Raw genomic sequence first — 64,441 nt, 5'->3', positions numbered from 1 at the left:
GGCTTCGAGGCCTTCCCGACTGGTCCAATGACTAGCTCCTGCCATTGCCTTGCAATGTCTGTGGTGTCCTTGAGTTCGTTGCGATCGTGAATCGCACGCGCCAGCGTTCGCCGCACGGTAGGATCACATCTGGCCAAATCGCGAGCGATCGTGGTGAATATTTTCTCGTGCCGAAAGTCTGCTCCTCGTGTGCGATCGAAGCAGAAGAAGGCTCCCAGACCCCCCTGCTCACTAGACCAGTTGGCTATTGTATGTGCGATAGCTGATTTGCCTTTCCCTGCAGTGCCGGACAACCAGAAGATGGACGGCACGTCCTTCTCCGTGCTACAGATCCAGGACTTGATCTCGGACAGAATGTCCTCCCGAGTGCCTGGGAGACAACGCTTGGAAGTATTGAAACCAGCACCATCAGCACACATCATGCTGCTGAGGTCCAGATCCTCCCCTAGGCAACACGTCGCCAAACGTCAGCGAAGATTCGGAGTGAATGAAGTCGACTCTTACCGGCACGGTGAATGGTGACCACAGCGTCACGAATTGCTTGATCTCTGAACTGCTGCATGAGACTATCGAGAGCCTCGCTGAAGCTCTGAATCTTGGCATCTGTTTCGCTGACGATGTTTTTGCCAAGTCTTAGCCCTGCACGAAGAGACAATATTGAGTGACAGGCCATGCAGTAGTGCAATCGACTCACAGGCGCTCTTTGTCTCAGAGTAATGGGTGATGAAATCGGCACACTCCAGCGTCTGTCGCGCTATCTTTCCGTATATCGCTATCATCGATTCAATTTTGGCCAATGCTTCGTCTTGCGTCATGAAAGCATAGATCTCCGACATCTTCTGGAGCAGACTAGACACAGCAGCATCGCGGTCTGCCTGAGCGATGATCATCTGTCACTAGATATCAATAACCTGCGAATGTGAGAATATGGAAGCAAGAGCACCTTCGACGCGAAGGTGAATATGCTCAATGCCACCTTTGCATAGGGATGGACCTAAGCAACAAGGTCAGTCAGTTACAAAAATCGAGATAGACGCTCGTACATCTGCAAGCCCATCAGCGACGGAGTTGAACAGCTTCAGTGGTCCAAGAATCACGGAGAACGTGTCAATGGTATTTGGAATGGATTGTTAAAGAGCGAGAACTAAGGTAGCGTGAGTCTCAGTCAATGGTAGAAAGACTCTATTCGTGTAAACTAACCTAAGGTAGCGTGAGTCTGTAGGACCGCTAGTAAGTATCATGTATAGTATAATATGAATGGTATGCGCACCTCAGTCAATGGTAGAAAGACTGAGGTGCGAGTATAGCGTCTAGCCATCCTTAAATAGAAAAGAGAAAATGGTCAGTAACTAGGGTGGATGACGTCCAGTGACACTGGCAGCTAAGGTACATAGAACTGGAACAGTTAGATATATTTATCTGGAACCGGCTCGGTGCTCTGACGGATCACCTCTCAACACTCCCACTCGTCAGAGCGCCTGGCAGGTCTTGACGACGTAGTCCCATGTTTTCCCGATGCTGGATCCCAGCTGGGCGAGGTAATGCCTTCGTTAGACTATCAGCAATCATCTCCGAGGTGGATTTGTACTGGAGTTCGATCTTGTTCGTGTCGACGAGGTTGCGGATGAGATGGTAGTGGACGCGAATATGTTTGGCTCTTTCGTGGAATCTTGGATTCTTCGAGAGCGCAATACTGGACTGGTTGTCTCCATATAGGAGTGCGGGATCGTAGAGTTCGGGGTCAAGGCGGAAGTCGTGTAGAAGCTGGATTAGATATAATGCTTCGCGTGAAGCGTTCGATAGACCTATATATTCGGCCTCCGTGGTCGAGGTAGCGACCACAGATTGCTTCTGAGACTTCCAACTAATGGGCCCTCCGAACAGTTGATAGACATAAGCGCTGGTGGACTTGCTATCGTCTCGATCTGCAGCATAGTCCGAATCCGAGTGTCCAACGAGTCCCTCGTTCGACGAGCCGAAGATGAGTACTAAATCCGTAGTTCCACGAATGTACCGGAGAAGATGTTTGAGTTGACGATGATGGTCGATACTGGGGTTCTCCATGTATCGGGAGAGGCATGAAACTGGGTAAGCGATGTCGGGGCGAGTGGTTCGCATAGCATAGTTGAGTTCACCGATAGTTCGGCGATATGGGATCGACGCAATGGCGTCCGCTTCTTCACTCGTTGGGGGACGTGTAGCCTTCTGCAAGGTTACTCCAGGTGTCATAGGTGTACTGACAGGATTGCACAGTGTCATGCCGGCGTTCTCGAGAATCTTCTCAAGGTAAGCCTTCTGGCTAATGGTGAGGAGCCTCTTCTCACGGTCGCGCATAATGTGCATGCCAAGGAAGTGGCGAGCGGGACCGAGATCCGATAAGTCGAAGCGTTGTTTTAGCTGTGTCTTGAACTTGTCCAGGTAATCGCGAGAGTTCGACGCTGCGAGCATGTCGTCGACATAGACGACTAGCCATATGACTTTGTCTCCCTCGTGGAGGACATACAGACTGTGATCAGCTTCGCTCCTTACGAATCTGAACCCCTCTTTCCGCAGGTACTCATCCAGTGTCTGGTTCCACTCATACCCCGCCTGCTTCAACCCATAAATCGCTTTCTCCAGCTTCCACACCCAGTCCGGATGTTCAGGGTCTTCGAAACCAGCCGGTTGCTTGAGGTAGATGTCCTCCTTGAGGTCAGCGTTGAGGAAGGCGGTACGTACGTCCATCTGGTCCAGTTCAAGGTCGAATTTCGCCGCGAGGGCGAGGAGAATACGAACTGTGTCGTACTTGGCGACGGCCGCGAACGTTTCTGTATAGTCGATCCCCTCAACTTGCGTGTATCCCTGCGCGACGAAGCGTGCCTTGTGACGGGTGATGTTGCCTTCTTCATCAGTCTTTACCGTGAACACCCATCTCGAACCAATCGCTTTGCGTCCTTCTGGGAGTGGCATGAGTTTGTGTGTTTTGAGGTCCTGCATTGACTGTAGCTCGGATTTGCAGGCATCTGACCATTGAGGCCACTCTGGTAATGACCGAGCTTTGTTGATGGTTTCGGGTATGACTATGTTTGAGCGTTTGGGAGGTTCGGTAGGTCTGGGAGGTTCGGTAGCTGTGTGCATTGCGGATTCGGTACTGTCGTTGTCGTGCTGACTGGCTGAGGACTCTGGTACATATGTCCAGCGTTCGGCAACAGGAACTCGTCGTGTTGGTATGGCCGTTGCGCTGGTGCCAGAGGGTGCGATATGGCCTGCTTGTACCGGTTGGCGTGAACGAGTGCTGCGACGAGGCGGAATATCCAATGGAGGTGCAGGGGGAGGAGGTACTGGAGGTTGCTGTGGGATAGGCGGTGTTACCTGTTCAGTTGGGTCAGGTGTTACTGGCAGATCGTTCTGGTCAGGTGGGTCGTCATGCTCTCCCACTGACACCTGTGGTACGCAGTCAGCAGGGGTCGATAGAGGTGGCTCACCAGCCTGCGCTCCCACTGATTGAGAGACACCTCCCACCGATGAAGTGACAGCAGGGAGATCCGTCGAGTCACGAAGGAGAGGAGCGAGGGGTGAGGAAGCAGGATCCCCATAGAACACGTGTTCGTCGAAGTGGACATGACGGGAACGCACGACGCGTTTGGTAGAGGGATCCCAGAGAGTGTAGCCTGCATTCCGTACATGGCCAAGTAGGAAGCAGCGACGAGAGACGAAGTCGTACTTGCGGCGGGTGTCCTCTGGTATGTGCGCATAGGCAAGGCAACCGAATGGGCGAAGGTAGCCGACGTCCGGCTTGCGACCATAGAACACCTCAAATGGTGTGCGACCAGCGAGAGATGAGGAAGGGAGCATGTTCTTGATGTGGGCTGAGTTCAGAATTGCCCAGCCCCAGAACGAACGCGGGAAGCCACTCAGGTGGTGTGAACTGAGTGCACGAGTGACAATGGTTTGGTGCCCGCGTTCCGCGACACCATTTTGCTGGGGAGTCCAGGGCATGGTGGTTTCGTGCTCAATACCATGTTCCCCAAGATAGGTCAGAAATTCCCTCGACATGTACTCGCCTCCGTTGTCACTGCGAAGCCGCCTGACACGCCCCCCAGATTGCGTCTCTATCCAGGGCATAAAGTGCCGGAAACGATCAAAGACTTCGGATTTGGCACGCATTAGATAGACCACTGAGTACCTCGTGTAGTCATCAGTGAATACCACAAAATAGTGGTCACCGGTAGAGGAAGTGATGTTGACTGGTCCCCAGACGTCGGAGTGAACGAGGTCAGCTGTCGCTTTAGCGCGGCGTGCAACGGCAGGAAAGGGAAGTCGTTTATGTTTTCCCATAACACAGGACACACAGTGTATCGTGTCGGCGCCGTCGACGTGATGATGCAGCGTGGTCTTGTCGATGTTCATTCCACTGACATGTCCCATGGCCTTCATAATGGTCGAAAAACCAGCATGCCCAAGACGACGATGCCACGTATTGAGAGATGGAGGCGTAGCCTTTGTGAGCATCGCGCGTGCAGGGGTGGAATAAGCCATGTGGTATGTCGCATCTAGCAGATATAATCCGCCTTTCTGGTGCACGTGGGCAATGTACAGCCCATTGCCATCGTTAGAGCGCAGTGTTCCCCCTTTGGAGGTTGTCGTGAAGGATATACGAGCAGAGGCGAGGGTGGAGACCGAAATGAGTGTGCAACGTAGATCGGGGACATGTAGGAACTCGAGCTCGTGTTCCGTCAACGAATCACCAAACCGGAGAACAAGCTTCACTTTACCCCATCCTGGAGCTAACACCACATGCTCATCAGCTAATGTCACACGGATAGGTTCATGCAGTTTCACATAGTGAGAAAAGCGTGATATTTCGGGCTCCATATGAGCCGTTGAGGCAGAGTCTACATGGAAGGATCCAGCCGGTAAAGTAAGGGCTGATGAGATATTGGCTGAGTGATCCTTTAGCGTAAGGACGAATGGAAGTGGTGTGATAGACTCGTCAGTTGGGTCTGGCAGGGAGGACACCGTGTCAGCGGTGGTAGCGGCAGGGGAGGAAGGACTAGGTGCTGACTTTGGAGTCTTGTCGTCCTTGGAGAGCCGTGCACGGCACTGTACCCAGACATGACCGGCCTTTTGACAGTGGCCGCATTTAGGTCGCCATCCTACTATCCAGCCATCCCCTTTCGTCTCATCAAATCCTTTCGGTGGGACACGATCGCTGGTCTTGGGGTTGGAGGAGTTTCCTCCTCGGTGTCCAGAGAGCATGGCCATGTGGTCACTGCCACTGGTCCCAGCAGCGGTGCAATTCCTGAGTCTTCAGGCGATTCACAACATCGCTGAAGTCTAGCGAAGTGTCACTGTTGACGAGGGTTTGACGAAGGGGGTCGTAATAGTCAGGTAGGGTGCGCAATAGAACATGCACGAAGATTGCGTCCGGGATCTTGTACTCGTCCTTTGCCGCAGTTGTAACGACACTGGTGGTGGAGGGTGCGACTGTGGTGACAGAGAGAGCTGCAAGGTCTGATTTCAGCACGGTAAGGGTTTGCATGGTTTGGGCGATGGAGGCACTGTCATGCGCCTTGGGAATGGTGAATAGGCGGTCCAGGTATTGATTGAATCGAATAGCTTTTTGGGGAAGGTACTTCTTCTCTAGAGCAATCCACGCCACGTGCGGATCATCTATATCGCGGAGGTGGACGAAGTCCTGCGCATCAATTGCCGTGGACAGAGCGCTGAGAGCGAGGAGTCGGCGTTGCTTGTAGACTCGTACTCGCTCGTTGTGTTTCTCTGCGCGAATAATGTTTTGATCCACGTCCGTGAGTGTGGCTGGAGGTGATGGTTCCGTCTCGTCGCCGTTGATATATGGCCATAGTCCAATGCCGCCGGACCACATCTTAAAGCCAGTGACCCATTGAGAGTAGTTGGATCCGTCGAGGGTGAGCTTCTCATGCGGATATCGTTCAGTTTTGGGAAGGGAGTCAGGAGACGACATGGTAGTGTCAGAGCCGAGTGGTTATCGGCGAGAGAATGAGAGATTTCGAGGAGAAGATGTCGCTACCCTTTAGTCAGGGCTCATAACCTGTTAAAGAGCGAGAACTAAGGTAGCGTGAGTCTCAGTCAATGGTAGAAAGACTCTATTCGTGTAAACTAACCTAAGGTAGCGTGAGTCTGTAGGACCGCTAGTAAGTATCATGTATAGTATAATATGAATGGTATGCGCACCTCAGTCAATGGTAGAAAGACTGAGGTGCGAGTATAGCGTCTAGCCATCCTTAAATAGAAAAGAGAAAATGGTCAGTAACTAGGGTGGATGACGTCCAGTGACACTGGCAGCTAAGGTACATAGAACTGGAACAGTTAGATATATTTATCTGGAACCGGCTCGGTGCTCTGACGGATCACCTCTCAACAGAGCAGACTCCAGAGCAAGATGCTGGGCGCCGAAATTCACAACATCTATCTTCTTCTGCGGAACAATTGCGAGTTTTGAACCTTGCATGCACCACAGAAGCAGGAATGACTGTCTTCCTTCAGTTTATTCGACTTCGTCAGCTTGAAATATTTATGCGGATCGGTCGATTTGGCATTTTTCGATCAAGCCGGAACCTTGTCGCTGTCCAATGCCGACACCAAGGTCCAAAACGTCATTCGGGTCCGTATATATACGTCAAGCTTTTCAGTGAAGCGATCTGCTCATCTCTTCCCGTTCCCCATCCCCGCCTTCGACCACATCTCAACATCTGATATAGCTATCCTCAACACAAAGCAAATAAAATGGGCTGCTTCTCCAAAGTGTCCCAAATTTTCTACGATGTTGGGATCATATCTTGGGATGTCCTCCTCACGCTCCTCAACCTCGTGAGGAGTCAGCGCCGCATCGGTCATGTCACCCCCGAGGGTCATCCAGGCTATGGAGGGCACTGGCCTGAGTTTAGATTTCCCCAGGAGACTGACTCTCGCTGCGCGTGCCCCGCACTCAATGCGATGGCCAACCACGGTGAGTTCTACAAATCTCGGTGTTTGATGGTGGCGGTATAGCGTGACGACATTAAAACGTACTAGGCATCATCTCGCGTACCGGCCGTGGGATCTCATTTATCGAACTTAATCACCATCTCCGGGCAACCTACAACTTCAGCCCTACCTTCTGCTCATTTGTGCCGCACTTTGCTGCTCGCATGCTTAAGCGAAGCTACAGCAAGGATACCTTTAATTTGGAAGAAATTGACCTGCACAATGGCATTGAACACGACGCATCTCTCTTACGTGAGTGATTCAGTAATCTTGTCCAGTTTCTGTATGCCGAGTAATTTGTTTTCAGGCCTTGACACTGCTTTTGAACCCGACCAATCGAAGAAGCACGTACCTTTCATCAAGGAGCTGCTTGCGGCAGCTACTGGCAAGGACAAGAACGGCGACGACGTAATTACCCCCAAGGATTTCTCCAAGATGCTTGGCAAGCGTCGGGCAGTGGCGCGTGCAGTAAACAAGGAGTTCTCGCTGAGCCTTTTCCACAAGATCTTTGGTAGCACGAAGTATGTAATTGCATCATCCGTTTCCAAGCGCACCCTGAACGTTCTGTCAGTGCTTCGACCCTAGTGACGGCCTTTGGGGGTCGCGTGGATGACCTGCATAGCTTTCTTCTTGATGAACGGATCCCAGAGGGTTGGGAGTCGCGCGTCCGCCAACCTTACGGAATGACCATGATGAACCTCAACAGGACTATACTGAGAATTGAATTTGGTGTGCACGAGAAGGACTGGGCGGAAGCAGCACGGGAGGCTGCAGAAGGCCACAGTGCTTAACAATACACCCTGAAGCGGCACTCGTGACGCGTCTGGAGTCATTTATCCATCACACGCACCCAGATGTCTGCTCTCACTTGGTGATCACGGCACCTACTTACTGCTGACGACGAGTACAATTCGCTCATTGTCTCTTGAATGTACATTAATCCTCTTCGTTGTTTCACTCCTCTTTAATAACAGAAATTATGCACTATTTCGACACCGATCGAAGACCGGTACGGCTGCCCTTCAACCCCCAGAAAGATCACTGTACGTCCAGGCCTCCACGTACTACTGTATAACTTCGCGGCGTTTCAGGTGTGACCATGTCGCCCATCTATGTCGCGAACGTCAGGAGGATTACCTTACTCTTGGCGTCCTCACTACTTTAAATACGATGCAGGAAACCCAACATGGACCTAGCGTCTTTGAAGAAGTTCGAGGACATGAATAAAATACACGGACACATGTATATAGCTGACTTTGTACTGGGGCTTATTCAGACAAGCAAGGGTGATAAGCACTGGCCATTAGTGCGAAGATACTGAGGCGCCGGCCCATAGATGCAATCTATATTATCCAATAAACCATCAAGACTATCAATATCAACATAGTCCTAGGGCGGCAAAGGAGCGCCACCAGTGGCTGTAAGAGGAAGGGGATTGAAGCTGTCGAAGGCACTAGTACTTATTGGCATTGTCGAAGAATGAGAATGACTTATTTGGCCATCTACGCCAAATCTACGCTAGTAATAGCTCAGGCGCAATAATATTTACCTTGATGGCTCAACTGGAAGCGAAAGATAACCCGCAAGAAAAATATGAAACCGTAAGAAAAACTAGGAGGGCCCCAGTAAGGCCCCAGTAGCAGAAACTACAGAATGATGATGACATATGCCTATTTGGCCATCAAGAACACTACGAGGAAAGAAAGTAGAAAGAAGGGGAACGCCAAGTACAACAGACTGCGCACATGGGGAAGCGCTTCTCGTGTAAATTATTGCAATTTACAAATATAATGAAACTCACCTAAAAAGAAAAAAGTTTCAAACGAGTGTGGCTGAGTAGTACTCTAAGTAGTACCCGACGCGCGTTACACAACAACATTCAACTGAGTATATGCGCGACTATGAGTCAACTCGGGTCCGACGATGATACTCGCGACGACGCTAGAGTCCATGGCAATGGTTTCAATGAAAATGGTATGTTTTTATCGCAGTACTGAACAGTGAACACCAGGGACCTTATGTTGTCATTATAGAACCTTTGGAGAGCGCATATAACAATGGCAAGGGTATCGCAGTCTCCGTGACATTTACCCCACTTCTACCACCTCCAGCAACTGGAGAAAAACGCCGCAAGAATGCTAAATCACCACCCATAAACCGTGCCTTCTTCATCCACGAAGATTCAACCCTCCGCGACCTTCTCGATACAACATTCGAACACTATGACGTCTCCGAGAAAATGATGTACGGTATTGGGAATCGATCAGGTCTTCTCTCGGCTACCAACTTCACGATCACGTACACAATCCTTCGCACGAACTATAAGAATATTGTTCTCGCAAACCTCAGTGATTTCGACACAATCATGGAGGAAGTCAAAGAACACCGGTCACCAGCCTTCAAATTGACTATCATCGAGACCAAGGTATGTATTTTGGGTGTTTGTATGTGATTTGCAGTAAGCTAAATACATGGTAGTATGATGATGGCGAAGAAGCTGAAGAAGATGAAGAAGCTGAAGCCGAACCTGCGGGTAAGAGGGTGAGATATATGTGTTTCGATTGTCTTCTTGTCACTCATGTTGCAAAGGCTGCAACAGGTCCAACTGACGAGGAGATAGAGCAAAACGAGGCAATTGCAAATCTGACTCGTCAGTATACCTGCGAAGACCGAGCATGTGGTTTCCGTATCTGCTGGCCAGCTCCACCAGACGCCAAACACGTCAACCTGACACCATTACATCTCAACACGTGGGCTGCTGCGATGGTCTGCGTGATGTTCTGAAGTATGTAATCTGCATGTGTCACTAACAGGGTTATTACACAATAGGTTGGTCCGAACAAGCAGCCAGGTGTCGACTTAGACAATCCGCCAAACACGAAGATTTTCGATGTTACATACGCAGACCCGACTGATATTGCTACTCTCTCACGTCGACGTCTCAATACAGTTACCCAAACCCAATCCTCCGCACCAAGTATTGTCATCAACAATGACTTCAAGGATATTGTGGGCCTCCTGCATGGCAAACGTGGACCCGATCACGCTGCCAACATCCCACAGCCTGCTGCTCTTCGTCCGAAGTTGAGTTTGATTGATTTTTGTGAACGCTTCAACCTATCGCTATGGCTACGTGAGAAGTTGGACAACATTGACGTGACAGGCCCACACTGTCTTCGGTTCCTTCAGAATGCTGACTTGCTTGGTGCTGGACTGTCTCTTGGTGAGCTTGCAGATATTCGCGATGCTGAGGAACGGTGGATGCTTGATGCTTAGTTTGTATGGCTCCGAGCTTTCAAAGTGTATTTTTCGGCTGCAGTATTCACAGACACCCATTCATAATATTATGCTACTGTATTGTAACAATGCTATGGTCAAGCAAGATAACCCGAGTGACGAAAGAAGCCCCAAGTCATCTCGGGTGTTATGACAGAACATGCAGTGTACAGCTCATAGTAAGGAGCCTTAGGCCCATAGAACCCTAACCCTTGGCGACGGAGATGTGACTTGATTGCGGAGAATGCTTGCTCAATAGGATTGAGATCCGGGGAATATGGTGGTAAGTATTCAATGCGGCACCCTGACAAAATAGTGAGACAACTCCGTATCACAAGCTTTATTATACTGACCATAAGCATGAACAAGCTCTTCGATTTCCTCCGCATGGTGAATACGAGCATTGTCCATAACCAACACACTCCGTGGCCCTGGAAATGGAGTCGTGATAGGAAGCTAATAATAACAGGTTACTGATACATCACAACGACACTGACAGTTTGAAAACGAACCACATCATTTTGCAAAAAATCGATGAAAGTCTTGCGATTGAATGATCCTTCAACAACTTTTGCAGCAATGATGCCCTCATTGAGAGCCAATCCTGCTACCATTGAAAACCGACGTTTCCGAACAAATGGTTGATGCTGCTCAGCACGTGCACCTTGCGGAGCACGTCCCCAGCGACGCGAGTATGTACGGTCATCTTTTGAAACTTCATCCAAACAGAGTAATGAAGCTGGCGAGTATTGCGAGACACGACGAACGAAGTCTGCGCGACATAGAGAGTCACGTTCAGCTGCAATCTTCTCAATGTGCTTGAGATTGATGCCAGCACGCTCAAAAGATCGGTGAATGGTGGATAGTGATGTCTGTAGAAACCGGCCATCCTGAAGTCTCAGCTGGTATTCATCGAGGAATAGGGTGGGGTTATGGCGAGCAAGCCGAATGAGGAACTGGATATCATGCTGGGTGAAAGTACGAGGCCTGCCCCTGCCAATTGCCTGAATTTTGGCTACACTGCCAGTGGCTCGTTTACGACGTTGTGTGCGGTAGATGGTTGACTTTGAGATCTGTGTGATGGAGAGGATTTCTTTGGTTGCATATCCTTTGTTCGCCATTCGCAATGCAGCATCTTTGAGGTCGTCGCTGATCCGTCTATTGCCCATCGTGGAGAAGAGTAATGTGTGACTCACGAGATGCTGGCTGAGGCTGTACGCTGCTGTATGCCACACGCAACAGGTGACCAATTCCGAAAATATATATTTTTACACATTCGAAGAGTGTCATTGTTTATGAAAATCGCAATAAATGAAGGAAGTGGGTACTGCCCTCGAAACACGGCGCTTAAAATACATGTACGTACCCACCCCAGATAGCACCCCACATCACTTCAGGAATCGTTTCTTCGTCCTTCGACAAGACGCTTAACGTCAACTTGACGCAAAAATGTGCAATGTCAGTGACTTGATATTTATCGCACACCCCTTGGTGAGGAGACCCGCCATTTGTGGATCATCATACAAGTTCATAATCATAATCTTCAAGTCTTCTTCTGCGGAACAGATTACGAGAATTATAGACGCTCACCATAAATACCTCGGAGACGCTTCTACTGAACTTTGATATAGAAGAAATGACCGTTTCCCTTCAATTTAACCGGCCTAGACTGTTACTATCTTATCATGGGACTCTCTGGAGGAAATTATGAGCTTGTAGCTCGGCAAATACGTGTGGATTCGTGGTACAGAATAATTTGATCAAGGTGACACCCCCTCGTTGTTGGTCTAATGATACTAATGGTTGTTCGGATTTCCTATATATAAGTAAGCTTCTTAGCAAGAAGCCTATCTGTTCACCTCTTCCCATCCCCAATTTCACCTTCCACTACGTCTGAACGCCAGATATACCAACCCTTGACGCAACGAGTAAAATGGGCTTGTTTTCCGGCGTGTCGCAGCTTTTCTTTAATATTGGGATCATGTCTTGGGATGTCCTCCTCACGCTCCTCAACCTCGTGAGGAAGAAGCGCCGCATCGGGCATGTGACCCCTAAAGGTCACCCTGGCTATGGAGGGCATTGGCCTGAGTTTAGGCCTCCCCAGGAGACTGACTCCCGCTGCTCATGCCCCGCACTCAATGCAATGGCCAACCATGGTGAGCGATTCTGAAAATCGATATTCGGTGCTTGATGGTGGCGGCTTGGCGTGACGATATTAAAACATAGGCATCATCTCGCGCACCGGCCGTGGGATCTCATTTGTCGAGCTTAACCACCATCTCCGGGCAACCTACAACTTCAGCCCTACCTTCTGCTCATTTGTGCCGCACTTTGCTGCTCGCATGCTTAAGAAAAGCTACAGCAACGATACATTCGATTTGGAAGAAATTGACCTGCACAATGGCATTGAACATGACGCATCTCTCATACGTGAGTGATTTAGTAATCTTGTCCAGTTTCTGTATGCCAACTAATTTTGTTTTCAGGCCTTGACGCTGCTTTTGAACCCGACCAATCGAAGAAGCACTTACCTTTCATCGAGGAAGTGCTTACGGCAGCTACCGGCAAGGACAAGAACGGCAATGATGTCATTACCCCCAAAGATCTCTGCAAGATGCTCAGCAAGCGTCGGGCAGTGGCGCGTGTAGTAAACAAGGAATTCTCCCTTAGCCTTTTCCACAAGATCTTTGGTAGCACAAAGTATGTAATTTCACTATCCGTTTTCAAGCACACCCTGAACGTTCTGTCAGTGCCTCGACCCTAGTGACGATCTTTGGAGGTCGTGTGGATGACCTGCGCAGTTTTCTTCTTGACGAACGGATCCCAGAGGGTTGGGAGTCGCGCGTCCGCCAACCTTACGGGATGACCCTGATGAACTTCAACAAGACTATACTAGGTGTTGAATTTGGTGTATGCGAGAACGATTGGATGGAAATAGCCCGGGAGGGTACAGAACGCCATGCCAGTGGCACTACTCCTGATTAAGATTACACCTCAGCCACTGGGATACTCGTGGCGTGGGGAATTCATATGAAGTCATCATCCTTCATTTTTGCTCTCACTTCATGCCTACCACACCTATGTACTAGTACTACTGACGATGATTACAATTTGTTCAAGTTCATTGACTTTGAATCTCTGGCCATTGCATACATGCTTTTGATGGTTTCACTCCTCTTTGATAACGGGCATTATACATTACATTGAAACTGATCGAAGATCAGCAGCACTGCACCCCCCCTTCTCATTTTGAGGCGTCGCTGCATCAAGCATGGTCGGGCCTGCCATACTTGTGACACACATGTTATCCCAAAACGGGAAAGCGTCCAAGACACCGAATAGCATACACGTCCTCAGCTACGAGTCACAACCCTGTTACTTAAGTGTTGAATCACTGGTGGACCACGCTTCCTACACTCCTCATGATTAGTTTCGGTAACGGTATCGTCAAATGAACCATGTAGTACCAGGTACTGCCGTTAATATCGACGCCACCGTTGTCTCTCAAGCACTCTGTCGACTCTACTCAAATTCTACTCCCAGCAACTTTGAAGATTCAAGAAGTTCGAGGACACAAATAACATTATAATTATTCGTATATCGACCTTGTACTTGATGTTATTCAGCCTAATTTCCACTACCAGCCACGAGCACGAAGGATACTGCATCTACTTATTTGACTAGAACACCTGAGGCGCCAGCCCATAATACGATTCAGATCAGGCAACGAACCATCAAGATCAACATGCTCATAGGGTGGCAGAGGAGGGCCAACAGTGGCTGCAGGTCCCAGGAGCAAGGAGATCAATTGAAGAAATCGAAGGCACTAGTATTGGTGTCGTCGAACGAATTCAAGCGACCATGCAAAAACAAATGCGGATCGCAGCCGCGCTACTCGGAGGGTCAGCTGCATCAACTTGAATATCACATTAATATCCGAAGAACCTTCCATCCTTGGAAGAGATGCGCGACGTACGCGTCAAGTTACGTCAAAATGTGAGTACTTGCTTAATGTCAGTGTCTCGATATTTATCGCACCATGCACCTCTTGGTAAGGAGGCCTGGCGTTTTCGTATCGTCTAGACCTGCGCAGGTACTTCGGGGTTCCTCAAAGAATTCTTCATACGTGTGTCGTATTGTTTAAGCCGTCCTCGCGGTTGGACAAGCAGGGAATCAATCTTCTTCGGCGGAACAGATATTACAAATTCTAGACGTTCACCTTGGATACCTCGGAGCAGCTTCTATTGAAGTCGGGCATAGAAGAAACAACTGTCTTCCCTCAATTTGTCCACGATCTGGCTAACCGTGCCTATGTACATAGACTGTTGTCGCTATTAATCCTTCATCCGCCAAGGTTTTCTTCCCGTCCCAAACCTCACCTTTGACCACATCTGAGCACCAGATATACTTATCCTTGATACAACAGAAGTAAAATGGGCTTATTTTCCGACGTGTCCCACCTTTTCTTTGATATTGGGATCATGTCTTGGGATGTCCTCCTCACACTCCTCAACCTCGTGAGGAGGAAGCGTCGCATCTGCCATGTCACCCCTGAGGGCCATCCAGGTTATGGAGGGCGCTGGCCTGAGTTTAGGCCTCCCCAGGAGACTGACTCCCGCTGCTCATGCCCCGCACTCAACGCAATGGCCAACCACGGTGAGTGATCCTGCAAATCGACATTTGGTGCTTGATGGTAGCGGTGTGGCGTGACGACATTGAAACGTAGGCATCATCTCGCGCACCGGCCGTGGGATCTCATTTGTCGAGCTTAACCACCATATCCGGGCAACCTACAACTTCAGTCCTACCTTCTGCTCATTTGCGCCGCACTTTGCTGCTCGCATGCTTAAGAAAAGCTACAGCAACGATACCTTCGATTTGGAAGAAATTGACCTGCACAATGGTATCGAACACGACGCATCTCTCTTACGTGAGTGATTCAGATCTTGTCCAGTTCTTGTATGCCAAATAATTTATTTTCAGGCCTTGACACCGCTTTTGAACCTAACCAATCGAAGAAACACATGCCTTTCATCGAAGAGCTACTTGCGGCAGCTACTGGCAAGGACAAGGACGGTAATGATGTCCTCACCACCAATGATTTCTCCAGGATGCTTGGCAAGCGTTGCGCAGTGGCACGTGCCGTAAACAAGGAGTTCTCCCTTAGCCTTTTCCACAAGATCTTTGGTAGCGCAAAGTATGTAATTTCATCATCCGTTTTCACACATTCTGAATGTTCTGTCAGTGCCTCGACCCTAGTGACGGTTTTTGGAGGTCGTGTGGATGACTTGCGCAGTTTTCTTCTTGACGAACGGATCCCAGAGGGTTGGGAGTCGCGTGTCCGCCAACCTTACGGAATGACGCTGATGAACTTCAACAAGACTACACTGGGAGTTGAATTTGGTGTGTGCGAGAAGGATTGGGCGGAAGCAGCACAGGAGGCTGCAGAAGGCCAGGGTTCCTAAAAAAAATGCACCCCGAAGCGGCTACCCACTTTACGACCACAACATCTAGTACGTACTATGCATGGTACTACTGACGGCGATTACAATTTGTTCGTTGCCTTTTGAAATTCTTGATTTGTACATTGAATACATGCTCTTGGTCGTTTCACTCTTCTTATAATAGAAATCATGCATTACATTGAAACTGATCACTCTCAGATATCACTGCACGGCCAGGCCTGCCGCATACACCTAAGTCCAAATTGGGAAGGCGTTCAAGAATGAAATTTGAAACACTGACACATGTAAGTACTAGTAGTACAGATCCACTGTATTGTGATACAGCATGCCGTGTATCTGTAGGGTGCACTGTGCGCTGCAGTGGTACTGTATGGATTTTGCCGTAGTTCGATCCAAGTCTTGAACGGGCCTACTACCAAAGTCCAGTATACTACTTCCTGGCTACTTATTCTTGTTATATAAGTAGTCCGATGGTTGGTCCGACACGACAGAAGGACCTTACTAACTGAGCGCCATGAAGTACACTCTGGCTCATTGCGAACGGAAATGACATTATCGACTGTCACTAAGTAGTACTGAGAGACAAGACGAATGTACCAGGTGAGCCTTGCGTCATTCAGGGGTATAGTAAGGCATGCACTTGCTACACGTTATTGTCCCTTTCATTATCCTGTAGACTTTTGAGACAGTGAAACACTGTATGAATACCTTCTCGAACAGCATCCACGTCTTCAGCCACGACCCTGCTAATGACCGGCGAACTCTTGTCAGGGTGCCACCGCAAGATCGAACTGCGTATCCGACTCTTCCTCGTGACCGTGTTTGCCCGGACAGAAAGGGACTCGAACAGAAACTCTGAAATCGCAGGTGGCGTGAAAGTATCGGTATTTTGGCAGGACGGCGCTGTCCGAAGCGGCCATGGGATATCTGCGAATGAAAGAGCCTTATCTGACGCTCCCAGCGCCTTCCATCGCTCTTCGTAGTCCCTCCATCTAGCTATTTTTTGTTTTTCTTCTTCTTGCAGCTTGAGCTCTGCGCGTATGCGTTCCGTACGGGCTTTATCGCGACGCCCGTGTGCATCGCGCAGAACTCCGCCGCCTCGAACCCACTCTATTTCGCTCTTCTCTATGAGCTCCTGCTCCTTGTGAAGTCGATTGGTAAGCTCTTCATTGTCGCGCGGCTCCTTGCTCGGCGTCTCGTCCCGTTTTCCAGGTGCACTGTCGTCAACGAATTCCTCTCTGATATCGGGAGAGGGGGGAATGAGTGTGGGGAATGGTCTTGATGTGCTCGAAGGAGGAAACGCGAAGTACCCTTTGGTGCTCATGTAGGCACTCCAAAATGAAGATGAATAACAAGCCTGACAAGCTCGAACGTGTCTAACAGATGATTACGTTATCCTAGAAACGGCCCTTTAGCCAATCAAACTCGATGATCTTCTATTTTCTTACTATGCAAGTAAGTGGTATGAATGATGACTACAGTGCTATTACACAGAAACCCACTACACCTCAGTAGAATGCGCTTTCTTCTCCTTCTGCGCCTCCCGAGCCAGTCTTCCTTTACCCCGTGCATGTTTCACGTCCTTCCAATCATCTCTGGCGGTATAGAGCACTAACATAGCCTCATCGTATGCCTCTTCAAACTTCGTGATCTCTTGGGCAAAAACAGCCGGTGCTTCGCTCTGATCAGCGTGACCTGAGAGAATTATTCTCACCCCAGTGAGCAGGGCGTCAAGAACTGCCACGTTATGTGCGACGAGGAGTGTGTGCGCAGACATCTCGTGGGTGTGTAACAGGTGGTGGAGGTAGGCTCGGGTGAAAGGAGGTAAGGATTGTCCCCGGCCCACACCGCCGTCTGAATGCGCTTGGTGTGACTGGACGTCAGCTTTGCTATGGTGGATAGGAGAAGTAGGAGCAACTGGAGAGCATGCAATGCAGGGGCAGACAGGAGATGTAGACGAAGGTGTAGCATTGTGACCAGCGAGGAAGGCGTCTGTCAAACCGGTGAAATCGTGAGTGTATTTTGTATCGTACAGGTTGTGACCAATGTCGCGTTTGCAATGACCGGAACTGCCACCGTGTCCGCTGGGGACCGGAAAAATAAAATCGAGAGCCACCCCAATATCAGCTGCTTTGATGACCCATCCTGCATCAAACACGTCGACTCCAATATCTCTGATCAAACGTAGCATTTCATGCGGGGATCGAACACCAGTGACAAGGCGTGGCTTTGCGATAGGTAGTGGTGCTAATGATGCACGAAGTAGCTCATCCAAGGCCGGGGTCAGGGAGAGGAAGGAAAGAGGTTCGATCGTGCTGGACGAGAGTGATGTGGGTGTACCAGCTGTGTCGGGTGTTGTCATTTCCGCCAGTGATTCCGAGTTCTGTAGAATCAAAGGGGTTTCCGGAATTTCAATCCCTCTGCACCTATCGTTGTGGGCCAAAAGGGGAGCTGGTTTCGTATGAAGAGCGGCTAAGTCAAAGGCATATCCAGCTACTCCTTCATCTAGACATCGCAATGGTTTAACGGAGTCCGCTTCCAACCCGTAAAGAGTCTCCGTGAGGCTGTGCGAAAAGGACTTCCTTGCGGAGGTCGAGGCACCGCCAGCCATGTGTACAAAGACATTCAAAGGATGGGTAGGAGTTGACACCGAAGGTGAGTCATCTATCGTGTTTCCAACAGGACGCAATAGATCTGCAAGCCAAGCCCCACTACGCTCGATGCTTTTAGTTATGCGTTTTTGTGAGTGCGGGGCTGCAGTAAACGGCGTGTCACTGAGAGCAAATGCAATATCAGGCTGCATTGTCAGAACGAACGATCGCCAGTCTGCGAGGGTGACCTACAACAAAGATGAAAAAGTTTTGATAGTGGAAACTCTACCTTTGTAAAAGGATATTCACCTTCCTTACGCCACGCATGCATAACGCTGAGACATGCGCATTTCCATTTGGAGGCATCTCTCGGGCATCTAAAGGATCACGAAGCGAAAGTGAAACTATATGTTTCGAGCTGTCGAATCCCAAAAAATTATGCAGTGGCTGTGGTCCCGCTTGATAAGTAGGCACTGGAGGTGTGTGCTCGAGGCTTGAAGTTGCGGTTCCGATATGTTATTCACCGTGGAGAGATTGCAGGGTGAAATGAGAACTCACAAGGACTCAAAAGGTACGTTGATCCAGCTAATTCCATTCGCTGAACGAACATGGTCTCTCGAGAAATGTGGAACTGCACCACGGGATGTCCCCACGAGGAAATTAGGTGTTGGGATGTCGATGATATGGTTGGATGGACTATCGGACGGTCGTGTCAAGCACAACCTACCGACGCGTGGTCCAAACTGTGTCCCCTCATCCAGAGTAAATGTGAGTTTTGGAAAGCATACGCCGACGCCTTGGGCTCCTGGTGTTTGAACCATGATAAAAGCGAACTGAGGTCAAGATAGATGAAGAGGAAAACAATGGATATCTTGTATCGGAGCAGCCTGAGCCTTGACTCGGAGACGCTCACCGTTCAAAGTTCAAACGTTTCATTAATTTGAATTTTGTATTGTAGCTTGATCCGAGAGAAGAGATAAACGTTAACCAGTGCTTATCGAAAATCGGAGTCCAATCGGAGCTTTTAAATAACGCTTTCCCACCCCGCGATGCCTGATTTAGAAACTCTTGTGGAAGGACCGGACGTTCTCGATGAGAACACAACATTCAGATGTCATTTGAGCTACTATTTGTATGTACATCATAAGTAGCTGACTGTAAAAGATCTACAGAGGCCATGCTGATAAATATGTATAAGAACCATGCAACTTCCGAGTCCACAAAAGAGAAATTTGATGTCGAGTATGCAAGCCCGAATGCAATGCCAAAGAATCGCTGGATGCTTTAGAATGAGACCACTATTGAGACCAGCTGCGTGATTGAAAATGGGAAAATGATAACGAATGCAGTGCTTGATGATAGTATGCTCGATGAAAATGCTCGATGCCTAATATAAAATCAGGATGCCAGATGCTAAGGCAAGCGTAAAAAGCTTGCTGACAGCTGCGAGGACATGTGTCAATCAAAGATAGCCGGAAAGTGAAACGGCGCACATGTCAAATGAAGAAGCGTTTCACTGCTGGGCATTGTCACGAAGGAGACACAGTTTGGGTTGCCAGCTCCCCTGTGACACGCGGTGCAGTGAGACAAGGACGACGTGCTCAACGCGAATGCCATTGGGACCAATGCGCCATGACGAATTCGGGGGGTCACATGGGGTATTCGCATGCTTCTGTTTAGGGATGAATAAGCTTTAAATGTGGTGCTTTTAGTTAACTAACCCTAAAGAAAGAAGCAACGGCGCCCGCAACTTTCATCGCCAGCCTTTCGCGTGTGTTGAATGACCTTTCTTTCTTCCAGTCCTTTGAAGCTATTTGCTTTGTGAATGATGGGTATCCAGGCCACTAACAGGTAACATCAATAAACGTAAGTAACACTTATCAAATCACACTTCAACAAGACAGATCCTTTACCTCAATGCGAATGGATACTGTATCCCCGGACATGTCTGCAATACGTTCATCCCGTGCCTGGAGGTGGAATGATTGCCGATCCAACAACTGTTGCAACGGGATGCCAGCTCCCTCTGCGACGTTGAAAGCGACCGTCGTTCCACTTCCCGGGCTGAAGTAAAATGCGTGCGTTGTCCCCACATTGTACAGTTGCTGGGGGACAGTGGGACCTCGTCCAGGAACTCTTGATTTGATCGATGATGTATCAGTCCCTCCCGACGGCACCGAGTGGACATTTGATGCGCCGGCGTGGCGCGGTACGACCCTCCGTCCATGCTGCACGATTCTGTCAATTATATCCCGCAAAAATTCAAAACAATGCGCACCAATGAATCATCCGCTGATGAATCGAATGGCCTCTTTTGCAGTGGAGATATTGGGGATTGCCGGGGGCCCGTTCCTGTCATAAAATCCGGGCCGGGAAAGCCTGGGCTCTGAGACGCCCTGTTTAGGGGCGTTGTTGGGGAGGGGCTGTACATAGTCACACCGCTTGTATCCAGTGTGCTCAGCGTCGAGGGACCACTAATACGCGACGTTGCCCTCGGGCTGTGCCGTGGAGTGCTTCGTAAACCTGATGGCATCCAGTTTGTGGGCTCTGTAGATGGGGCGGGCAGCGTTGCGGTCGATTGAAAGTGGGGCTCTGTGAGGGGCGGTTCTACAGGACTGTTCCTGTGGTATGAGTAGATATGCTCCTGTGCTGCAGGACCCGGCATAACGGTATCGAATACAGTCTGACCCAGATAGGACCCGAGGTCACCCATCCCATAGAACGGCAGCTGATTCAAGTAATGCTGTGAAAACTAGAAATCATGCTCAGCGATGGCACTGATCGCTTCCAGCTGCTAACTCACTGGTAGGTTCGGTAGTACGCCACCTGCGGGGGGGTTGTACATCTGGGGCACATTCGGCTGGGGAGCATACATGTGGGGCGCGTTCAGCTGGGAGGAATACATGTAGTTGTCCTCGAAATCCATGGTGGATGAAGTCTGAGTGATGAGAGTTAGATGTTGGAACTAATCGACACCCAGGAGTAGACTCACTTGAACTTCGTTGAGATTTAATAGGTGGCCGACTGGGTCCTCCATGTCATAACTCTCCGGTTCTTGTTGTCGTGATAACTGCTGTATTTGTGACGACCATTGGTCGTGTGAGTATGTGTCAGTTGGGAATGACATGAAGTCATGAAGATCGTCATGCACGCCACTGTGATGGGTAGAGGTGCCCTCCTGATCACCATGATGGGGAGGGTAACTGTACATTGGCGTGGCGCTCTGAGTGAAATCTTAGAAATAGAGCCTATGTTCGCTCACAATGAGTTAGGCGAGGTCATGGAGGTGGAAGAAATAAAGTCTGAAGAAAAGATGGGAAAGCCGAGTTGTCCGTGATTTAAAGGATGCCATCGGCCACCGCCACAGAGAGGGCATTGACGGAACCACGAGACGTTACGAAATAGATGAACTTCGAGGAATCGCTAAACTGCTCAATAGAATAGATTGCAGTGTAACCCACACATCCTAAAACAGCACATGTAGATTCGGAGGGTGAAGCGGCGGAAGCAGAGTCTGATACGGAATGGTACCCAAAAGGTACATGGCGTCCGGGGGCTGTGGCCTTTCAGTGCAAGCCAAAATATGGGTTCTCTCTGGAAAAATGCGATGAAAAGGTTGAACTACGGGGTAGACCCCAGGATCGGCAAGCCGGATGGAATATTTGACGGGAAATTCGTTGGCAGGCTGATGCCACTCGGTCCAACAATAGCAAGAAGTGATAATATCCGATGGTCAAAGCAAAGGAGCGTATCGCTTCACTGTCACTGCCTTCAGGCTGAGCGGGAAACGTATTCACATGAGCAACGGTCTCGGACGTGTCAATCCGTGGAGGGTGACTGAGCAGGACAATGCTAGTGTAACAGACGTATGTAGAGGAGATCCTCAGTCGAGAGGTAAGCCACAGTGGCCTAGAGAGCTGGGGCAGGATCGACAGAAGTACAAAGACTTCCTATTAGAGATTCAGAATACACATAGGACAAGTAACAAGATGATAACGCACATGTAAACAGGAGACCCTGAGAACCATAGGATGTCATTATGCTTGAAAATGGTTTTCAGACGGTCAAAGCACAAGGTTCAGTCTTCAGTGCATCCTCGGACCGCGGGTGCTGTGTTTACAGTGGATTCTAGTTCTTGCATTGAAAAGGATTTACAAGCGGGCTCTGGCACTTCATAATGTCAAATATTGACCCTAGTCGAGGACAATGAAAAACGTGATATATGGTAGTCGTCAAGAATAATGTCCTCGATGATAGTTCGGGGTCTCTGTGTGTAGGTCCCAACAAATATTATGTAAGTCCGAAATTCAACACAGCGTGAAGCCGTACAACTCCGCAGTCAAACGACATGGCACGCTGCCACACGCCGCCACACGGCGGTATCTATTATTCTCCCAACCTTTGATAGCATCCTCTCCATTGTCATTGAACGACCCTTTTGTCCGAGGAGCAATTTTAGTAGGTTTACCATTAATTCTTCCACAAGTGACTTCGCCTGCGTAACTGTGCTTTTTTCTCCGCTAAACTTCGAATCATATTTCTCATCCTGTGGACCTTGGTTTCAGATTAGCCGGAGGTCAATGAACGAACGCTCATCTGCACCTCCGCAGTACCACCTAACTCGGTTTAATCCGACCGTTGCTGCATCCTTGTAATTTGTAACATGACGAGGAGCCTGTCATAAGTAGATCGTGTCTAGGTACATGTGAATTTTCATGTTTGCAGCCCTCGAACAAAACCAGCGCCCCCTCCTTTTTCAAAATTCACAGCAAGAAATTTTCTTCGACTCTGATTCGAACTCAGGTCAGGACTGCGGAATGTTTAAGCTGCGGAATGGGACTGTCATTTTCCGTGGCGCCTGACTCCAATGTCATGAGGTTCACAGCCCGGCTTCTCTGGACGATGATTGACCATACTGTCAGGATGTACAACCTGTCAGAGACAAAGCCCAGGCCCGCAGAAGATATCGTTTACGGCACGATTTGCGGCGGCGTTGTGTTACCAGTAGCGCCACCGAACACACTTTGCAAATGCGATAGGGTTGTCACGGTGTGCCTGTTAGTGAGCACCTCTCGTTTGCGATGCACATACCGCTTTTTCTGTCTGTCTCGAAGAGACAGAGAGCCGGCGATCTATGTTGCAGGTAACACACCAAACTACTGGAAAGCATGCAACGCAAGCGGTGTGGTAGTAAAGAGGGGTAAATAATGATTTGCCCCCGAATTTGCAATTAGCGAACAGCCAGAACTTTGTGTTTTCAGATCATGCGAGTAATGCAACAAATAGACATTTTAACATCCTTTCGAAAAAATCGTCTGATCATTTCTTCATCATATCTGACGGTAAAAACATAGTGTGAACTAAGTAACCGGTATGGAAAACATGAACATGAATATCAGTGTCGGCGTTTGCAAATCTATCATGGGGTCATGGGGGCATCATTCGATCTAGTATCCTCTTAATCCGACAGAGGGCGACTCTTCAATTCCCTCAAGTGAGGAATGACATCTTTCAGCGCCGCCTCCTCCCAGTGACCTTCATGTCCCTGCATCTTGACGATGACACCGGGGCTATCACTCTCCTCTTTCACTATGTAAGGCATAGGCCCCTTTCCAAGTGTTGTGGTGGTGGTATAGGTGAGGGTTGGCGACGACGTGTTTGGATGTGAATAGGGAGGCTTCATGCTCGATACCGAGCTAACAGACCGAGATGTGCTCTTTGGTCTGCGTAAGCGAGCCATTTTAGAGAACCTGCTAGGCGGTCTATCCCCGCTGTCAGCCGAGGAAACAGCTGAGGGAGGACCTGACCAGCTTTCGGGAGGAGTCCACGTCCATTTGGCACGGGATGACTCAGGGGTTGAGGCGGCGGACCACTGGGTATGGTGTGTAGCGACTGTCGTTTGTGTGTTGATCCGGGATAATATATGTTGGTCGAGCGTTTGGGCGTCTGTGGGTAGCGGTCCTGGTATTCCAAGCTCAATGTCTGGTGAGGACGGAGGTAGAATGGGGGACACCGTTCTGCTGCAAGGTGAAGGAATGGATGGACTCCGGGCACGGGCCACAGCTTTTCCAGAAGTCAAAACATTGGGTACGGGGAAAAATCCCACCGGCTCGGTCGCCGGGGCTCGCCGAACTGGCGTCTGATGTGTCGTGTGGGAGCGCATAGATGCCGCTCGCGTAAGAGGGCGCTCGTGAGTCACGATTGTGGGTGGAGGAGAGGCAGGAGCTGTTTGTGTTCGTTGGTGTGTTTTGTTCTTCTTCGGAATGATCTTAAGTGGCGGAGGTATCTTGGGACGACCAAAAAATCCCTCATCTACATGGAACAAGGAAGCTGGCGCTACAGCAACGTAAGGCTGATTGCGTCTGGAGGCAACAGAAGCTCGCCCGCTCTCGCCCGAGGCGCTGGGTGCTTTCTGAGGCCTCCCCGGATGAGTAGATGAAGGGGTACGACTGTGCTTTGACTGTGAAGTAGATGGGCCACTTGTTATTGATCGGGACGATGGGACAGGTGGTTCTCTGTTGGAAGGGTTACTGCCATTTGCAACGGACGGCGGGGCTGTGTCAGGAGCTGTAGACGAGATAACTTCGATCGTCTCGACTAGACCCATCTGACCAGCCCGGTCACTGGACGGACCCGAACAGCTCGCTGCCAAGGAAGATGAATGAGCAAATTGTGCATCCCCAGAGGTGATATCCATAATTGGCTGCTCAATATCAACAGCGGGATCTGATACCGTAGATACGTTTCCTCGAGAAAAGGTGGGGTTCGTATTGCGCGATAGCGAGCGCACGAAAAACATGTCCGCCTCAGGAGACGCCGCCCTGTCAAACTGGGACGACACTGTTCCACTGCCCGCAACTTGGGGCTGCGTGAGGACAACAGGGGCTGTGAGCCCAAGTTCCCGAATATTGTCTTTGATCGACTTGAAATGAGGGACGTTGGGAACAGCTCTAGCTTTGCTTTGATGAGGATTCTGCTTCGAATCCTGCGGAGCGGATTTTTTCCGCGTTAGATTGTGCGCAGGTGGTTCCCTAGCAGTATCAGATAGTGCTAAATGTGCAAATCGTTAATGGCTCTACCTCACGTGAGATATACACGTTCATATTCCTCACCTTCTGGTACACTGGGTCGTCGAGTCACGGATTTAGCAGACCCCTGGGATGAGCGCGAAAAGAGGCTCGAGAAGAATCCCTTTTGCGCTTTTGCCATCGGGTCTGTTTTGAAATCAGCGCCCACCTTCGTGCGCGACGGTGCAGACAAATCCATCGGAAATGGCGGTTGCTGGGAGACTGAATCTGATCCGCACAGTTAGTGTCTCGACGACGACCTGTATTGCCTTGACATGAATTTTCGGTGAGAAATTCTCTCACCTGGTTAGTTGCTCTCGGACGTAGCGTGCACTGACCGGCGACGTCCTACGCAATGCTCATGGAGTCTAAAACAGAGAAAGGACCGAATATGCTGCGGTGATAGATAACTGGCCTACAAGATCAGAGTCCGCTGCTCATTTCCTGTTCATATGAATTGACTATATATACCCCTTTGCCCCCCTACCTCCCTGGGTAGGGTGACCCAAGGCTCGGAGGTCAGGAAGCACAAAATTAACTGATGTGGCAGCCTTGGATACTGATTCCACGTTACCTCACAGCATCTCGAGGCCTTAACTACAAGGAAGTCTTGATCTTTGATTTGAGCATGTAGCTTGGTTTTTATACCCCGCGACTCCGTATCTCGCGAGATCATGGAAAAACAGAAGAGGGTGGACGGGGTCTACGGGAGTACCACGGTGAAATCACAAAAAACACTGTCCCATGGTGCCAGCGCATAACGTGGATAGTCCACGCGACATCGGAAGTTGGCCAGTAAGGGAAGGTACCAGGATGGTTAAAGTACTTGGAGGTAAATGGTATACGTCATACATTACGCCCAGCGTTAGAATCCAGGGGTTAAAACTTCAGTGGATGACCTTCTGTGGGGCGTAACGATGTGTAATAGGATAAAGTGCTGGAAGGTGCTGCAATCAATTTGCAATTACGGAATCAAAAATACGATTGTTCGCCTAAACTCGCTATCGGCCTTGGCAGGAGACAGCAGCCCAGATTGCCTTAGATGTGCGGGGCCGGCCGGGAATTCAATTTTCTAGGCCGCTGTGACGAGACGCTGGAGAACAGTCACTGGCAAAGGCCTTACGCACTCGATTTGAGTGGGAACATAGTCGGAACTTGAACCGGCCGCCACCCGCCAGCCAAGTCAGCGAAGCGGTATTTTTACCGCGCTGCACTGCAGAGGAGTGCAAAAGACGGTTGTGATTAGCGATCAAAGGCTAGGAATAGATAGCACACGCAATGACGTAGGGATCACTGTTCGCGCAATCCACAAAACGAACAAGATGTATTATGAATTGATATACTCATACGAGTTAGCGATAACAAAGTGTCCATCAAGAAATGAATGCCAAAAGTCATTGTAATCAAAGGTCCGAGTAGACGATTCATGAACGAAAGGCTATGATGCCTGACAATGCCCCCTAAAGGAAAGATGAGAAAGTTTAATACAAAGAAGCGTGAAATTTGTATTTACATGCCTATATTCGGCGCAAGAGAGCCGAACCAGAGATAAACATCACCATCAAGGTGGCGATAAGGGCAACGAATGTGGGGTGGGCGATGTGCTGTGACACAGCGCTAGAACAACCTGCACAAGACCAGCCTTTTCGAAGGAGTCAGCGGAGATACGCGGTCGTGTAGACGTGACTTACCGCTACCGATTGGAGTATAAGGTTGTGGCGTATAAAGCGCGAATTGCAGCGCGCTATTGGGAGTCAGCACGCCTGGTTCACGTGCAGCGTCAGGGCCTCCGTCTCCCCAGATCTTGAGGGTGTATTTTGCTTGAGCAAGAGGTAGGTTGGGATGGGAGGTTTGGTATGTGTACGGATCCCAAACAACGCTGCTGGCAGTTCCGGGAATAATGCCATCGGTTGGGCCGACGGGATATGTATTTCCATTCTCGCAGATAGCGGAAACGGTCAGGTGAGTGGGTGTGGCTAAGATGTAGCTGAAATTCCATCCGAACGTGATGTACTGGTTCTGGGCAACCTTAAAATAAGAGGTTGACTGCTGGGGCGGCTGGGTGATGGTAAGAATCCCAGCAGGCGCTGATTGGGGGATGGTAAGAAACGAGGAGGAAGTGCCCGACGCAGTCTGCGATTGTGAGCCTGACACGGTGCCAGACTGAGTTTGAGACAGTGATTGGGATTGTGATTGGCTCTGGGACTGAGTTTGTCCTCCTTGTTGTTGACGCGCTTCTACGTTGTGCAGCTCGTCTTCCATCTTAAGTAGCTTCAAATAACTGTCAAAAAATCAAAGAACGACAAAAAAAAAAGACAAGACGTGGTGCCCACAGGCAAGAAGGTATGCGGCGAACAAGCGGCGAAATCAAAGGAAACAACGTTGTTCGGGTCTGGTTGACCGCTGGCAGTGGTATAGAGTGGCACTCTCTTTTCTTTATCGCTTGGCTTCCTTTTATGGATATCCAGCACTTAAAGCGCCCATTACTCAGATCATTGAACCTGGCTTCAAGTCGAACACTCCACAACAGGGCTCGAGCTACCAAGCGTCTACCTTCTCAATATTTTGAAGCCAACATTACTTTAGCCTACTTGGTACATTTGACTAGAACGCGGCTTTACAGCGAAGTCAGGTCCAGGCTGTGCAGGGGGCCAACACTGCTTGTGACGTATATTCGGTGGTGTCTGTTAACTGCGAGCTCTTACCAAGACCACCACTCAGAATCGCAGTTCTGCGACTACTTGCTAGTCTCAGTGATATACGACTCCTTTCAATCCACCCGCAATGTTTGACGAAAGTCAACCACCCTCTCCAAACCAGCCCTTTGTGGCGTTGGCGCCTCTGGAACCCGAATGGCAGCCGATATTTCAGGCTTCGAATCAGATCGTTTTGTATAATCCAACATCGCACGCTTTATCTATAACCAAGTCCTCTGGCCCACCGGATTTTGCAGGCTCCTCGCCGTGTCCCTACTGTCATCGTCTCCTTCCGAGTGGATTCGACAGAGATGGCCTTCCCGAAAATATTCGGTCCGACTCCGGATCCCATTCCCGAGCGTCAAACTACTTTCAGCTCCTCGCTGCAGCAAATCAGACGTCCTCAAGACCGTCCAGTCCCCCCCCTCTTACAAGTGGCGGTGGGAGCCGACATGGGGCATTCCCTCCAGAATCCATGGCAGAAGGCTACTTCAAGACTTTTTTTCAAGAAGAGTATCGATTAGGAATGGGGGCAAATGGAAGTGTATATCTCTGCCAGGTCTGCTAAATTGCCCTCTTACATGGATATCTCTCAAGTGCTCTCGGCAGCATGTTCTGGATGGGCAACCGCTTGGTTAGTATTTTGCGGTTTATCATGCTGAACGATTACTGAACGATTTCTTAGGTCATTTTGCTGTCAAGAAAATTGCAGTAGGAGAGTCCCACTCTTACCTGCTCAACATACTGCGCGAGGTTCGCAACTGTGGTGATATGCTGACATGTCATGCACGCTGACATTAATGTGTCGCCAAGATTCGCCTTCTCGAGTCTCTCCACCATCGCAATATAGTCACGTATCATCATGCATGGCTAGAATCTTATCAGTTCTCTGCTTTTGGGCCCAAAGTGCCTACGCTACAGTAAGTACAGAAGACAGACTGATGATGATTAATTTATCAATCGCATAGCGTTCTCATGCAATGGGCCGAGGGCGGAAGGTGACGTTTTCGAGTGTAAATATGACCCTCACTACTGAAAATGCGCTATCAGTTTAGATGATTTTATTGCCCTTCGCCTGGGACGTTCAATCGGACTTCCGCATATGCAATCCTCTCCTTCCTCACCTGCTCCTGATGACCCGACCCCATCTGCACGCATCCGTGCATTTCGTGCCATGAAGCGCGCCCCACCAGAGGAACGCGAGCGGTTACGCCGAGAGATGGAGGAAAGAACCAACAGCCGCGGTAACCGTCCCTCATGGAAAGCAGTTCATCTTCTCAGTGCAGAAGAGACGCGAAGTTTGTTCGCGGATGTATCGCATGGATTGGCCTTCTTGGTGCGTTGTGATCGGGGCGCTTAGGTTGCCAGACCGATGATGCTTGGTATTTTCAGCATGATAAATCCATTCTTCATTTGGACCTCAAACCTGGCAACGTGCTACTGACTTGGGACGAAGGACGACTCATGTGAGTGGGTTTTGTCCGGTCGAGATCTCGATGTGAAGATTACTATGTGCAGCCCCCGAGCGATGTTATCGGATTTTGGGACCTCCCGAGATATGGTACAATCGAGCAGTGCTCGGTCAGGTAATACAGGAACGTGAGTATTCAATTATCTTTGCTCCTTTACTTCAGTGTGCTCATCTCAATAGTCTTGAATACGCATCGCCGGAGTCGCTTCCAGCCCCTCTTACTGGGGTTCTCCGACAGATCGACTCCAAGGCTGACATGTGGTCTCTTGGTATGATCCTGCACAAGATGCTTTTCTTCAAGTTACCCTATCGCTACGCAACGGAAGGGGAAGCCAGTGCATACGACGATGCCGACAAGATGGACAAGCTAGAGCAGGAAATTTTGGGCTACTCTGGGTGTGGTTTACTCATGACCGCTTGTGATCTAGTTATTGATTAGCTCTCAGATTCCGATCAACATCTGCGCTTGCGACAACTTTCGAGTCCCGCCGTCTTCCGCGTTCGTTCCTGATATTGCTCGAAGGTCTCTTGAGCATTAATCCGTCTGTGAGACCCTCGTCCGAGCGCATCGTGAGCGCCATGCGAGAAGGACGAGTAAGTCACAATATTATATTTAACTTTGTTGTTCATAGTTCACGCTTTCAGTTTGATCCTGTGGCGTCGTCCACGCCTCCATCTAGCAAATCTCTCATCCCGCTGTGGCGAAAGTCTACCGAGTCCGAGGCCGGTCACACACTTCCGGATGCTTCTCTGACTCCTACAGAACACAAGCAAGAAGACGCTGCCGAGGCGCTGGATAGGAAAAGTCCCATGCTTCGTTTATCTTCTCCAGTCCCCGACCATCAGCTTGACGCGGTAGGCTGGATTACGCAGTGTTTTACTTTCCTACGCTGGCGATCACCGAGGGTCGCGGGGGTGAGCACGCTTAAGGCATGTATCCTTGCTGCGAAGGTACGTGCCCAGAAAAGCACCTTTGAGCGTTGTGTTGATAGGGCTATTACAGGCATTGTCAGCTGTTTCTATGTGGCCCTCCCGCCCAGTCCTCCTCGCCGTCATAGGACTTCTTGCCATTCCAGATACGTTGTTTGATGGTCTCGAAGTTTCTTTGGTACTTGGGGTGCTGCATGTGGTGATAATTCGGTGGTGCTGAATTGGAATGTGATGACTGTTTCGAGTTTACATTCCTAATGGTATGGCCAAATAATAATTTCAGGAGCTGCCGTTCGGTGAAAGCGTCAAAAGCTACTAGTGTAGGTTATCGTGCCCCAATACAGCGGTAATTCGTGGCACAAGCATCTCGATGTCTAATGTACCGGAACAATTAATGCATCACCAGACCATCGAGCAGTCGACGAGCACCGAACTGTAGATCTATGTCTCATACACTAAGTCATTTAACAGGCATCAGCGATTCTGAAACATCACATCAAACTACGTATCGGACTTGGCTATCGGTGGTGGTTTAAATTCTACCACCTTGTAGCCTTCTCCCCTTTTAATTACGTTACCTGGACCGACTGCGAGGCGTGTAACCAACGCTTGTTGAACACCGGATAATACTAAAAGAAAACGGAAAAAGAGTAATTGAATATCCTGTTCTCCCCGTCCGAGCATAAATTTCGTTACCTGAATCTTCTTCCTTGGCACGCGGCCACTGGAAAGCCAACGTAAGACCCATCCTCGGACTGAGCACTACGCGTTCCTCGCGGCCTATTCTGAGTTTGATGGCCATCAGGATATGCTTGCCAGGCAGTCCCCTTAGCTCCGTGAGCATCGCGGGATCAAACCGGGAGTCGAACATATCAGCGTATTGTTCGACTGGTCGTGCGGAGAAAGTGACTGGGTAAGCCGAAAGGTTTGTTTCCAAAACTAGACGATCAGTCTCCTCTGGGTATTCCTTTCGCGCTTGTTCCATGGCTTCTTGTATTCGATCAGCGTATAGCGAGTAGTTGAACGTTTCCGTGAGCATGATGAGAGGAAGGCTATGGCGAATGTCTTTGGACCCGTCCATACCTTTGAAAAGTCGGTCAGTAAATGGTGTATGTATGTAGCTGAGACACAGACCGACAGCTGAATAGAGAAGAGTGCACGCATTGCGATGTCTGCTTTTCCAGTCTATTCTCTGGCAATCCCGGGAACAATATCTTGCGATGAAACATCCAGTGCAACGATAGTGTGGACGTTCGTTGTTGTCACACGGACACTAGGGACATCATAAGCTTATAACGAGCTGAATGAAACCAATACCAAAACATACCTCTAAATTCGCACATTTTTGTTCATAAAAAGGCGAGGCGCTGGTTCTCCTGCAGATACCGAGTATGTGTAGAGCCAGTTGCTGGACCAATGCCCAGGCCTGTTGCACCTCTTCGTGTTTCCTTGCGTGAACTCCAAGACGAGCCGCGGCATTGTCAGTTCGATTCATTGCGTTCTGGAAGTGGCGCAATACTTTATGGTACATCAGAAATCGTGGGATGAGCTTGAGGACACGACAGGCCGTCTGCGGGCAACGGAACCCAGCCTGCAGCACCAACTGGATAAGTCCGGCGTCGAGGACTTGACATACAGCTGGGATGCACGCCTCTGATCGACAAAGCACCGCATCTGCATAACCGAAGGCATGCTCCAGTAGTCCAGTGGATCTCACTGCAGCCGAGTGTTCCATCGAAGGACTGACCCTCATACCGGAAATATTTGGCCATGCTTGACGTAAAGCCGTTACAACTTCCGAAGGTGCACCGTGCAAGATGAGCCCTTCTTGGCACATAGCGTCCACGAGGCTGACCACAGTAATAAAGTGGATTGAAACTGATAAAGAATCGACAAGTGCGAGCATCGCAGTCACGCGCACGTATGGGGGACTCATCATGAGCTTGTTTGACATGTGCATATCGCCGATTGCTCTCCCCAGCCACCGAACATATCGCAGTGCCGATACTACGAATCGTTCATATCCACCCGCTGCGTCAAGTAGGTTGTGCAGAGTGGATGGTGCCGGAGGCGAACCCACGCACGTTATGATGACCCCGGCCATGACCCCCCTGATGTGTCCGAGTCCTGCGGCTTCATCTTCGGAGATTTCCACGCCGAGGGACAAATCCCCCTCCTTCAATTTCCCAATATACAACCACAGCTTCGCAATGAAGTGTTGAAGAGTTATGTTTGTCCGGATCAGGTTCTTTCCTTCGACGGAATAGACTGCCATGTGGTGGAGGGCACGCGTTGTCATCGAGACTACGTCCACAACGTAGACGTCGAAACCTTCGGGGGGATGGCTCCTAGGCGAGGCGGGTAGAAAATGACGATACATGAACTGTATCCATGGAAAGAGAACGTCCCAACGTCGCACCACTGCATCCGTAATCATCACCTCCGCGACACGTTTGTCAACTGTAGTCACGCCAGAGCACGCTTTTAGGATGCTTATCAACGACAATTTGGCAAGCATGACGACTTTCTGGATATCGTTAGTCGGCAGAAGTTGATCGGGGATCACAGCTGGGTCCAGATGAGTATAGAAGATGGGGAGCAAAGTCATGTTCGCTTCTACGTCGGCGGATGTCTCGACCCATTGGTGGAGTTTGCGTACGTCATGCACCACGCCTTTAAGAGCTCCGTCGATTAAACGCTGAAAGAAAGCCAGTTGACACCGTCTGGGATGGCGCAGGAGGTACATAATTGTGACTCACCTGGACACGCTTGGGCAGAGATTTCAGAGCAATTCTCTCTTGTGCAGTCAAAGACATATCGGTAGCTCTTCGTACTGACAATGATCATTGGGCAGTATAGAACGAAAAAGTGTCCGTGAACGTTCTCTCGGCGACGCTGCATATCGTGCGGGCACAGGTGAAGTCCTTGCTTGAAAATGCTGTGATGGGCGCTTACCTTCTTGATCCAAGGCGAGCGCCTTACTAGTAATACAAGTCGCACCAGAAGTTTCGATCAACCAAAAGACACAATTATTAATTGTAGTTTTCCCACATTATCCCATTCCTGGAGGTTTCGACCAGCTCTAGCTATATATAGAAAATTGCTGGAATAGCATGAAGATAAAATATCCAGTAGCTTTTTGTGTGCTACACCCGGCGTGTATAGTTATACATATGCCAAACCGTCAACGCTGCCAATACCTACCGATCCTGGCTGCAATAAACGAAATAACCAGCATAGCCTAGTAGCATACTCCGCCTTCTGTTGACTACTGACTTCTTAGGGATGCGGGTGACAGGTTGTACTAACGCTACGTCAACTGTGGAAGACATAATATTGGAGCATTTTTGAGCAAGGAGTAGGCCTTGTCTATTCTGCGTGCGCGACGCGCGTGTCAAGCTATTTGTCCATCCTAGATTGAAAGAAGATCAGAAAAAGTACGAGTAGAAGTGGTGGTTACGTCCAATTTGTGCGCTTTACGCGGATACGAAAGAAATATCCATCCATGCACTGAGGTTCTAGGGTGCTTGTGACGTCCTGTAAGAAAAGACAGGACAACAACCAATTCGTCGAAAAGAATCAAAAGAGTCAGGCATGGATAACAGCTGCAAGAAGTCTGAAGCAAGCAAGCAGAAATAGTTTCTACCTGCTCCAAAAGACTGGAGTGTCCCCCAAGGTTTGCGATTTATTGAATGGGCTGCACGGTGATTGTCCATAGTCCGTCTCCCGCATTGCAACCGCGCTTCTCCACCTTCGAAGATCAGGCGTTAATGTTGATGGGCATGCAGCCAATGCTGATGAGTCCGTTCTACAGGCGTAATGTTAAGAAATATAAAATAAATGAAGGGCGAACATATTTATCGTTGCTGCATACGGTTCGCACCTTCCACCAGTGCCAATAACGGTGATTGTGCTGCAGCTGAGACCGACTTCACCGAGGACGTCGGCGATGATGGGGAGTATCCCATACGCCGTCGCATTGTATTAATCAGATACATCCATCTAGTATCAAGATAAATATGAGTTACAGGGCCACTGCGCTATGAAACTCACTGGTTGAGTGCTCTCGCAACATTGGATGTTCTTGGTGTCGCACTGGCTGGAAGAGTCGCGCAGAACGAGGGGTGGGCGATGGTGAGAACAGCCAGGCGCCATAGGCAGGATACGAACAAATATTTTGTAAAACTGAAGGATAAGTTTTGGATATGGATGCTTCTGGGAGTTGGGTGATCAAGGAGCTGATGGCGACTTAAATTGGGCAGAGCTGTTTTATGCATACTTTTGATATCATGGCGAATCGCTATCGACGGAGAGCAGGCCATCTTCCATCGATTTTCAATAATGATACATGTTGCGACTGGAATCCTGGCGAATGGCTCCTATTGGTTAGGCCATCTCATGGGTATCGACTTTAAACTTTCCTCTGGTACAGACGTTGTTGCAAATTTCAATCTTCCGAGTTCTCCGGCCCATAGTGCTGAAAGAAATCCGCAGTGTTTCGACATTCGGCTTTACCCTTCCACGTCTGGAAGGCCCAGACTAGACGAGTACTAGTGCCGCGGCCACATCTCGATGACTGCGAATATCTTCAAGGTTTGAATCGAGGTCGTGACGTCCAGTGATATCCATACGCGTCTTCAAGCTCCCGCTCAAGGCACACATTCAAATATCGTCTGCAGCAAGTCAGAAGGAGCTGCATATATAAGTACTCGGAGCAGCCAAGCATGCAGTGGTTCGTAATTATTACCTACAAATTTAAACGTCGACGACCCTGGGTAGGCGCCCTCGGCGAGAGGCACTGTGACCGAATCCCCGATCAGAGGTAATCTCCCTTAGGCAGACCAGTAGAAGGAAGACAGTCGTTCCTTCTATAAAGGATTAAAGATGGTGCATACTTTTAGACTTTAATTGTGTGACATGTCGAACCTGCTTTATCTGCAGCTGCATAAAAGACACAATTGCGAAACCACAAAGTGAAGTACCATTTAGAAATTAGAAAATATAGCCTGCGTGCCCGACGCCGGTAGTCCATCTTCATCTTCAGCTGATTGCGAGCACTTACATTGACCGACAAGTTCGGCTTTCCCTAAACTTGCCTAAAATCAACGAAGTGCTCTGCCACCGTTTAGACATTGTCATGACTTGTAAAGAACATACATATTATAGCAGGGTGGTTTGTCGGGGGTGGCGGGGTCCTGGCGCCGTGGCCGGAGTCCTGGTCGTAGGTAGTCCTCCGCGTCCTGCTAGATAGATAGAGCTGCTACCTCCTGCCTTAGAGGTTTGGCCTGGGTTTCCCCTAGCAGTCCGTCCCTGGTCCAACATTTAAACCTGTTAATGACACAGTTCATGAATGCATCATGAGATGTGGAAGAGCACTACGGGCCCAGGCTAATTTTTTGCAGGCAGATCTGGGTCATGTTGCGTCACTACTGGCAGTGAGTTAGAGCTGCCCCATCCACACATACACGGAGCCGACTATATGTACGTACCGTTGTAGAAAAAAATTGCGCTGTTGTGTAAACATATAAGTTTCATCTTCGGGAACGCGACCACAGATCAACAACAGATTGCATAATATAATTGATATGTAATTAATTATATATTCCCGCCACCTTTAAGTAGGTAGTGGGTTTGTAGCCCATTATTTTTCAAGTTTATTCGAGAGATTTGCACGATCGGTATGCTGTGCTATGGCGGTGTCGCTGACTGCTCCAGGCGTTCCCTTAAGAGGTGTATAGCCAATGTAATCAACATAATAGAATTGATACGTAATTAAGGCAGGGCACCTTAACCGCAACTGCCGTTGAATATGGCTCTGAACTCCGAAACAATGCTCAAGGCGCTACGACTGTCGCCTAACCTTGACGATGAGGCATTTAACCTGATACTCACAAGCTGAACTTTTTGTCTGAGGCGATTCAAAGGCAATTAGCAAGGACATCTCCGCCTCAATAACAGCTGCAATTGATGATGAAACATACCGACCATCTCTCAAGGATGTGCACGATCATATCCTTCAATACCAAGGGGGTCCAGCCCTTCTTGTAAGCAACATATTCCATCGTTTTTCGCCGCTCAATTCGCTCTCCCGGCAGGAGCCCCTCGACGTCCTGCCTGATCTTCTTTGGTGCCGCCGTAAAGAGGCCGTCGACCTCATTGACCTAATTGCCGAAAACAGTAGTCCAAAGGAGGTGTTGATTGTCATCCAGGAAATTCTGGAACAGCTAACCCAGCTGGCCTGTGAAGATGAAGCTGACGAGGAGAATGTTCCTGGATATGTGCAGTGTCTCATCAACGTCATCGCGATATCTACAAAATGTGAGTGTATACAGGTGTCGACCGATCACTAAAATCTCAGGCCTTGCCAGCTGTGCCCAGATTGACTCTTGGAAAGAAGACCGCGCTGAGCGTAGTCTCACCCTTGGTTTCTGGTTTTATTTCAACGGTTTCATCGCTAGGAAGCCACTTCACGCGGGATAGTGGTCGTACCTTGCTTACAGATGTTTCTCGCATGTCAGAGGTGTTCTACACATGGATCTCCAGAACAGGCAGCGAAGCAAATGCTGCAGAAGCAAAGGTTTGTTTACAGCAATTGCAGCAGACAGCTTTACAAACTCGTTGACTTGCAGACAAGTATCAGAGTACTTTTGGACACGACTGTTTCGGCGTGCGTATCATGTATCAGGGCATCATTATGCGCTAGAGCTTTCGAGACACGCTATCCTCGCCTTACATTATCTTCCACAATCGAACCAGACTGGCAACAAGGGGAGCAGGCTATTTTGAGCGTACTGGTAAGCCGGAGAAGCCGTAAAAATGTGATATATTCTGAATCGTGCTAGACTACCTTTCGTGCAATGGCCTTGTCACCGCGGGATATCTTGGATGTTCCGACAAAGAGTTCCTTAATTATACTTGCTCACGAACCACAAACCTATCACCTACCGAAGGATCTATTCTCCAAGTTGCATTCAGTGCTCGTGACTTCAATTCAGATGAACTTTGCCCTTGACGAGTCTCTCTTCCTTGTCTTTCGCTGCATTACGCAAGATCAAACGCAGCCCGACCTCCCACTCGAACTTGCGATGTCGCTATGCGTCGTCCTTCCCACTTTGGCAAGCGCCCATCTTGATCCATTCATCAGGCATTTCAGTCTTCGGCTGATTGCACTCATTCTTGCGCGACTGCCATCTATGCTGCGGCAGCAGATCCTGATGACCTTGGCATCTGACGAGGAGCTTCCTCAAATGCGGGCAGCCGCAATCGGTCTCCTTAAGGAATTTGTCCTAGAAGCACTGCAGAGCCCTACATCGTCAGGAGAGCAAAACATCTTTGCGTCACCACTGCTCATAAGATCCTTCGGACCGATTCTGTTCAGGACGATGCCGGCTGATTATTTATCCACCATTCGCGTGGCTGATGACATTGAGGAGTCCTTGGAACCCTCTCGAATAGTGGAGGTGATGTCATTTTACTATGTGATACTGCAACGGGACAAGGACAACAAAGTACGTTGTTATTTTCCACCAATACAAATAAATTTGACGACGACCCAGACCGGTATACGAGATCTGGATAATATTGCGAGCGTAGAATCATCGCTACTGCGGCCTTTGCGCACCTTCCTGGAAAAGTGGTTGAACACTGAATGTAAGGATGCCACGTTAATTCGTCGTGGAGTCTGACAAACCTTCTACAGCTAAGCCTATTCTTCCATTGATTGCCCTGCAGGTTAGCCTCGAAAGAATAGACTATGCTGTCCAGACCATCCGAAGCCGGTGATTATGCCAGACGCTAGGTTACGGAGCGCTCGAAGTGCGGAACGATGAGCGAAGCCTTATTCGAATAGGTGTTCTTACTTGCGAAAATTTCCAGAGAACACTATTAATTACCGGTTATTTTTCATTTTTGAGCAATTCACAGTGGAGCGCATTTGCTAGAACCCAATTCCGAGTCCAACTAGTCTCCCCTAGGCAGACTAAATAGAATGAGGATAATTGTTTCCTCCTATATTATAGTCCAACATGGAACTCCCTTTACGCATGCTACTAATCGGATAGCTTATGCTCTATGTCTGGTGTCGTGGGTCTCGACAGATATACTCTAGGTGGTATTATTTAGTGTTCTGTCACGCTCGCTAATTCCTAGGAGATGCGTGTATATACCCTTATATACTCCACGTGTCCTGTTCCTAACACCCCAATGACCGCGACAGTCGGGGGCAATGATATCGATGGCTATATCTGCGTTCGTACACAGTGATCGTCTCGAGGGTAAGGGAGATGGGAGCTCGGGTGATGTCACTTGTATGAGTCGGAATATATGTAGCATATCATCAAGAAAATTTTATCAAACACCTCATTTCTTAAGCTTCTCCCCACTCTAAGTACTTATCTACGAGGGGGCCGGAATTTCCAACACGGCTAGATAAGTAATGTGGGACTGGCGCTGCAGTGTAGGCGCCTGATATCTCAGGAGACATCTATTTGCATTGACCTTTTCGTGAGTGTACCTAGAATATCCCCGTCTAGAACGCGCGAATAGGCAGGGGTAGGCTAAATTTCACATGGGCGCAGAGCAACCTTCACTCGCTGTCAACAAATCAGGATACATGGATATTAAGATAGTACACATTCCGTAGTATGACACAGCACATTACTATCTCACCAGAGCGGTACTTAATAGCGCGTATTCTGGTAGTTAAGCTCTAGCATTCGGAGGGGGAAGTAAAGTATGCCTGCTAGAGGGAAGGCAACCTCGAAACCGACATCGCCTGAGGTGATGCCAATGGGGCCCTGGAACCATACCTGGTTCATGCAGGGGATAATTAGAGCGAAAGAGAGTACGCAAGCTGTGATGGCAGCTGCTCCCCAGGGCAGACGCCCTGGGACGTTCCATATGGCGTGGTCATAGGTGCTGAAGTCACCGTTCCGGAAGTAATGGTGCTCGACAAGGAGAATGGCACCATATGCACTCGCCCAGTAACCAATGAGTGAAAGGAAGTCGGTCAATGTCGCATAGAATCTATGAGCGCCCACGATTGATAAAGGCAATGCACTGCCGACACCCGGGGGAAGATCTGAGATCAGCCGGTGATAGGGGCAAAAATGGAGGACGCACATTACCGTGCCAACAATCGAGAATACATATCTTGGCACTTTTGACATGGCTGGGATCATCACCTGGAAGTTGAAGCAAATAGAGTAGAGTGTGCACGCAATGTTGCCGGTGACGCTCAGGCTGAGAAGAACGGTGAGGAACTTCCCGAAGTTGCCGACCGGGCTGAGCATTGCCTCCAAGAGGCCGCCGACGTTGCCTTCCGTTCCGTAACCCTCGTTCCAGCTAGGAACATTAGGCGCAGCAAGGACTGCCGCAGCTCCAAGGCACTCGAGAAGGATCTGAAACAGATAGGAGACGCTAAAGAGAGACCGAGAGAATGGAGAAGCTGACGTACGATAGGGACGATGTATCCGAAGTATGCGTACCAAAAGATTGTGGACCTGACAAAACTTTAAGTAAGCAGAACGCCACATGCTATGGAAGTAAACGTACCGGGAAACGGTGGGCGAGTAGTACATCGTGAAATCGGAGGCCATTGCCGAATAGGTAATGACGAATCCGGCAATAACAGATGCAAAGCTGAGAATAGTAACAGCAGTTGCAGGTTCGGCTGGTTGAACATTGTACAAGTTCTTGCCACCCACGCCCAGTGCAACCAAGAATGCGATAAGCACTGGAAACCACGAAACACGTTCGTACCTGAAAATGGTGAGCTAAAATGGTGATGAATGGAGAATATCATTTACCAGTTGAGTACTTTGTAGCCCATGAAGGAGATCTGGAGAATTGTGACATTGTGAAGACGAAAGATTGTAGTCACGTAAGAGACGCACGAGAAGAGCGATAATAAAAATGATGACGATGCCAACACTAATCCAGGGTCAGATAAGATGACCAGTTTATGGGATATCTTACGCACTTCCAGCTCATATTACTAGACACGCTAGCGAGTGCTTGTCCGCCGAGTATGCCATTGAGGATATTGAAGCCACACAGGCCGATCAGATTGAGGATAGCGGGTATAATGATGCCAAAGTAGCTTGAAAGATAATTAGACGGGTAACGACGCAATAAGAAGACATACCCAAAACTATATCTGGATTGGATCATCTGACGCATGCCAGTTCTGGGACCCCAAGTATTTCTGTAGAAGGCATGTCAAGTAATGAACTGTGTATGCCCATTCAGGAAAGTACACGAACAAATATGCGGGCAACGCGCATGCCAGGAGATTAAAGAATAAGATAACAAGACAGGAATCACGAAGGCCAAGTCCGAAAATGACTGGACCGAGTGTTCCGGTGGAGAAGCTGGCTTATGTGTAAGAACGCGCTGACAGTCGAAGTACTCTGAAGACGCACGAGAGGATGTTGAAGTTCATAGGAGAACCAAACGAAAAAGATCTTATAGTATTGGGTGTCCGTCCGCTCCTCTTCGGGAACTGGAACAGTGCCTATGAAAGAAGATTTGATAATGAGTATTATGGTTAATGGTGAGGAAAGCGGACCTCGTTCCTCCACGCCCCAACTGAGAAGGGACTTTGCTAACGGGTAGGAGACCCATCCGTGTTTCTCTCCCGGGATGATCACGGAGGGATCATCTCTGGACGCGGAATCCTTCTCAATGTCGATGTCTGAGTTCTTCTCGTGCAGATGACCGTCAGACATCGTTAATAGACTGAACTAGAGTAATCGACGGGGAACGACGACAAGGACTCACAAGGATCGCCCTAACTATATATAAGGACTATGAGGCACTACTGGGAATCTTATTTATTCACGATATCCACGGCCGGACGCACTCGAAGGACCGGAGGAACAGATCTTGATTCATGTGGTACCCAGGTACTCAGTTACAAACTCAGTAATTACTAAAATCACTGACAGCGTCACTGACAAGAAGGACAAAATTATTTAAATAATTGTTAGGTCCTAACCAAATTAAGGATTTAATTTCCACGATCATCTCCTGCGAAATTTAGTTAACACTTGCGCTCGACACTCTCAACGGCAACAACGACCTCGAGCTCACTGTCACCAACGATGGCAGTAGCCGTACAGCGTCCTCTACGTGGCTCACGCGTGTCTTCTTTCTATCCCGTCAAAACTCTCCCTTCTCTGTCCTCTCTCGATAGCGCGTTCCAGCTCCAGGAATACATTTCGCTTCTTATTCGTCTTGACGTTCATGATGTCGATTCAATAGTGTCTCTTCCAGGGAAAGCTGTTTCCAAGGATGCCGAAGAAAAGTCTTCTGATCTCTCTGATGCTGAGCGTAAACCAGATGATTCTGAACGAAAGAACGACATAACAGTCGACCGAGGTTGCTGGATTTACGAACAACTCCGGTACTTCTCATATTCTCTCGCCCGGCTGGCTGTCAACGCACTAACTTTGTTCGTCTATCAGACGTCTCGCACAAGACCTCTCCCATCCCCTCATTACAATGTTGCAGCAGGAATGTACTCGTATCACCTGTCCCGAGATGAAGGCGGGAGAATGGTTATATCTATGTGTTGCACACGGTAATGATGGCGCCATGGAGGTTCGTTTAATTATCATTTTCGTAAAAATATCATTGCGCTAACCGAACTTTTTCAATCCTGTGACGTCTTCAGCAATGCTGTGCTATCGATTACATCCTTCATACGTTGGATAGCGCAACCGCACTATTAAACTCTCCTAGAGCTTTCCCATCTCGGTAAGCAACGATCACGTCTCATGAGATATTTGTTGATGTCCTCCTTTACTCCATTTTTGTTTATCGAACTCAACTCAATTACGCGTGCTTTGCATCCCATCAGTCTTTCGATACCTCCGACCTCATATCGACACTTCTCTTCGCTTGCTCGTCGCCTTGGCAGGATATTTGCGCACGCATACTTCCACCATCGAGAAGCCTTCGAACAAGCCGAGGTCGAATCATCGCTCTACGCCCGCTTCTTAAAACTTACCGGTCAATTCGATCTCGTCCCTACCGAATTCCTTGTCATCCCCCCAAGCGCTGCCCTGCCAGGCAGAAAGGGACACGATGAGGATGTCGAACCTCCGCGTCTTCTTGCGGCGGCCGTCAATCCGCAGCGGGAGCGGGAGGATCAAAACATTCATACAACAGAACAGGCACAACCCCCGAACGTTCGCGGGAAGAGTCCTCCGGGATTGTCCAGTGACAGCCCAATTAGCACCGATAGCCCACGCCGCCTGGGGCGCAATCGTACAGATACCATGGTGTTCAGTGAGGCGTATAATGTTGCGGAGGAACTTGCAAAAGGCGGCGACCATGATGTCAATGAAAGCAGTGTTTTACTGGATGCTACACCATCCGCTGAGCCTGAGAGCTATTCTCAGGCCTCATGGTCCAGCCAGCCGAGTGGGTTCCCTCCTGACGAATTTGGGTTTGATGTCGAAGAGGTACCCGTCGATGAAGTGTCCGCCGTCACTGGATCAAACTCTCCGCCACTGGAAGATCTGTCCTTGACGTCGCTTGGGGACTCCAGCTCAGCTGCTCCCTCTGTTTCAGCTGGACCAGAACACGAGATGGAAACAATTCCAACCGCTGAACCTATTCATGAAGAGCCAGCTATTGAACCTATAGCTCCTGTTGAAGAGCCCGTTACGCTAGCTGAACCTTCAAGTCCAGTACTAGTAGCCTCGGCAGCTACCGAAGATATTGAGACCAGCGTTACAGAGACCGATATTGTGGAAGAGCCTGAAGCTCCCGAAAAATCTGATTCACTGGAGCCAGTTCCAGAATCTGAAAAACTGCACGAGGCACCCCTCGAGCCTTCTTCTGAGGCAGACACAGTAGCCCCTGACCTCGCGGAACCTCCCGCACCAACTCCTGAGTCTGCCCCCGCTGACGAGTCCCTCACGGAACCCGAGGTCAGCCTTAATCTGAGCGAGCCCTCGCCGTCAGAGCCAATACCCCCGGAGAGCGAGAGCGATATTACGGATGAGGTGCATGGTGTGGATGAGGAGGTGGAGGAGGTGGAGGAGGATCTATGAGATTCGATTGTCTGCTCAGCTGTGTTTTCGTAGCATTGTTCTGTTTTTTTTTTTCCATCTCATGCTGCATTGATGTCGCTCTGCGTCTCGGCGAGAATTTCGAGCGAGGTACGAACCTCTAAGTTTGTAGACTCGTCTGATTGATCAACTGACTAGCTGTCTGAATCATGACACTTTCATTCATGTTATTGTCCATGCTACATATTTTATGAGTGCTATTCTTGAACGACTCGTCGATTCGCAACAAAAATACGATCAGTTTGAATCAAATTTGAAATTTGAATGCCGGCGTCGGGCAAGTTTCAAATAATTTCGACATCGTATAAAAATATAAACCTCGAATGCGGTACGATCGGCACTGAAATCAATAGACGCACGAGATTTAAATTCAGAATCACCCTCGAGTTTAGCGTTTACCTCGAGGGCGCCGGCCGCAAAGGCCAGGCGCTAGGCATCCAAAATGTTCGAGCTATCTTTAAGCTTTTATTGTATTATATTCTTCCAGAAAGAAAGTAACTTCTTACTTGAGGTCATGCGAATGATTGACAGGTGTTTAAATAAATCACATGGTCGAACTTCCTTCTTCCTTCGCGTTTTCGAGCTCGGGCTTGACACTTTGAAGCTTGAGGTGTTTACCTGCAGCAACTTGAAAGTTTCGAATGTATGTATGTAGGTCCCGCTGTATTTGCCGCCGGAGGACGCGTGCAATTGTTATTTACTGAAACACTCCAGCATAGTCCGCAGCATGCGGGTTCCGGAGCATAATGATATAGCAACGGCGGAAGGATCTAGTTTAATGGTGATAGCAGACGATACTCCGTGCTGCGGAGCAGTCTTCCGATTAAAATGCCGGTTGCGCAGTGGACAGCTGTGGAGCATGGCTACCACTGACACAGACTGACATATGATACAAACTGTGGACCACTAAATTTGACGTTTGATATCCGGACCCGAACCCGGGTGAAACGGTCGTTTGGGTCGACTTCTGTCCGGACGCTGACCATACAAAGGCAATTTGGAGGTCCCAGATAGGGACAGTTTAGCTTGGCGACAACAGTCCGTGTTTGGAACCGCTGCGGAGTGGTGACTGCCGGTTGCGCAGTGGATGATTGCGGGGCATGGCTACCACTGACATACAAAGTTTCGGAAGTCCTAGATAAGGATAGGGGACGTGGGTGAAGCTGTCTATATCCTCGTGGCGGAAGCAAAGATGTATCAATCTTTGAATGTGATACTCGGCAACAGAGTGTCTCATCTGCTGGATGCGCGGTAGATGACACTGCACTTGTGTCGTCCCCACTAGTCCCTATCGCCGAGCTTGCAAGATGACCACACACCTCAAGCTTGCCCGGAAATTACAGCGATTTACGCACTGTTGGATCACTGAAAGCACACAGTAAACGGTCTGATGAGAGTATAAGAAACATTTAAAATACTACTGGTACATATGGCCGACAAGTGATAACAATACTTTAATCATGCGCCGAAACCGTATAGCGTACGCCCCGACCGCTTCAGCGCATAGACGACATCAAGAGCAGTAACTGTTTTACTATAGTCCCGATGAGTAAATAAGCACTGCAGTAAGCTGACGGGTCGGGCTTACCGCTTAGCATGTTCGGTGTAAGTGACGGAGTCGCGGATAACATTCTCCAAGAAAATTTTGAGAACTCCGCGGGTCTCTTCGTAGATGAGACCTGAAATACGCTTCACACCGCCACGACGGGCAAGACGGCGGATAGCCTGAAAATACATGAGCGGGCGAGTGATTATAGAACACCATGCCACGCACTGGCTTGGTAATACCCTGGATGTTGTCGCGGAGAATCTTGCGGTGGCGTTTGGCACCACCCTTGCCGAGGCCCTATTGAACACTGAGTCGCACGAGCTATAAGATAATGCCAACCAATATTCCGCACCTTGCCACCCTTTCCGCGTCCAGACATGTTGTATGAGTTAAGTTATCTGTGTCAACAAATTATACAAAGACGGATGATACCAAGTACTGGTGTCGATGATGGTGGTATTGAAAGAAGGAAGCTGCACAACAGTCAACGTTTCAACGTCAATGATACGCGTGTGGTCGTGTTTGTTACCATCACGTGACCGGCCTGCTTTCCAAGCACGTCACGCCAGTCGCTGACTTATACCGTACCAGCTGGCAGCAACGGGCGCATATATAAACCCCTCACCCAAAGAACAACTTCTACAATCTCTCACTTCGTATACGCTACCTAGTCTCATAATGGTTGCTGAAATCTCCACCAAGGCAGAGCTCGAGAAGTATACTTCCGATCCCAACAAGCTCACCGTCAGCATTTGTGTCCTCAGTTCCTTTCGGGCTCAAGTGACATGTCTGCTTGCAGGTTATCGATTTTACCGCTTCTTGGTGCCCACCTTGCCAGGCCATCAAGCCGATTTTGAGAGTCTCGCCAGAGAGAACGGCAATGTGAACTTCGTCAAGGTTGACCTCTCTGAGGGCACGAACGACCTCGCCACCATCTACTCCGTCACTGCTATGTCAGTTTCTCTCCTCTTTGAATAGTTCTTCTGTCCTCATATTTCACAGGCCGACCTTCGTCTTCCTGGTGGGCGGCAATGAAGTGCACAGGATCCGCGGCGCTAATCCGAGGTTCGTTTACGATTTTTCATTCTTCTGAATGTACTATAATCTAATATTCCACAGTGGCCTTAAATCGAGTGTCGCTCAGTTCGCCAAACCCGCATCTTCTGGTGCGTTCTTGGGGCAAGGCCGCACCCTTTCGGGCAAGGACAATTCATCATCGTCCGTTCCTACTTACAATGTGTCAAACAGCTTAACTGCCACATGGTCGAACATGAACCCCCAAGCGAAAGTTTTAATTGTACTTTGCGCGGCATACGCGTTTTTCTGGCTGATATAGAAAAGAACAAATTTGTAGATCAGGTTGCGCGCTGGTGTAATACATGCAGATAAGATGCATACAATCTTCATCTTTTAAAGTATTGCGTTTGCGAATTCGCGTTGGATAGCGGATATCTTGGTGCACAACCGAAAAGTTAGAACAGTACTATATGGATGGTGGGATTATGGCTCTGAAGAATATACAGTCCTGTCCCTTGATCGTAGCCTGAGGCTTCGTTTCTTGGTATCGACCACAAGAGCTCATTTTGTGAATCATTTATACATTGCGACTGCTCTCAAAGCTAACAGCTAGACTGTATTGTTGATAATTACCTTGACCTAACAAGAATATGGCGTCATTCATCAGTATGAATCTTTGAGCCTTGCACCGGAGACTTAGCTAAGAGTCGAGCTCCATGTGGCAATCCTCATCAACTAGTCAAGTGTAAACGTTGTTCAATGTTGATGTAGCTGTTGATTGATCTGATGTTAGGTTGCCAGCCCAATCACCGAACCCCATTGTTTCGGATGACCCCACACTTGCCCCATGCCAAGATTCTCCATTTGCTTCGTGTATCGCACAAACTTTAACGCCGGCGAAGCGCATCAGTCCGCGAGACCTTTGTGGACATCGCCTTCATCGATAACAAGTTATCCACCAATCTCACTGGCCACGGGTGGAGCCAAAGATTGTGAGTCCACTGCCCTGATATAGCGTTAGCATATGATCACATCGCTGGCTATAAACCAGCCTCGGGAAGAATATGTTCCATTGAACCCAGAACTCGATACTGATCTTCGAATGTCCTAGAAAGTGTTCAGGGGGTGCCAGTGGGCGAACGCTACCTGCCGTTTGAAATCTTCCGGAAGCATAAGTAACTGACGTTTCGCGTCTTGTGATCATAGCTTCTATTTGGAAAGATAGTCTTTCCATATTGCGAATTGTCTTGCGGAACCTCGATTCGGAATGGAATCATCCGAAATCCCGAACTTCTGGGAAGTGGATTCAAATCAAACATGCTGAGGCTTACCGTCTCTTCCCGTTTGCTTTTGATTAGATCGCTCCATGATACGTGTCCCTATTTCTGAAAATGTTGCAGTCAGTTCTGTATGATGAAATAGGATGTTATACATGTCAATGTTAGCACGCTGTCGAACATTTTGCCGAAATTTCTACAACGGCAAACCGACATAACCAGCCCCAGCCTCCTTCAACAGGCGTTCGATCAGTTTCATGCCCTCCAGGACGTACTCCTCTTCAAGCCGTCTTCCTACAATCTGCACACCAACCGGGAGACCTTCCATGGCCCTTGCATTATACATCCGATAGTAAGTCCGTTCGATGGCGTTTCGTGGGCGGAAAGTACGCGGGAGAGTATCAGCTGTCGCATCTACGTGTGTGATCGGCATCACCCCTGCACTGTAATCAAGCTGTTCGAAAGTTCAAAGTGAATATCCGATCGGAACCGTTAAAGGGACGTGGAACATACCAGGTTGAATAGGAACGTATACCCACATGCTTTCCATCCGTGCCTCATCCCCCCGTGAGGAAGAGCAGGAAGACTGTTTGGAACTGTGAGGATGAAATCGACTCCCTCATCACCCTGACGGCCTTCGACTTCCGCTTCTCGCCAGACTTTGAACCAGCGAGAACGGTAGTCCTCCCTTCGCGCAATCAGAGCGTAAAATTCTGGTATGGTCTTCTCATAATGAGTGTCAATCAGACCGGCATAGATGGGATCGCGACGTATGTAGCGGTAATACCAAGCATAGAGCTTCATGACGAAGTAGGGAAGACGAAGGCCCCGGAACGCTGATATCATTCCAGCATCGTTAGACTCAAATGCGTGATGGTTTTTGGAAGCAGTCTTGCCGCCATCAGCAAGGAGGAGCTGTGACGCGATTTGAAGGCCTTCGTATGGGCTTGGGCACTTCCTAAAGTAGGGCATCTAGGAAGCTCTTTCAGGACATGAGAGTTTTGACCTACAGAGTAACAATTTGGTGACCGTTCTTCTCGAGTATCGTCGTAACCGACTTCAATGCTCGCGCGCAGGCAGGCGAGGGTGCGACAACTCCTGCGTACAAACATGAATATGATGAGGTTGAGTTCCACAGAGATACTCCACGAACCGTCATCCCATAGGACACCCCACCTGATGGGGCGACCTTCTGGAAGTTTAACGTCTCTCCATGGAATTCTAAGAACCTATATTAATCATTAGCTTAACAGCATTGTTATTCAGATATTTCAATTACAGAGTAGTCGTAGTTCCAAGGCTTCATCTGGAACACAGCTCGCCAGAATGTCTCTAGATCTTCCAACGTTCTGGTCATAGGGCTGTGTGTTGCGGGAACGCCCTCCTGGCCAGGCATACTGGACGCGCTGCCTTGCTTCAAGAATCTATACATACTCGCTTTGATTGAGTAGACACCAGAGAAGTGCGCAGGAGCCCGAACGCTCCCTGCGACATCTGTGCCTATCCCGAGTCTGGCTGCACCGAGCGCAAGGAGTACAGCTTCGCCTGCTGAGGAGCCTCCTGAAGTATAGCCCTTCTTGTGGGGATTGTCGGTAGAACCAAAAACATCGTTTGTCGACTCCAATGAAAGCATAGTCATGGGAACGTTTGTCTTGACATATGGGACGGCACCTGCATCCCGTAACAACCTTACCAGCGCACCGTCGGCGGCCATAGGTTTGCCTACAAGAGCCGAGTATCCCATGGAAGAATCCCAACCCTTCACGCTTACCAGGTCCTTGAGCGAGACTGGGACGCCTGCCAGCGGACCTGATCGGTTCGCAGTGCTGGCCCAGTTCTCTGCAGATGCAATCATGACCTCAGTCAGACAGTTCGTCTGAGCATGCGCTTGAAGAGCTTTCTTAGAGTAGGCCACAAGGATGTCGGATGGAGATAGGGAGGATGTTTGCACAGCAGCCACCAGAGACGAAACTGAGCGAGACAGAATCTCTTTGTCCTGTGATGTTAGAGGCTCATGGTAGATGGGTTTGAGGGATGCGATCCGTTCTGCTCGCTCCTGTTGCTTATCGCGACTAGTGTGATTAAAGTCTTCATCAGAATCGAACTAGTAAGGAAACAGACGATGATGATAGAAGGCTCACCAGGCGCGACGGTGTGACAAGTAAGAGAACAACATTGTGTTGAACCCGGGCGAACCTTTGAGAGACCCCCGTCAGTTGAAGGGGGAAGTCAGAAGTGTGAGAGGACTGCCGCGAGGTCGCTCACGAGCCTCTGCTTCTTATCATGCTCGCATGATCATGAAATAGGCATGAGATTGAATTACGTGTTATGCAATTCTATCAACTGGTGCTGCCAATATTAATGGCACTGGCAAATAGGAAGCAACTTCACGTCGGGCCTCGTTGTAGATATAGACGTGGATAGGCTGGCCTGGCGGTATCACTTCTCGAGTTCAACCAATTCCAGAAGCGAAACCCTTCGTCAGACCTTGCAGGAAGAAGTCGAGTTCGGGTGCGCACTGCGAGAGGCTGCCGCTTACGAGTCACGAGTCGTTTCTTATCATACGAGCGCTTGAATTACGAAGCTACATGTTTTATAATACGTAATACCTGCAGCGCATCGAGGGCAAGCACTAGCACAAGTCTCAACTACAAGCAGCTTCAATGTACTTACTTTGTAAATCCTCTTGCTGTTATGTTGTTTATTGATATTTTGCAAGTCTAAACTTAGTGTGCGCTATCGTGCAGTCGTGTAAGTAACGAGGGAGAGAGGGGAAACCGCATGCTTGATGGATTGTAAGCAGATAGTTTTTCAGGCGGACGCCCCCGAAGGGGAGACCCGGCCCTGATGGCGGCCCCAACCTGTGCAAGAGTGAGCCGAGGTAAGCTTCAAGGGAGGGCGGGCAGCCTCAAACACAGCAGGTTCGCGGGGTGCCAACCACCCGAGCCCCAGTAGCAGTCAATAGCTAAGTACCTCGAGTATGAGTATGGTAGAAAATTTCAATATAGTAGGCTGAGATGACCTGAGAGGCAGCAAAGGAAAGGTAGGTGGGGAAAGAAAAACTGAAGGCGACAGGCAAGAGCTTACTGGAGTGTAGCTTGGCCAAGCGTTGTGCGGTGGGCAGAGAAGAGAAGCTGCGTGCTGCACTGTGGCGGCCAGCCACTACCCAAAGTCCTCATTCCAACCCTACGCTCGCACCTCGTTTCGTAGTAGAATTTCCACCTATGCAAATCGATTGCCTTTGCCAACTGCACGATGTTACATGAGAGAAAATGTCTCTGCCTGTCATATCACTAATTGGTTGGGTTTTATAGTCCGACTTCGCTATACTGCAGAGTTCGTTTGACCTCGAGAATCGAACTAGGAATTCGGTTCGATCTAGTGCACTTCATGGAAACACTAGATCATGGTAGGGATATCTGCCTGTGTACATTATCGTGAGCCAATGCGATGGATTTGATGCGAAGCAAGCCTTACACGACGAACGGGTGTTGCTTCAGATACAGTCTGGATACATTGTATCGTGAGGTCAACATGATGAGGTTTAATACAAAGCAGGCCTTACATTGATGGTGTAACTCGTCTAGGAACATTGTATCATTAGCGCAATATGATGAAGCTTGATACAAGCCTTACCATAGTAGGTAGATTATGAGACCCAACCGGCGTGTTCTGGGTACATGGTATCGTGAGGTCAATACTATGATGAGGTTTGAGACAAAGCAAGCCCCACCACATGACTCCTTGCAATCAGAGTCTACTCGGCACATCAATGTATCGTCAGTCAACAAGACGATATTTCGGGCAAAGTAAACCTCACTTGAGGATCAGCCTTGGTTTTGGCAGCAAAGGCTATCAAGGCTAGCAAAACATAGAGGAAAGTGGAAGAGAGGCGAGCGAACATGATGGCGAGTCGATCTTAACTAATGAGAACTGTTGGCGCTGTCTGATCTGCGACGATGCTTCTTATACCGCATACGTGTCGCTCCCAAATGAGAGTAAAATAAATTAGCTATTAGTGTTCTCCCATGGGGGCCTGATGTAAAACATGAAATTAAATATATGCCAGCGTCGACAAATCTACGACGAAAGATTTCAAAGGTACCTACCAAATAGAGGAGTTGGTTGTTAATGGATAAATGGACAGGCCGGTGAATATCGACAGCGAATTTCAGTTTTGATACCGTACCGCGTCGTGAGGCACACAGCAGATGATATATCGAGATCGCTGCGGGACTATGTAGTTGGATCACTATGGCTTGTGTTGGACCTTGTTAGACGAGATTCTTCGGATCACGCCATCTGCGAGTTGCAGCAAACACGACTTGCCCGTACGCTGTAACGTTGGAAATAAACGATCGTAACGTCCGCATTGTGAATATGAACCAGATCTCACACAACAGAGTTGACACGTGGTCCATACTCGATCACGGTGACGCCTTGCAGCGATTTCATGATGGCGTTGCTATCGTGGACCCAGGGGAGGACATTGACCCGAGATAGCGCACCAATAACACGGGTATGAAATCAACAAGAATGGGTGTTATGTATGCCTTGGTCGTCCAAACCCCAAGCTGTTTCTCCAGCAACATCTTCGCGAAGATTCATTCCGAGCTCCCATCGTCATTGTCCCTGCCAAAGTCGATCATCAGTTCGTGTTCTTGCACGTACTAGTGTTTCGCTTTGACTCTTGAGTCGCGGAGGACCACATGGTGGGAAGGAAACGTTTGCAGGTAGTGACATGGCGGGGCGAGCAAATATGATGGCGAGTCGATCCGGTTCGATCTTATTTTTTGCAACTAATTAGAGCTGTTGGCGCTGTCTAATCCGTGGTCACTAGTGACGCTCGATTCGGGTTCTTATACCGCACATGAGATCCAAAATGGGTGAAAAAGAAATTAGGTTGTAGTCTTGGAGATCTGATATGAATCCCGACATATGATAGCATCGACAGATCGACGAGGAAAGATTTCAAACGTACCCGCTAAACAAAGGAGTTGGTTGTCGATGGAGATACACATAGTGAAATGGACGAGGAATTTCAGCTTTGGCATCCGCGGTCATAAGGCGCTTCTACAACAAATGATATTGTGATGCGGAACTAGCTGGACCGCTATATACTTGTGCGGGATGCGATTCTTCGGCTCACCTGTCTACGACAGCAGCAAACAGGACTTGCCCGTACGCTGTAACGTTCTGCTTGCAACGCCAGCATTGGGAAGATAAAGATCTCATACAACAGAGTTGAAATGTGTGTCATACTCGATGTGACGCCTTGCACATTGTTATTGAACACTTAGTTCAGACATAGTGAGACATGGACCTAAGATAGTGCCCCGATGACACGCACCACATGTGACATCCACAAGGATGAGCACACTCACTTTCGTGAGGAGTTTAGCGCATCTTGAACAGTGTTATGTATGCCTTGAGTCCACACCCCAAGCTCTTTCTCCAGGGACACCAATGTTTCGCGAATATTTCTTCCGAGCTCGCCGCCGTCATTATCCCTGCCAAAGCCGATCATCAATTCGTGTCTTGCATGTACCAGTGTTTTGTATGCAGCTTTGAGTCGCGGAGGACCAGATGGTGGGAAGGAAACGTTTGCGAGTGGCGACGTGGCAGGGCGGGGTTCGTCGACGGCCAAAAGCTTCCCGAGTTCCGCTAGGGCAACAGCGCGCACAGGGTGACCGTCACGAAGAAGGGCGGATAGCCCCATATAATGCTTAGCTGAAGTACGGATTGCCTCGTCAAGCAGGTCTTGTGACATGTCTGCTGAAAACGAAAAAAGGAGGAGTGATTTATGGAGCCCTATCAAGGCCAACAACGGGTGACATGATGGTGTCAAGCCAGCAGACACAAGTATCGGAATAATGTTAGTCGTCAGTTGCAGGGCCTTGTTAAGATCTGTAAGGACGTATACCAAAATCACATGGATATGTTTCGTGTTCAACATGGAGGACTGACCCGTATCTTGAATTGAAGTTGCCTTCTCCAATGCTTCCTGTCCAACGCGTAGCGAGTCCATGATAGATTCGGTTGCAGTCACAACTGCACGGCATTTCACGCATTGATATATCTCGCTTTCTGAGAGAAATGCACCATATGAACGATCAATATTTCAAGTAGAGCTTCGGCTGCACTTACCATCACTAGGAGCAGGGCACATTCCTTCGCATGACTTTGGACACCATATGGACTCGCGAGAGTCGATTTTATTGTCGTGATGACATACCTCACACTGGCACGTGAAGTCATAGGTCTCCTTCAATGCAGCCTGCCTTAGAGAACGAGGTAGGGTCGTGTCTACATATGAGGTCAAAATCTGCCAGTAATCGTTGGTCAGGGAGAGCATTTCGAGCAAGTGGGTTTTACTCGCCTCCTCATTGGGTGAAATGTCTCTGAGAGCAATGACTTGCATCTGCGGTTCCTCCGTGGGTTTTCGAGAAGATCGAGGAAAAACGATGACCGCGCCGGGATCACAAGAATGGTTGAAAAGCGCAACAAGCGGCGAGACTGATACCCCCACTGGTGTCAACGAGGGCGAAGTTAACGCGAAGGTATTCGTAACAAACTGCCAGATGCTAATCATGTGATAGTGGAATGATTTCGTGATGAGTGCTTACTCTTGAAATTAAATCAGTAAGGTCGCCCGCAGATAAGATGCCAAACTTCGACAGTTCTCTAGGAGAAGACAAGCCAAGATATCGAACCAAAGAGTGGGCAAGGTGAGTATTATTTTCAACGACACGAGGCTGCAAATAATGTCGATCTAATCCCACCTCGATTATAACGGGCGCTTGAATGTAGCGGAGAACTCACGAGACTGCAATGCATCGATTTCCTTCGACTGTCGGTGCTTTCAGTGGTGATACATATAACACGCAACTCTTACTCACCCAACTACTATCAAACCCTTCCTGCCTTTTCTGCCACAAAATTCGTCCCAGGCACCTGACAGCATCACTTGGGACAGATAGGTTTTTCGATGGTGCTGACTTGGCCCAGTTCCTCAATGCAGAGCATTCGAGTCGATGAAGTAGCCAATCATTTGTCTGACATGTCTAACACAGAGAAATTAGACTGATGATAAGGCAGTTTACGGTATCAGTGTAACTGACCGCGTTACAATACCAAACTGTGCGACATCCAGTACACCTCAACAAACCTGAGTTTGGCACGGCAGCACAAGTAGAACAATGTGAATCCAGATACTGGCTACCAAGTGCAAATGAATGCGGTCTTAGTGAAATGATAATAGAACCTATTTCGTGTAAGCGGTATATGGCTCTCAAAAACTGCAGCGAATTCGCTGACCAGCTTTGATTAATTTTTTAGCCCAAAGCCCCCTGCCTGATGTTGCAGATACCCGCATCTCCACATTCTCTGGTGTGCCGTGGTACACGGTGCATTCATTGCTGGGAGTTGGTGTCTCTGGATCGTTAGAATGGATCACTTTTGGAATGGTTGTAGAGTGGGGCTCTTGAGCATTATCCTTGGAAGTTACATACGATCTTGATGCCTTGGATTGCCTTTGAGATTTGAGACTTGCGAATGACATGATGCAGATGATGATCGATGATCCGTGACTTGATACGGAGTAAGTAAATAAGCAGAGTCTATTTGTTACTGTTTATCAGTACCTTCTGAATTCAATAGATCCAAACAAATGTATGTGAAGTCACCCGAATTTCGGAGGACTTGAACCAACACGTATTATAGGGTCGATGGGCAGTGCTAACTTCTCCCCACAGTACGATGGGTTACCAATTTTATTATTATACTTGCACTCATGCTGCTTTCCATATCCACTGCCCTGTCGTTCCACCGCCACGCACTCCCACATTCTTATCATATTCAGTGTGTCATGGTCAGAGGTGGGAGCGGATCATAATCCCTGCTATCTGCCCGGTCAAATTTTCCGTGGCCCGTGGCAATCTGATCATTTACATGACCCTGGCTGGAGATCCTGATTGGTGGAGATCACCACCAGTCACGATCTCCCTTGCAGAGTCTGCACCTTGTGGGTCCAGAGGCGTAATTGTGACGCGAGAAGATCAATTCCTCAGAGTAAGAATATTGAAAGAGTTCAAGGTTCAAGAGACTGATTTACAACGCCATGACCAGTGCGCTACAAACTCTGCGAGTCACCAACCAGAAGTTCCACCAAGAACATCCCTCCCTATTCAATATGGAGTGTAGTCAAGGAAAACGAGACCATCCTGATAAAGAATCAGCTTCACCAGTCCGTTACAAGTATTTCAAGCATACGAAGTTATATTTTGCAGAAAACAGGCTTGGGATTGCATCGCGCACTTAGAGCCAGTGCCGATAGCAGTGATGACCGTGCAAGTCACCAGTCAGCATTTTCGAGTCCACGCTGCGTACATTGTATGGTGAGGTCAAATGACGATGCCACTTTTTTGAGATGAAGTCTTACTGAAGGAATTTCAGCCAGAGGGTTGGGCGTCGCAGCCGCAAAGGTCGTCAAAGCAAGCAAAACATAGATGGAAGCAGTGGAGAGGCGAGCGAACATGATGGTGTGTCGATCTTATTTGTTGACACTAATGAGAGTTGTTAGTGTTGTCTGATCTAATTGGATTCTTATACCGCACACAAAAACTCCGAAGGGGTGCAAAAGAATCTGGTCTTCTTGCGGGGATGATAGGACGCGTGGAAATTTCGAACATGTGATGAAGTTGGAAAGGATGCCGAACAGGAAGAACCCGTCAAGAGTATTGAATCATAACACATACGTGGAATACACCAGCTTCCACTAAGTGGTAAGGCGCATCTTCTGCAAATGTATTTTGCGAGATCACGGCGGCGAGACCCTTCAACCCACTGTGATGCAATGACCTACCGTCGAAGTCGCAGCAAACAAAGACTTTCCCGAACGCTGTCAAGTTAAATATCAACACTCGCGCTATGAAGACGCATGGAGATCTCACGCAACAGAGCTAGTGGCGATTGACAGCATGATCTATCAGGAACCCAACTGATTATAGAAGAAGACAAAACGCGAAAAGACACGCATCAAACCAATACACTGGTACGCTCAGTTGTTATTATCGGCAGATCTTGAGGATTGTTACGCATACCCCGTCACGGGCCGTGTAGGACCAATAGTTCATGAATATTTCTTCCGAGCTTCCCGCCGGAATTGTCCCTGTCAAGGGACGTCAAGGGCCAATCATAAGTCATTCTTGCAGGCACCAATGGCTTGGAGTCGCGGCGAACTAGATGATGGGAACAGGTGGGAATACGACGTTCGAATGTAGTGACGTGGCGGCAGCGCTGGGTTCATCCTGGTTCATCAACAACCGAAAGATTTCATGCCCCACTACGGAAAAAGCCTATACCCTCGCATAGTGCTTCGCCGAGGTACGGACCCGCAGGTCCTGCGAATATGTTTTTGCTACTAGAAGCGATGAAAGGAACCTTGTGACTCAATCAATCCAAGGTCAATCCCAGGCAGAGTCCAGACACTATCGCCGCAATTTGCAATCGTCCCAGAACTCGCGTGCATCCAGCACACGCAGCCAGTTCAGATGGTGTGGCTGCCTCGCCGAAACGTAAATCAGAGCAGATCTGGTGATTGCAAGCAGGGAGGCCCAAACCCCGTAGACCGCCTGGTGCTTCTCAGACCGCTGGCTCCAGTTCTATTGTAGATGGAACAAGTGATGAACCTCCTTCGACGAGGAATGGTTGTCCTCCAACAGGGAGCGCTGCAAATGAGCCTAACGCCGTTGATTCTGCTCCAAGAGTCGACGCCAAACCCGGTCTAAGCGTCCATCCCGGCGTTCCAAATTTAACGCGTCACTGTCTGAACCAGCCCCGTTAGATGGTGATAGAAAACCCGAAATCGTACAGAACGTCTTCCTTCATCATTTCCTTCTGGCTGTTTGATATCGACTGGAACAACAGGAGTCTCCTGACGAGCCCCATGCGAGGGCAACTGCTTCACCAGTGGGTCCGTTTGATAGCATCCGCGTTTCGTTGGAGCTCCTGGACCGACATTCGTGCCCGTGGGCCGCCGTCCGTGCGTTAGGACCAGTGCACGGAATTTGGCATGCGCATGATAGCCGAACGACATACCTCTTGCAGAGTACCCTCGCATGAGCGTAGACAGTCACAAATATAAGTGTGGGCCATACGTAATATTACGGTAAGACAAAATTAAAAATAGCTGTAATGCAACATAATAGGTTCAATCAACTGCTTCGATCTGCTTCAAATCTTCACGTTCCTCGCGCTGAGTCGTTTAGCCATTTTCTCGCCGCGGTTACATATCGCTTACTCTTGGTTCGTTTATGAGGTCCTCGCTCTCACTTTTGCGGCCTTTGACTGGGCTTACGCGCTTATATCGAAACTCAAACACGAATTGGGGTGTTGGCCAGGGCATCATAATGTGATACCAAAACTCAAAATACTAATTGTCGACCATTTTCCACACATCCCCCGCTGAAGCCCACCACGCTATACACAGAGCCCATAGCTACCCCTCATACTGTTCACTGCGGTGGGATCAAGCTTGCAGCTCAGTCCAGATGAATCACAACCACTGAAGTCTCTGCCAGCCGCGGTGCGGTTGGATACCTTATCATACAAAATTGACACCATCACTAACACACACTCAATATCGCGGCAAAGAAGGCTCTTCAGGGATCTATCACTGATCTCGCAAGGCTGTACGACTTTATCACGACCAAGGATGCTTCCCGTTTTGCTCCCTTAGTGGGCATCTTCAATGCGGCGCTTGATTCAGTTCAAGTACCAAACTACGTCAATTCCAACACTACTTCTGTCATCATGCGCGCGAAGAGGGCTCTTCTGGGCCTGGTGTCGATTTGCACGGCTGACCTTCTGATGGTGGGGACGACGCTCTGACAAAATATATCGTGAAGAGGTAGGAACAGATATATCCATGGATGCGGCTCTTCGCTCGAAATTGCCTCCCTCCTTATGATGTCTCACTTGCTCCTCCGCCCCCAGATCTTTGCAACATTGTGCCTCCATCCCCTTACAGCCATCTGCTACAGATCGGAGGACTCAGGAGGATGCTCCGATCTTCCGTTTCTGTTCAGCACTTTGTCGCACAGTTATGGATATTGGCAGGAAATCTCAAGGGAGATGTACTCGCCGGTGACCCTAGAGATACAAAGGATGGCCGTGTTCCGGTGCTTCGGGCGGCTTTTGCGCTAACAAACTATGTTTGCATATCTGATTCTGAAGATCCAACCAAAATCATCCTTCCGTTACCCAATTATAGACATGCTGCCGGAGGGGTGAAGCCCGTTGCCACCACCCTTCTTAGATACATCCGTCGGGTCACCAGAGATACTTCTGCTGTAGAAGCACCTCGATCATGGACACGACAAGATCGGAGCGTACAACAAATATTTTTCTTCATTACCAGCCTCAGGTATTCCTTCCAGTTCATCCAGACCATCAGTCGCCAAGATGCTTCATGCCGCGCACAACTTACCCGTCAAGGTTCGATTCGTGTAGTGCTGAACGCAATTGCTCAGATCTTGCCAAGGACCTTGGTGCAAGCAAACGAGGAAATGGATTTTCACCCAGACATGGGACTAGCGGCCAGACAGAACATCATATGGACGGGGTGCTCGTACATTGCATCTGTGATTCGCGATGCAGACCACGGGATAACAGGTGTATGTCAGGCAATCGATGCTGGCCTTTTTGAAACCACGAGGAAGGGGGCTACCTGCCCGCCTCACTCCGACCGTCGCGATCAACCGCTCCGTGACAGCCTGGGTGACCTAGAGTTGCTCTCTCTTCTTCCCGCCTTTTTCATATACCGCAGAGTTGTTGATTCTATTTGTCGACACTGGTATTGCATACAAAATTCTCCGATGCCAGTGGACAAACGAGAGATACGCGACGAAGGTTTGGGGATTGCTCTCCAACTTGTCCTGACAGCTAGTTGCGATGCTATAGATGATGGCACTATAGAGCCTATAAACTTCCACGAATACAGGTGCAATGGTCCAGGAGTGCGCACATCATCTCTAGTGGTTTCATCGTGTGCATGCTGGCTAGTGTCGGATGCGCGCATCCGAGTTTGTCAGCAAAAAGTGTTGGTGCTCAGGCTGCTTGGTTCACCTTTATTGTTCAGAGAAATGCCAAAGAGCTGTTGGCGCAGTGGATACAATAAGTGGTGCCAAGTTCTGAGGTGCACCGTCGGTGAGTCTCTCCGTCTCCATCTCATACTTCGTGATCGAATTTTCATCAGGGCCATGGGGCTCACGCGATATCCGCAAGAGCCTTTAAGCCATTGGAGGCTTTGAAAACACGGAGATCTCGAATGGCCAAAGACGTGGAAACGCACATTTGTGAAGTACGGCACCAGTTCCCTGCATTCAATAACAAACTCGTGTTTATGCTCGACATGACTATGTTTCCGCCGGAGATCCACGTGCTCCCCCCGCACAAGCTTGAGCAGTTCCCTGGTGAGGAGCCCATATGGCCAGAGATCGCCGACGAGATTCGTGAACGAAGCGATTCGCCACCGAAAGGATACATGTTTTCGGTGGTCAAGGTCCATCTGGGAACTCGAAATTTACGCTATTTAGCCCAAGCACCGCGTTAAGTATGGTATTCGAGTGCCAGTATTTGTTGGATGATGAGTCATATGATTCTGTGGACGAAAATGGTGACTATGATGCGAAATCGCTGGGTGACCAGGACTTGGATCATGGTTCAGAGTCATTGGATGACGTGGATGGTTCCTAGGATAAGTGCTACAAGGTTGACAAGTCCTTATGTTATGTCTTCATTGACTGCATCCCTTTGTAAATTGTTACGCTGTACAGTACACGCAATACAATTCTCGTTGATTAATCAAACCAAAACGTTTTGTGTGCTAGGATCCGAAGTGATATAAATGCCCGTACTAGTCATGTAGAATCGATCAATCAGCACTTCGCTTGATTCTAGACATTGTGTCCGGGCTACTTACGTCCATTTCCCTCCAACGAACTACATCACTGCCACCTAAGTTGACGTGGGAGGGGGGACTGCCTGATGTGTATGGTGGGGTCAAATGATGATGCTATTTTTTGACACGAAGTCTCACATTAGCCACAGGGCTGGGCTTCGCAGCCGCCAAGGTTGTCAAAGCAAGCAAAACATAGAGGAAAGCAGTGGAGAGGCGAGTGAACATGATGGCGAGTTAATCTTATTTGTTGAGAGTAATGAGAGCTGTGGTACTGTCTGATTGAATCGGATTCTTATACCATACACAAAAGATCCGAAGAAGTGCGGAAGAATGTTCTGGTCTTTTGCGGGGATAATAGGACGCGTGAAATTTCGTAACATGCGATGGACTTGAAGGAGAAAAGATGAAAATAATGCTAGATCTATAAATCTATAAATCTTAAAAATCTTAAATCTTAAAAATCTTAAAAAGTAATCTATAAATCTATAAATCTATAAAGTAAGGGAGAAATGGTATGGGGGAAACCGTGAGAGACGCGTATTCCGCGTATTCCGGCAGTGTCGGTTGTTTCGGTTGCGTCGGTAAGGTCGCTGAAAAGAGGATCCCATGTGGTTCTGTCAAGCGGAGTTTGAATTTGCAAAACCGTTGTCCCTTACTATACGAGCTCACTGTCCAAACGTGGGAATTTGTAAAAATTGAGCCACAATGGGATTGGCAAGTGCTCACTGGCCCTCCATTTTGCACAACAACAATGAATTTTATATGTACTGCAACTGTGAATACATAATAAATAGTAAAAATTGAAGGACAACAAGGGATTTTGGGATTTTTGTGGGGAAAAGAGAAAAGAGAACACCAAGCAAGTAGAAAAATGTGAAAAATGCAAAATGCAAAAATGTGAAAATGCAAAATTGCGAAAATATAAAGATGGGAAAATTTGGCCATGGGTAAACAGAGGAATGGGAAGATGGAGAATGGAGAAATGGGGTGAATAGGAAGATGGGAGGATGGGAGGAAAATAGGAGGACAACAGAAGGATGGGAGAACAATGGGAGGATGGGAGGACAAGAGGAGGACAAGAGGACACAATAGGAGGATGAGAGGACAAGAGGATGGGAGGACAATGGGAGGACAATGGGAGGATGGAAGACAGGAGGACAGACAATGGGACATGGGACATGGGACACGGGACACGGGACATGGGACACGGGACACGGGACACGGGACACGGGACACGGGACAATGGGACATGGGACATGGGACATGGGACATGGGACAATGGGACAGTGGGACACGGGACAACAGGACATGGGACAACAGGACAACAGGACAACGGGACACGGGACAACAGGACAAACAACAGGACAACAGGACAACAGGACAGTGGGACAGTGGGACACAGAACCATGGGACATGGGACACAGGACATGGGAGATAGGAAATCAGATAATTGGGAGGAAGTGTATGAGTCAATAGCATGACACAAACAGTTTGACTGAAGGTTACCTGGGACACTGGCTTGCATCCCGCTGGCCGAGGCACGAGGCCACGGGATTGCAAGCCTGTGTCCCAGGTAACCTTCAGTCAAACTGTTTGTGCAACATCCCATAGCTAAAACAAAACTATATAATATTTTTTAAATGTAAGATGTAAGAATTTATTTATTTCACAAAATTAAATAATATGTAGACACAGTGAGGCAAGGCACCTTTGGTGCCTCCAGCAGAGCATGAAATGCTCTGCTTGCTTCCTGTGCCGAAGGCACAACGGGCTTGGACTCGTCTATAAAGTAAGGGAGAATGGTATGGGGGAAACCGTGAGAGACGCGTATTCCGCGTATTCCGGCAGTGTCGGTTGTTTCGGTTGCGTCGGTAAGGTCGCTGAAAAGAGGATCCCATGTGGTTCTGTCAAGCGGAGTTTGAATTTGCAAAAACCGTTGTCCCTTACTATACGAGCTCACTGTCCAAACGTGGGAATTTGTAAAAATTGAGCCACAATGGGATTGGCAAGTGCTCACTGGCCCTCCATTTTGCACAACAACAATGAATTTTATATGTACTGCAACTGTGAATACATAATAAATAGTAAAAATTGAAGGACAACAAGGGATTTTGGGATTTTTGTGGGGAAAAGAGAAAAGAGAACACCAAGCAAGTAGAAAAATGTGAAAAATGCAAAATGCAAAAATGTGAAAATGCAAAATTGCGAAAATATAAAGATGGGAAAATTTGGCAATGGGTAAACAGAGGAATGGGAAGATGGAGAATGGAGAAATGGGGTGAATAGGAAGATGGGAGGATGGGAGGACAAGAGGAGGACAAGAGGACACAATGGGAGGATGAGAGGGCTACAGGAGGACAAGAGGATGGGAGGACAAGAGGAGGACAGGACAATGGGACATGGGACAATAGGACACGGGAGAACAGGACAACAGGACACAGGACATGGGACACGGGAGAACAGGACACGGGACATGGGACACAGGACAATGGGACATGGGAGAACAGGACAACGGGACATGGGACACAGGACAATGGGACACGGGACAACGAGACACGGGACATGGGACAATGGGACAACAGGACACGGGACAACAAGACATGGGACAATGGGACATGGGACAAGATAATTGGGAGGAAGTGTATGAGTCAATAGCATGACACAAAGAGTTTGACTGAAGGTTACCTGGGACACTGGCTTGCATCCCGCTGGCCGAGGCACGAGGCCACGGGATCGCAAGCCAGTGTCCCAGGTAACCTTCAGTCAAACTCTTTGTGCAACATCCCATAACTAAAACAAAACTATATAATGTAAGATGTAAGAATTTATTTATTTCTCACAAGTAAATAATATGCAGACACAGTGAGTCAAAGCACTGAAGGTGCCTCCAGCAGAGCACAAAGTGCTCTGCTTGCTTCCTGTGCCGAAGGCACAACGGGCTTGGACTCGTCTATAAAGTAAGGGAGAATGGTATGGGGGAAACCGTGTGAGACGCGTATTCCGCGTAGCGCACATGGTGTCGGTTGCGTCGGTAAGGTCGCTGAAAAAAGGATCCCATGTGGTTCTGTCAAGTGGAGTTTGAATTTGAAAAAACCGTTGTCCCTTACTATACGAGCTCACTGTCCAAACGTGGGAATTTGTAAAAATTGAGCCACAATGGGATTGGCAAGTGCTCACTGGGCCTCCATTTTGCACAACAACAATGAATTTTATATGTACTGTAACTGAATACATAATAAATAGTAAAAATTGAAGGACAACAAGGGATTTTGGGATTTTTGTGGGGAAAAGAGAAAAGAGAACACCAAGCAAGTAGAAAAATGTGAAAAATGCAAAATGCAAAATGCAAAAATGTGAAAATGCAAAATTGCGAAAATATAAAGATGGGAAAAATTGGCAATGGGTAAACAGAGGAATGGGAAGATGGAGAATGGAGAAATGGGGTGAATAGGAAGATGGGAGGATGGGAGGACAAGAGGAGGACAAGAGGACACAATGGGAGGATGAGAGGGCTACAGGAGGACAAGAGGATGGGAGGACAAGAGGAGGACAGGACAATGGGACATGGGACAATGGGACACGGGGAGAACAGGGACAACAGGACACAGGACATGGGACAATGGGACACAGGACATGGGACCTGGGACATGGGACACGGGAGAACGGGAGAACAGGACACGGGGAATGGGACAAGGACAATGGGACACAGGAGAACAGGACAATGGGACATGGGACACAGGACAATGGGACATGGGAGAACAGGACAATGGATATGGGACACGGGACAATGGGACACGGGACAATGAGACACGGGACATGGGACAATGGGACAACAGGACACGGGACAACAAGACATGGGACAATGGGGACATGGGACAAGATAATTGGAGGAACGTTGTATGAGTCAATAGCATGACACAAACAGTTTGACTGAAGGTTACCTGGGACACTGGCTTGCATCCCGCTGGCCGAGGCACGAGGCCACGGGATTGCAAGCCAGTGTCCCAGGTAACCTTCAGTTCAAAACTGTTTGTTGCATATCCCATAACTAAAACAAAACTATATAATATTTTTA

The 64,441-nt window shown here is 48.8% G+C and overlaps 20 protein-coding genes across 20 annotated transcripts; 8 read left to right on the top strand and 12 right to left on the bottom strand.

The window, feature by feature from the left end:
• Window positions 1–32: 32 nt before the first annotated feature.
• On the bottom strand, window positions 33–890 carry EDB91DRAFT_1088068 (uncharacterized protein; the record flags this gene model as incomplete). The annotated part of the gene is made up of 3 exons (XM_041316340.1): window positions 33–445; window positions 505–639; window positions 695–890. Coding segments are annotated over 3 exons (744 nt in total), but the record flags the coding sequence as incomplete, so codon positions are not given.
• Window positions 891–6,837: 5,947 nt separating this feature from the next.
• EDB91DRAFT_1174442 (Chloroperoxidase) lies at window positions 6,838–8,273 on the top strand (the record flags this gene model as incomplete). The annotated part of the gene is made up of 4 exons (XM_041320336.1): window positions 6,838–6,970; window positions 7,036–7,239; window positions 7,295–7,508; window positions 7,559–8,273. Coding segments are annotated over 4 exons (771 nt in total), but the record flags the coding sequence as incomplete, so codon positions are not given.
• A 3,753-nt stretch (window positions 8,274–12,026) lies between these two features.
• Window positions 12,027–13,381, top strand: EDB91DRAFT_203516 (heme-thiolate peroxidase aromatic peroxygenase). Its single transcript, XM_041326420.1, has 4 exons — window positions 12,027–12,419; window positions 12,490–12,693; window positions 12,750–12,963; window positions 13,014–13,381. The coding sequence occupies exons 1-4, from the start codon at window positions 12,197–12,199 to the stop codon at window positions 13,246–13,248; spliced, it is 876 nt and encodes a 291-aa protein (XP_041169740.1). The 5' UTR covers window positions 12,027–12,196; the 3' UTR covers window positions 13,249–13,381.
• A 1,099-nt stretch (window positions 13,382–14,480) lies between these two features.
• On the top strand, window positions 14,481–15,751 carry EDB91DRAFT_203512 (Chloroperoxidase). The gene is made up of 4 exons (XM_041326419.1): window positions 14,481–14,919; window positions 14,990–15,193; window positions 15,247–15,460; window positions 15,509–15,751. Exons 1-4 carry the CDS (start codon window positions 14,697–14,699, stop codon window positions 15,726–15,728), a joined length of 861 nt encoding a protein of 286 aa, XP_041169739.1. The 5' UTR covers window positions 14,481–14,696; the 3' UTR covers window positions 15,729–15,751.
• A 270-nt stretch (window positions 15,752–16,021) lies between these two features.
• EDB91DRAFT_203486 (uncharacterized protein) lies at window positions 16,022–17,119 on the bottom strand. Its single transcript, XM_041326418.1, has 2 exons — window positions 16,369–17,119; window positions 16,022–16,303 (listed from the first exon to the last, which is right to left on the bottom strand). The coding sequence occupies exon 1, from the start codon at window positions 17,050–17,052 to the stop codon at window positions 16,372–16,374; it is 681 nt and encodes a 226-aa protein (XP_041169738.1). The 5' UTR covers window positions 17,053–17,119; the 3' UTR covers window positions 16,022–16,303; window positions 16,369–16,371.
• Window position 17,120: 1 nt separating this feature from the next.
• On the bottom strand, window positions 17,121–19,278 carry EDB91DRAFT_203475 (uncharacterized protein). The gene is made up of 3 exons (XM_041326417.1): window positions 18,878–19,278; window positions 18,629–18,812; window positions 17,121–18,567 (listed from the first exon to the last, which is right to left on the bottom strand). Exons 1-3 carry the CDS (start codon window positions 19,138–19,140, stop codon window positions 17,230–17,232), a joined length of 1,785 nt encoding a protein of 594 aa, XP_041169737.1. The 5' UTR covers window positions 19,141–19,278; the 3' UTR covers window positions 17,121–17,229.
• A 554-nt stretch (window positions 19,279–19,832) lies between these two features.
• On the bottom strand, window positions 19,833–21,245 carry EDB91DRAFT_1088063 (uncharacterized protein; the record flags this gene model as incomplete). Its single annotated transcript, XM_041316339.1, has 5 exons — window positions 19,833–19,991; window positions 20,041–20,163; window positions 20,233–20,547; window positions 20,598–21,062; window positions 21,123–21,245. The coding sequence occupies 5 exons, from the start codon at window positions 21,243–21,245 to the stop codon at window positions 19,833–19,835; spliced, it is 1,185 nt and encodes a 394-aa protein (XP_041169736.1).
• Window positions 21,246–21,707: 462 nt separating this feature from the next.
• On the bottom strand, window positions 21,708–22,556 carry EDB91DRAFT_203437 (uncharacterized protein). The gene is made up of 2 exons (XM_041326416.1): window positions 22,321–22,556; window positions 21,708–22,269 (listed from the first exon to the last, which is right to left on the bottom strand). The coding sequence occupies exons 1-2, from the start codon at window positions 22,345–22,347 to the stop codon at window positions 21,886–21,888; spliced, it is 411 nt and encodes a 136-aa protein (XP_041169735.1). The 5' UTR covers window positions 22,348–22,556; the 3' UTR covers window positions 21,708–21,885.
• Window positions 22,557–23,777: 1,221 nt separating this feature from the next.
• EDB91DRAFT_1088061 (uncharacterized protein) lies at window positions 23,778–25,585 on the bottom strand (the record flags this gene model as incomplete). The annotated part of the gene is made up of 2 exons (XM_041316338.1): window positions 23,778–25,369; window positions 25,432–25,585. 2 exons carry the CDS (start codon window positions 25,583–25,585, stop codon window positions 23,778–23,780), a joined length of 1,746 nt encoding a protein of 581 aa, XP_041169734.1.
• Window positions 25,586–26,609: 1,024 nt separating this feature from the next.
• Window positions 26,610–27,804, bottom strand: EDB91DRAFT_1230552 (uncharacterized protein). Its single transcript, XM_041321055.1, has 2 exons — window positions 27,078–27,804; window positions 26,610–27,028 (listed from the first exon to the last, which is right to left on the bottom strand). Exons 1-2 carry the CDS (start codon window positions 27,646–27,648, stop codon window positions 26,904–26,906), a joined length of 696 nt encoding a protein of 231 aa, XP_041169733.1. The 5' UTR covers window positions 27,649–27,804; the 3' UTR covers window positions 26,610–26,903.
• Window positions 27,805–28,170: 366 nt separating this feature from the next.
• Window positions 28,171–30,165, top strand: EDB91DRAFT_1029503 (kinase-like domain-containing protein; the record flags this gene model as incomplete). Its single annotated transcript, XM_041312691.1, has 10 exons — window positions 28,171–28,641; window positions 28,692–28,716; window positions 28,768–28,835; window positions 28,896–29,002; window positions 29,051–29,080; window positions 29,133–29,418; window positions 29,475–29,548; window positions 29,601–29,681; window positions 29,734–29,949; window positions 30,000–30,165. Coding segments are annotated over 10 exons (1,524 nt in total), but the record flags the coding sequence as incomplete, so codon positions are not given.
• Window positions 30,166–30,813: 648 nt separating this feature from the next.
• EDB91DRAFT_203324 (uncharacterized protein) lies at window positions 30,814–33,482 on the bottom strand. The gene is made up of 6 exons (XM_041326415.1): window positions 33,439–33,482; window positions 33,243–33,378; window positions 31,811–33,181; window positions 31,618–31,756; window positions 31,180–31,566; window positions 30,814–31,112 (listed from the first exon to the last, which is right to left on the bottom strand). The coding sequence occupies exons 2-6, from the start codon at window positions 33,297–33,299 to the stop codon at window positions 30,985–30,987; spliced, it is 2,082 nt and encodes a 693-aa protein (XP_041169731.1). The 5' UTR covers window positions 33,300–33,378; window positions 33,439–33,482; the 3' UTR covers window positions 30,814–30,984.
• Window positions 33,483–36,253: 2,771 nt separating this feature from the next.
• EDB91DRAFT_203183 (uncharacterized protein) lies at window positions 36,254–38,426 on the top strand. Its single transcript, XM_041326414.1, has 8 exons — window positions 36,254–36,355; window positions 36,408–36,527; window positions 36,579–36,801; window positions 36,852–37,060; window positions 37,113–37,277; window positions 37,326–37,991; window positions 38,040–38,133; window positions 38,183–38,426. The coding sequence occupies exons 1-8, from the start codon at window positions 36,293–36,295 to the stop codon at window positions 38,263–38,265; spliced, it is 1,623 nt and encodes a 540-aa protein (XP_041169730.1). The 5' UTR covers window positions 36,254–36,292; the 3' UTR covers window positions 38,266–38,426.
• A 510-nt stretch (window positions 38,427–38,936) lies between these two features.
• EDB91DRAFT_1174387 (permease for cytosine/purines, uracil, thiamine, allantoin-domain-containing protein) lies at window positions 38,937–41,442 on the bottom strand. The gene is made up of 11 exons (XM_041320335.1): window positions 41,051–41,442; window positions 40,933–40,996; window positions 40,746–40,853; window positions 40,628–40,687; window positions 40,463–40,582; window positions 40,377–40,413; window positions 40,290–40,321; window positions 40,036–40,242; window positions 39,938–39,983; window positions 39,604–39,881; window positions 38,937–39,540 (listed from the first exon to the last, which is right to left on the bottom strand). Exons 1-11 carry the CDS (start codon window positions 41,208–41,210, stop codon window positions 39,162–39,164), a joined length of 1,491 nt encoding a protein of 496 aa, XP_041169729.1. The 5' UTR covers window positions 41,211–41,442; the 3' UTR covers window positions 38,937–39,161.
• A 143-nt stretch (window positions 41,443–41,585) lies between these two features.
• Window positions 41,586–42,839, top strand: EDB91DRAFT_1027302 (Mob1/phocein; the record flags this gene model as incomplete). Its single annotated transcript, XM_041312655.1, has 4 exons — window positions 41,586–41,887; window positions 41,949–42,084; window positions 42,158–42,240; window positions 42,344–42,839. Coding segments are annotated over 4 exons (1,017 nt in total), but the record flags the coding sequence as incomplete, so codon positions are not given.
• Window positions 42,840–45,020: 2,181 nt separating this feature from the next.
• Window positions 45,021–45,408, bottom strand: EDB91DRAFT_1063823 (histone-fold-containing protein; the record flags this gene model as incomplete). The annotated part of the gene is made up of 3 exons (XM_041314637.1): window positions 45,021–45,096; window positions 45,151–45,287; window positions 45,337–45,408. Coding segments are annotated over 3 exons (285 nt in total), but the record flags the coding sequence as incomplete, so codon positions are not given.
• A 223-nt stretch (window positions 45,409–45,631) lies between these two features.
• EDB91DRAFT_1174383 (uncharacterized protein) lies at window positions 45,632–46,750 on the top strand. Its single transcript, XM_041320334.1, has 4 exons — window positions 45,632–45,865; window positions 45,911–46,064; window positions 46,114–46,176; window positions 46,231–46,750. Exons 1-4 carry the CDS (start codon window positions 45,790–45,792, stop codon window positions 46,445–46,447), a joined length of 510 nt encoding a protein of 169 aa, XP_041169726.1. The 5' UTR covers window positions 45,632–45,789; the 3' UTR covers window positions 46,448–46,750.
• A 739-nt stretch (window positions 46,751–47,489) lies between these two features.
• EDB91DRAFT_203011 (amidase signature enzyme) lies at window positions 47,490–49,686 on the bottom strand. The gene is made up of 6 exons (XM_041326413.1): window positions 49,547–49,686; window positions 48,685–49,477; window positions 48,559–48,634; window positions 48,416–48,503; window positions 47,919–48,363; window positions 47,490–47,859 (listed from the first exon to the last, which is right to left on the bottom strand). Exons 1-6 carry the CDS (start codon window positions 49,579–49,581, stop codon window positions 47,602–47,604), a joined length of 1,695 nt encoding a protein of 564 aa, XP_041169725.1. The 5' UTR covers window positions 49,582–49,686; the 3' UTR covers window positions 47,490–47,601.
• A 3,005-nt stretch (window positions 49,687–52,691) lies between these two features.
• Window positions 52,692–55,021, bottom strand: EDB91DRAFT_202837 (uncharacterized protein). Its single transcript, XM_041326412.1, has 9 exons — window positions 54,723–55,021; window positions 54,527–54,669; window positions 54,305–54,469; window positions 54,228–54,255; window positions 54,032–54,177; window positions 53,785–53,979; window positions 53,553–53,730; window positions 52,756–53,492; window positions 52,692–52,700 (listed from the first exon to the last, which is right to left on the bottom strand). The coding sequence occupies exons 1-8, from the start codon at window positions 54,964–54,966 to the stop codon at window positions 52,786–52,788; spliced, it is 1,806 nt and encodes a 601-aa protein (XP_041169724.1). The 5' UTR covers window positions 54,967–55,021; the 3' UTR covers window positions 52,692–52,700; window positions 52,756–52,785.
• Window positions 55,022–58,289: 3,268 nt separating this feature from the next.
• On the top strand, window positions 58,290–58,820 carry EDB91DRAFT_1174351 (uncharacterized protein). Its single transcript, XM_041320333.1, has one exon. It carries the CDS (start codon window positions 58,371–58,373, stop codon window positions 58,608–58,610), a length of 240 nt encoding a protein of 79 aa, XP_041169723.1. The 5' UTR covers window positions 58,290–58,370; the 3' UTR covers window positions 58,611–58,820.
• The last annotated feature ends 5,621 nt before the right edge of the window (window positions 58,821–64,441 follow it).

The sequence above is a fragment of the Suillus paluster genome (assembly GCF_016628075.1).
Source record: "Suillus paluster strain FC165 chromosome Unknown EDB91scaffold_164, whole genome shotgun sequence".
In the NCBI taxonomy this organism is placed as follows: domain Eukaryota; kingdom Fungi; phylum Basidiomycota; class Agaricomycetes; order Boletales; family Suillaceae; genus Suillus; species Suillus paluster.
Note: the sequence above shows the minus strand (reverse complement) of the source record. Positions and strands in the feature narration are given on the sequence as shown.

Coding starts and splice junctions, on each gene's coding strand:
- EDB91DRAFT_203516 (XM_041326420.1), top strand. CDS start 12,197: ATGGGCTTGTTTTCCGGCGTGTCGCAGCTTTTCTTTAATATTGGGATC. Junction 12,694..12,749: donor ACATGACGCATCTCTCATAC/GTGAGTGATTTA, acceptor TTTTGTTTTCAG/GCCTTGACGCTGCTTTTGAA. Junction 12,964..13,013: donor AAGATCTTTGGTAGCACAAA/GTATGTAATTTC, acceptor ACGTTCTGTCAG/TGCCTCGACCCTAGTGACGA.
- EDB91DRAFT_203512 (XM_041326419.1), top strand. CDS start 14,697: ATGGGCTTATTTTCCGACGTGTCCCACCTTTTCTTTGATATTGGGATC. Junction 15,194..15,246: donor ACACGACGCATCTCTCTTAC/GTGAGTGATTCA, acceptor ATTTATTTTCAG/GCCTTGACACCGCTTTTGAA. Junction 15,461..15,508: donor AAGATCTTTGGTAGCGCAAA/GTATGTAATTTC, acceptor ATGTTCTGTCAG/TGCCTCGACCCTAGTGACGG.
- EDB91DRAFT_203486 (XM_041326418.1), bottom strand. CDS start 17,052: ATGAGCACCAAAGGGTACTTCGCGTTTCCTCCTTCGAGCACATCAAGA.
- EDB91DRAFT_203475 (XM_041326417.1), bottom strand. CDS start 19,140: ATGGTTCAAACACCAGGAGCCCAAGGCGTCGGCGTATGCTTTCCAAAA. Junction 18,813..18,877: donor AACGTACCTTTTGAGTCCTT/GTGAGTTCTCAT, acceptor CGCAACTTCAAG/CCTCGAGCACACACCTCCAG. Junction 18,568..18,628: donor GCATGCGTGGCGTAAGGAAG/GTGAATATCCTT, acceptor TCTTTGTTGTAG/GTCACCCTCGCAGACTGGCG.
- EDB91DRAFT_203437 (XM_041326416.1), bottom strand. CDS start 22,347: ATGGTTCTCAGGGTCTCCTGTTTACAT. Junction 22,270..22,320: donor TCAGGGTCTCCTGTTTACAT/GTGCGTTATCAT, acceptor AATCTCTAATAG/GAAGTCTTTGTACTTCTGTC.
- EDB91DRAFT_1230552 (XM_041321055.1), bottom strand. CDS start 27,648: ATGGAAGACGAGCTGCACAACGTAGAAGCGCGTCAACAACAAGGAGGA. Junction 27,029..27,077: donor TTATACTCCAATCGGTAGCG/GTAAGTCACGTC, acceptor TCCTTCGAAAAG/GCTGGTCTTGTGCAGGTTGT.
- EDB91DRAFT_203324 (XM_041326415.1), bottom strand. CDS start 33,299: ATGTCTTTGACTGCACAAGAGAGAATTGCTCTGAAATCTCTGCCCAAG. Junction 33,182..33,242: donor CTCTGCCCAAGCGTGTCCAG/GTGAGTCACAAT, acceptor GCTTTCTTTCAG/CGTTTAATCGACGGAGCTCT. Junction 31,113..31,179: donor TGCCAAGGAAGAAGATTCAG/GTAACGAAATTT, acceptor GTTTTCTTTTAG/TATTATCCGGTGTTCAACAA.
- EDB91DRAFT_203183 (XM_041326414.1), top strand. CDS start 36,293: ATGGCTCTGAACTCCGAAACAATGCTCAAGGCGCTACGACTGTCGCCT. Junction 37,061..37,112: donor CAAATGCTGCAGAAGCAAAG/GTTTGTTTACAG, acceptor GTTGACTTGCAG/ACAAGTATCAGAGTACTTTT. Junction 37,278..37,325: donor AGGCTATTTTGAGCGTACTG/GTAAGCCGGAGA, acceptor GAATCGTGCTAG/ACTACCTTTCGTGCAATGGC.
- EDB91DRAFT_1174387 (XM_041320335.1), bottom strand. CDS start 41,210: ATGTCTGACGGTCATCTGCACGAGAAGAACTCAGACATCGACATTGAG. Junction 40,243..40,289: donor GGCTACAAAGTACTCAACTG/GTAAATGATATT, acceptor CACCATTTTCAG/GTACGAACGTGTTTCGTGGT. Junction 39,984..40,035: donor TACTCGCCCACCGTTTCCCG/GTACGTTTACTT, acceptor AAGTTTTGTCAG/GTCCACAATCTTTTGGTACG.
- EDB91DRAFT_1174383 (XM_041320334.1), top strand. CDS start 45,790: ATGGTTGCTGAAATCTCCACCAAGGCAGAGCTCGAGAAGTATACTTCC. Junction 45,866..45,910: donor CAAGCTCACCGTCAGCATTT/GTGTCCTCAGTT, acceptor GTCTGCTTGCAG/GTTATCGATTTTACCGCTTC. Junction 46,177..46,230: donor ATCCGCGGCGCTAATCCGAG/GTTCGTTTACGA, acceptor AATATTCCACAG/TGGCCTTAAATCGAGTGTCG.
- EDB91DRAFT_203011 (XM_041326413.1), bottom strand. CDS start 49,581: ATGTTGTTCTCTTACTTGTCACACCGTCGCGCCTG. Junction 48,635..48,684: donor CTTGGAACTACGACTACTCT/GTAATTGAAATA, acceptor TGATTAATATAG/GTTCTTAGAATTCCATGGAG. Junction 48,364..48,415: donor GGTCACCAAATTGTTACTCT/GTAGGTCAAAAC, acceptor GCCCTACTTTAG/GAAGTGCCCAAGCCCATACG.
- EDB91DRAFT_202837 (XM_041326412.1), bottom strand. CDS start 54,966: ATGTCATTCGCAAGTCTCAAATCTCAAAGGCAATCCAAGGCATCAAGA. Junction 54,178..54,227: donor AATCGATGCATTGCAGTCTC/GTGAGTTCTCCG, acceptor AGGTGGGATTAG/ATCGACATTATTTGCAGCCT. Junction 53,731..53,784: donor ACATTTCACCCAATGAGGAG/GCGAGTAAAACC, acceptor GATTACTGGCAG/ATTTTGACCTCATATGTAGA.
- EDB91DRAFT_1174351 (XM_041320333.1), top strand. CDS start 58,371: ATGATGTCTCACTTGCTCCTCCGCCCCCAGATCTTTGCAACATTGTGC.